Source organism: Drosophila rhopaloa, unplaced genomic scaffold, assembly GCF_018152115.1.
Source record: "Drosophila rhopaloa isolate 14029-0021.01 unplaced genomic scaffold, ASM1815211v1 contig_166, whole genome shotgun sequence".
NCBI lineage: Eukaryota > Metazoa > Arthropoda > Insecta > Diptera > Drosophilidae > Drosophila > Drosophila rhopaloa.
In genome coordinates, this window is record NW_025335046.1 from 527,075 (window position 1) to 599,163 (window position 72,089).

At 38.6% G+C, this 72,089-nt stretch overlaps 2 protein-coding genes and 1 pseudogene across 3 annotated transcripts in view; 2 read left to right on the forward strand and 1 right to left on the reverse strand.

The window, feature by feature from the left end:
* Positions 1 to 5,325: 5,325 nt before the first annotated feature.
* Positions 5,326 to 9,400, reverse strand: LOC123037480 (annotated as a pseudogene).
* Positions 9,401 to 14,197: 4,797 nt separating this feature from the next.
* On the forward strand, positions 14,198 to 43,261 carry LOC108043207 (programmed cell death protein 6). Of its 2 annotated transcripts, none has more exons than XM_044458384.1 (3): positions 14,198 to 14,333; positions 14,384 to 14,759; positions 43,099 to 43,261. In XM_044458384.1, exons 1-3 carry the CDS (start codon positions 14,275 to 14,277, stop codon positions 43,198 to 43,200), a joined length of 537 nt encoding a protein of 178 aa, XP_044314319.1. In that variant the 5' UTR covers positions 14,198 to 14,274; the 3' UTR covers positions 43,201 to 43,261. The 2 variants fall into 2 exon arrangements, with proteins under 2 accessions (XP_044314319.1, XP_044314320.1); XM_044458385.1 differs by lacking the exon at positions 43,099 to 43,261 and adding an exon at positions 39,701 to 40,038.
* Positions 43,262 to 67,420: 24,159 nt separating this feature from the next.
* The window catches only part of LOC123037481 (uncharacterized PE-PGRS family protein PE_PGRS24-like), a 17,184-nt gene continuing 12,515 nt past the window's right edge, over positions 67,421 to 72,089 (forward strand). Inside the window, exon 1 of the mRNA XM_044458380.1 lies at positions 67,421 to 67,557. Coding sequence (XP_044314315.1) covers positions 67,421 to 67,557 — 137 coding nt within the window. The remainder of the gene's footprint in view (positions 67,558 to 72,089) is intronic.

The window sequence follows — 72,089 nt, forward strand, 5'->3', positions numbered from 1 at the left end:
ATTCTAGACAACGAACCACCACCCAGCGTATACGTGGCATATTGTGGGTTCACCCTACAAAATGTCATTACTCCAAGAGGTTTGTCGTCGTAGATCTTCGCCTTATAAATCCATGTTGACATGGAGATATATTTGATTTACAAAGATGTTGCAAGTGGGGTGCAATAACGTTTTCGAAAAGCTTTGGGATGGCGGATAATTTGGTCTTAACATTATTAAACCATTTTGACAACTCCTTATTAAACCATGGAGGTTTATTTGAAATTGACGGATAGTATAACGGAACACACAGATAAAATAAGGAGTTCAATGCATTATTAATTATATTAACGACCTTAGCCATGTTTTTGCATGAATAGAATTCCGACAAGTTATAACCGGATATAAAAGTATTTAAACGCTGAAAGTTTGCCTTTCGTTTTACAGAGTAAGTAAGCCGTCAATAAAGTCATGCTGCGCTAAAGGAAGTAAAATATTAGAGTTTTTTGTCTGGGGACCATGTCGCACTAGGTATATTAAAATCACCTAATACTACTACTGATCTCGATCTGTCAGTTTTTTGGAAATGGACTGGATAACGGAAAGGTGATTTGCGTAAATTGGGAACTCAGATGATGGTGGGATATATGAAAGGGTAATATATACAAAACTACCGGGAAACGATAATTTTATACCTAGGAGTTCGATGTCATTAAATTCTTCGAAAGTTAGTAATTCAGACGAAGGGTTGAGTTGACAGCAATCAAGACCACCTCCCCGTCTCGACTGACGATCAAGCCTGTAAATCGTGTACTTACCCAGGAATATTTCAGAGCTAAGAATATCCGGCTTTAACCAGGTTTCTGTTCATACAATAATATTATATGGGAAGAAAAAACTATCCGAGTACAATTTAGTCAGCTTACTAAGTAAGCCTCTGATAGGAAAGATGAAAGGATGAGGCTAGTTCTTTGGGGCAGAACAGAATGTGGAGGGCGCTGGGGATGGTTGTTTTATGGTATTTTCCATTTCCCCTGAACTATTCTTTTTATACCCTTGCAGAGGGTATTATAATTTCAGTCAAAACTTTGCAACGCAGTGAAGGAGACATTTCCGACCCTATAAAATATATATATTCTTGATCGGCATCACCAGGAGAGTCGATCTAGCCATGTTCGTCCGTCTGTCCGTTTCTACGCAAACTAGTCCCCCAGTTTTAAAGCTATCTGCTTAAAACTTTCACAAAAGTTGTCTTTCTTTTGCAGGTAGTATATACGAGTAGTACATATGTTCCATAGTATCGACGTTTACTCTGCAAAAAATCAATACTATCGATGGTACCACCATCGATGTTTTTGCAACTCTATGCCGTCTTCCCACAGAGATCCATCCACCATCCGTTGAACGGAAGGTCCATAAGGTTTTGCCATTCCGAAAATGTGGAGTTAGTTCCCCATCCAATTTTGACCGACTTTTTTATGCGATAGTTAGGCGATGTTTTTTTGGTGCAGCTCTGAGTTCTTCTTCTTGACAGTGGAAATTTAACAATCACTACGAAAATTTAAAAAAATAATGGCATGTAACTTTTGAATAGGGAAGGCGCCAATCCAAAAAATGCTGTTTATACTTGTAATAATTAATTAATTACTGCTCCATCCGTGTGGCAGCAGTAAGAGGTGCTCCACTCTTTCCTAGGCGCATACCGTACTCACAACATGGAGCAGAATACCTTGGAGAACGAGAGTATGTCCCCAGACTTATATTTCTGGTTTACAATTTCTAATAAAATATATTTATTCCAGGTATTCTTTTGAAGGTCTTAGATGTGGACCCCAATGACATGGAAGCCTCTACATCGAAAGACAACGCTTAGGCAGCTCTGCGGACCCCGCAAAGCGCGAAAAGGTGGACCAGAAGGCCGAGCTTGTGGATATAACGCTGGAGAAAGGCTGGAGGAGCAGCGAGCGCATTGAATTAATCTCGGCTGTCTGACATCCTTAACATTAAAAATAAAATAAAATATGAAATTATAATAAAACAAAAACAAACATTTATATGTAATGAAGTTTATTTGTTACCATTTAGACAATATTGGGCAAAAGCGGTTCATATTTTTGCTGCAGGCTGTCAAAAATCTGTAGACATATTCGATTTGGTTGTTCGCGTAGATCACTTGCGGCCTGCTACCAATTTTTATTTATAACGCTGTTGTGCTCATTGTAAATATTGTGCTAAATGCAACGGGCTAAAATGATGAGCCACAGCTGTTCAGATCAGCTGTTATCGGATGGTGGATGTGGTCTGTGGGAATCGGAGTTACACATTTGTTAAAAATCCCAACCGTTTCAGACGGATGGACTCTTCAGCCTAGTATCCAGATCGACAAACGATTACGCTAGCGTGAAAACTTTAATATTTCCAGTGTGACCAAAATTTTGAGAGTTCATCAGATTTAAGCGTGCCACGGTCTTACTGTCAATCAGCTGGGTTTGTTGACAAGCAGTTAAAGTTCAAACATCGTATTTGCGGGAAAGAGCCTTTAAAAGATATTATCAAATACCTTGGCAAGACAAGTCTGCCGGTGTACAAAGGAATTAAAAAACAATACAATTTAAATTTAACAGTTGTTTTTTTTAATTTTCTGATAATTATTTGCTAATTTAAAGTTCATAGCTGCACTTTTATTGTGTTTTTTCGTACATTCTGGCCCTAAAAAACATTTTGCTCTGACAAGAGGCACCCAAGATAGTATTAATGTTATTTTGTCCTCACATGTAAGCACCTGCAATCGACTTTTGTGAGTTTTTTGAGTTTTTCCCTCCATTTCTTATAATGTTCAGTGAGAAGCGCACGCCAAAAGATTAAATTTTTTAATCTTTTCGCTAGGGTTCATTCAAAGTTCATTTCCGCAGGCTGACAACGCTATGGAATTTTCTGGTATTTTTTTCGTCGATCTGTGGACCGACGTGAAAAAAAGGCCCGACGAAAAGTGAACGCCAGCTGTTTGCCTCTTGCTCTCTCTCATGACTGGCGTACGGTTTTCGTCGATCTGGATACTAGGCTTTAGGGAAGAGGGCATCATTTAAGGGGCTGCTGAATAACAACATCATACATACATCGATAACAATTATTTATACTGATAACAAATAATGAAATACTGGGCGCTACATTCAAATTTTCATAAAATTGACCTCTACGTTAATTCATTACACGACAGGCATAAATCAGATTAGTCGAAAATTATTTGGGTTCGTTGCAGAGAATTTTGTGGTTTACTTAAATCAAACCATATGTTATCATAGCAGTCTTCTATTACAGAGCATAGAAAAAGCATCATTTTAAAAACTTAATTTTCTAAGCCCAAACTTATGTCAATGCTGAAAGCCATATTCAAGAAATAGATAACTTTTCGCACCAGCCCTTAACAAAGCGATCAAGCAGTGCAGCAAGTCTTCATTGCCTGGTGTGAAGAAAAAGTGGATTATAAGGCAAAGCTAAATTAAGTTTTAGCATAAGCAAGTAGAATTTTTTTCTTTTTTTTCGCGAGGAGTCCCACGGCCCACTTACTCGTCCAACCGACCGAGGGGCGCCGCCGTGATTCCTACGGCACGATTCGCGAGAAGATAGACGCGAGATAAGAAAATATAAGTAAAAGTCCGGGGAAAAAAAGTAATATTAAGATAAATTCTGTGCCAACGAAGTTAGTATTATTCGTTTTAGGAGCGGCAGAGAGTTTTGAGATCACAGGAAAAAGTCTATTATAGTCAGAACATAATAGTCTGAAAGGCTCATGCAAGGCATAGTTAGATCTACAATGATTTAAAATTAGGGGAATATAATTTTTAGTTAATCTATTTGGCACAGAAAAGTTTAGCCGACTTACCAAGTCGGGGGAGTCAATATCACCATGTATAAGGTAATAAATAAAGATAGTACCAAGCATCTTTCTACGGTTGGCTATGGAGGGTGAATTAATAAACAGAAGTCTACTAGAATAAGAAGGTAAGTTAAGATTTGCAAAAAGAAGGAAGTTTTTTTTTACCAATATGTATTCCGTATTGTGGACTCTAAACGGGAGGCCCATACTCCAGAGTTCAATGAGGAATAATGATTTTTTCAAAGAGCTTAGGAATAGCTGACAACTTTAAAAAACCTCTATAGTTACTGGCCTCTAACTTGTGTGAACAGCGCCTAATTAAGTATGTATTCATCCGCCCTAGAAAAGTCTTGATAAGTCCCTTCTGGTAGTGTTACCAGACTCTGTAATTATAATTAGTCGAATTAGAGTCGTATTCCAGAGCAGAACGTGTACAATTTCCAATGTAATAATAAATTCAATCTAATAGCCCGGTGGTGCTCATCAAGAAGCCGAATGGTAGCGATCGAATGTGCGTCGATTACCGCCGCCTGAATAAGCTGATCAAGAAGGAGAATTTCCCAGTGCCGACCATCGAAGAGCGTCTGCAGGAGGTGAAAAGATTTAGGTACTTCTCATCCCTGGATCTCAACAGTGGATACTATCAGATAGAGATAGCACCAGAGAGCCGAAAATTTACAGCATTCATCACCACAGATGGATTATACGAGTTCAAGCGACTTCCGTTCGAATTGAAGAACCTACCTGCGGTTTTCAATCGACTCATGGAAGAGCTACAGAAGAGGATGCAGAAAGGCGATATGATACACTACATGGACGACATCCTTATTCCCAGCAAAACATTTGATGAGATGTTCGTGAAGCTTGTGAGGATCCTGAAAGTTTTAAAGGAGTGCGGACTAACGTTAAACCTGGAAAAATTACCGATGTGAAAAAGTATTTGGGTCTCACTGGTTATATCCGGAAAATTTGTTGCTGGATATGCTATAATTTCAGGGCCATTGAGTCTATTTCGCAAGGATATGCCGTTTACTTGGAAAACGTCACAAAAAGAAGCCTTCGACGAGTTGAAGAAATGCCTAATCTCAAATCCAGTTGTCATTAGTTATCGCCTAGACGCAGAGCATGAACTGCATACGGATGTCAGTACCGTTGGTTTAGTCGGAGTATTACAACAAAGTGAGGAGGATCAGCTGAAACCAATCGCTTATTATAGCCGAGCTACTTCCAAACCGGAGAAGAACTATCACAGCTACAAACTTGAGGCTTTAGCCGTCGCTCATTGGAGCGATTCAAATATTACATTTATGGCAAGAAGATAAAGGCTATCACCGACAGTAGGTTAGGTTAGGACGGCTGTTAGACTATAGCCTGGCACACTTAGACCTCTGTGGGTCCATTTTGATAGCGTATGATCTCTATATTTTTGGGTCCCCTATCCGTTAAGAGTCAGCCTGTAGGTTGGTCGATCAGCAAGTCCCCCATCCGGAGGATTTAATAAAAGAGCTTAGACTCTTCAGGTTAATCTGAGATATTTCGGTCAGGTCATTTATGAAAGGATATCCTAAGTGTTTCAGTCTAAGCCTGCATAGGGCTGGGCATGAACAGAGTAGGTGTTCCACCGTTTCCTCTTCTTCCTCATCCCTGCAGCTTCTGCAAAAATCATTTTTTGGGGCTTTTAGCCTGCCGGCGTGTGCGCCAACGAGCCAGTGGCCTGTGAGTACTCGAATTAGCATGCCGCTCTCAGTGCGGCTGAAATTGAGTAGTTCTGATGTTTTCTTATTGTTTATTGCAGGCCATGTCTGGTGAGAGATTCGGCATTGCGGTGTGTTTTGCCAATGAGTGTTGGCTAATTTGCTGAAATGGTTTTTAATAATTAGCTTGCAAGTAGCCATAGGCATGCCAACATTCTCCTTTCCTGGAAGGAGAGGTATGGTGGTGCCTTGCCTGGCTAGCTCGTCTGCTATACAGTTGCCTACGATATACCGGTGACCCGGCTGACAGTAAACTGACTAGCCATCTCGTGGAGAGATTTGCGACAGTCTGCTAATGTTCGGGAGTTTGTATTCGTCGAGTAGATTGATTTAATAGCCGCTTGGTTATCACTATATATGTTTATGTGTCTGTTCTGGGTGTTTAAGTCCCTTAAACAGACGAGTGCTTCCATTATAGCATACACTTCCGCTTGGAAGACACTGCAGTGGTCGGGAAGTCTGAATGACTGCCTGATCTCTAATTGCTCGGAGTATATGCCTCCACCTACGTGTCCGTCTAGTTTGGAGCCTTCTGTATATAAACAGATTGCGTCTATTGAGCCCGGTCGGCCCCGATCTCATACTTCCCTGCCTGGGATCAGAGCTTCGAAGGGCGTGTGACTGTATTCACGGGTTTTACATAGATCCGTTTTTGGCGGGATCAATTTGTCATGCTGAAGAATCTTAGCGTGACCATACAGTTGGGCTTTCCATTGCCCCGTATCCCTTAGTCGAATGGCTGCCGATTTCGCCCTTTCCATGCCTGCTAAGTCCAGGCTCTGGAGGTTCAAGATTGCATTTGGGGTAGTTCGAAGGGTTCCACTAATACACAAAGTTAAGATACATTGTTTGTGTAAAGCGGTCCACCACAGAGCCACTCCATATAGTATGATTGGCTTGACTACCGCTGTGTATATCCAATTGACGATTTTAGGGGACATACCCCATCTTAGCCCGATTGCTTTTTTACAAGAGTAAAGTGCAATGGTCGCTTTCTTGGTTCTCTCTTGGTTGTTTAAGCCCCATTTAAGACGCTTATTTAATACTAACCCCAAGTATCTTGCGTGCTCCCTAAAAGAGAGATTACAGTTGTTTAAAGTGGGTGGGTTAAGTTTTGGGATTTTGTATCTATTTGTAAAAAGGACTAGTTCCGTTTTTGAGGGATTTACCCCAAGTCCGTTCTTTGTAGTCCATTCCGATAGTGTTTTTAGTTTTGCGGTCATAAGATCGCATAACGTTTGTGGATACTTACCATTAAAGATGATAGCGACATCGTCTGCGTATGCCACTATTTTACAGCCTCCTCCTTCAAGAATCCGCAGTAGTTTATTTACCGCGATATTCCATAAGAGGGGTGATAATACACCTCCTTGCGGAGTGCCTCTGTTCACTAATCTAGTCTGGGTCGAGGTCCCTAATGTGGCCGTGACCAGTCTGCTTATCAGCAATTTGTGGATCAGCCCCACCAGCGGTGGCTCAACCCCTAGTTCAGTGAGGGATTCTGTTATTGCCATGGGAAGCACGTTGTTGAAAGCTCCTTCTATGTCAAGGAAGGCGATCAAGGTGTATTCTTGTATACTGAGTGATTTCTCGATGTTGCTTACTACCAAGTGTAGCGCCGATTCGGTCGACTTACCTTTGGTGTATGCGTGTTGCGCCTCTGATATCTGCGTCGGGTCAATGATGTCTCTAATGTGTAGACCTATCAGTCTTTCTAGGATTTTTAGCAGGAATGATGTCAGACTTATCGGTCTGAAATCCTTCGCTGCAGTATGGGTGGCCTTCCCTGCCTTAGGGATGAAAACGACTTTCGCAAGAATGGTCTGGAAGATTTTTCTCAGCCAGTTTATAGCTAGCTCTCCTGCTTGCTGAATATGTGCCGGTGTTATATTGTCCGGTCCCGGCGATTTGTATGGCTTAAAACTATGAATGGACCAGTTTATATTACGGTCTGATAGTAGGAGATTTAAGTTTATTCCTTCTCCAGTGTGTCTTCCTGGGGGATGTCCTGTTTGCAGGCTCCCTGGGAAGTGAGCGTCTAGGAGTAGGTTTAGGGATTCTCCACTAGAGTCCGACCATGATCCGTCAGCCTTTTGGAGATAGCCCAAGGAAACGGTTGTCTTAGAAAGTATTTTTCTGAGCCTTGCGGCATCAGTTGTCTTTTCAATATCCGAGCAGAAGTTCTGCCACGCAGTTCTCTTCTCTTTTCTGATGGCCTTTTTGTATGTGGCTAGTTCCTTTTTGTAGCTTTGCCAGTTTATGTCCTCATTTGTAGCTTTCGCTGTGTTGAACAGGTTTCTCGATTTGGCTTTGAGGATTGATAATTGCTGGGTCCACCAAGGAGGTTTTTTCTTTCCTCTTGGTTTCCCTAACGGGCATGAAGCTGTGAATGCCGCGTTGCATGCTTCTGTGAATTTGTATACTATATTATCTAGCTCCTGAGTGCAAAGAGTGCTTTCTGGTGGCTCCCTGGGGAGGAAGCTCGATAGAATTTCTTTGTATTTATTCCAGTTTGCCCGCCTGGGGTTGGCAAAGCTGACCGGCGCAGGTGACACTAGGGACAAAGTTGTCTCTATAAACCTGTGATCTGAAAATGAGTGCTCGTCGGAGACAGCCCAGTTTGTGACTGTGCTTATGAGTGAATCTGATGCCAGGGTTAGATCTATGATCGTTTGGCACGTTTTTGTTATAAAAGTAGGGGTATTGCCCCTGTTACAAAGAAATAAGTTCGAATTTAGAATGAAATCAAATAAAGACTCACCTCTGTCGTTGTTGATAGGGCAGCCCCACTGAGTATGGTGGGCATTTGCAACGCATCCCATCATGAACTAAGACCACGTCGGCTTCGCCTTTGGCCAGGCGAAGCAAAAGAGCAGCGGACGCTGTTTTACTGTGATGTAGGTTGATCTGCAGGAGTCTTAGCAACATCTCCAGCTGCAACCTCCACCACAGTAACGTCGGCCTCCGAATCGCTCAGGTCCACTTCATCGATTGCCGGTCCCAGCGCTCGCATCTCTCTGCTCAGCGACGAGTCGGTTGAGTAGCCGTCCTCCGGCAGACCAGGGGCCTCCACTTCCTCCGCAAGCACCTGCTCAGCTGGGTTGCCGACAGGACTTCCCGAGGAATTAGAATCCCCTTTGTAAATCTTTATATGTATGGCACTGAAACCATAGTTGAGCGTTCCCCGAGCAGCCTCTATGGGAGCGACCGACTCCTTATTCAGCTTGGTTCACGTCACCTGCGTGCTCCTCCACCTTAACGACTTTCCAGTCTTTTGTGGGGAGATGTGGGTTGCATTCTTGCAACATATAAAGGATGTCCTCCGGTGATACGATTGCTGCTGGGAGCCAAATTCTGGCTCCATACGCAGGCAAATAAGAGACAGCTTGGACTCAACCGCCTTTCATTTATTTCTGGGGATCCTGTTCTCCGGATTTCCCCTGTCTATAAGTCCAAGTAGGACCCGATCTTTGGTAATCTCGGCAAAGGAGACCGGCGGCTGGATCTTCGATCTCTTCGCCGACGGACCGGGCAGCTCTATGGAACGTTGCCTCTTCGCCTGAGCACCTTCTTGCTGGGGCTTCTCTTGCCCATAGTTAGGAAACACCGTCCTTGCCCACTCTACCTTCTTTTGCCATTCGGGCGAAGGCGTGGCGACATTGCTTCTGGCATGCGATCGCAGGGTTTGGGCGGCAGTCCGTCTCTCTGCGTATGTGAACTTCTTTACACCAGCGGGTGACCCGATCGACTTTGCTGCGCCTACCGCTGGTTTTGGCGCAGATGCGCACATAGCGACATCCCTAGTTTGGGATGGGGCCTTTTCTGAGCCCTACTGGTGCTTGCAGTGGAACCATCGTTTATCTTTGCAGCGCCGGGTTTTTGTAGAGTTCCCGTGTCCGTTTTCTTATTTGTATTTTTATTTATTGTTTCCATAATTGGTCCCACGAGCTGCGGAGAAGGGGAAAGGTCCGCCCGGGCAGAGATCCGCGGTACCCGGGTAAGGCGGTAGATAGAACAGGGGATCGCCATCTCCCTGAGCCCACCTTTTGAGACTGAGCTAGTTGTTGATCTGGGCCCCCAGCCAGGCTGACTCTTGGCACGGTCCGAATTACACCGTAGTCCGGCCCGGAGTGAGATGTTGTTTGGGAGAGGAAGTGGGTGGGTGGTGTGTGGGGGATATTGGGTTTGTGTAAAGCAACTGTTTAGATGCGGCTGAACAAATCGCATCGTCGGTACTGCCTCGTTGCAAGATACCCGCTGGTTGTCCGGGACTGCTTATTTGCTGGGGTTTCCGTCCACGATTCCGTGTTTGACTTCCACCGCCAGCTTATTCGCAGTTGGCCTCGAGTGAGGTCGTCCGCTATCCGCAACCTGCGACCCGCTCGGTCGCCCCAGATAGGCGGCTTCGGAACCATCTCACAAGTTCCTCAGACCGAGTCACCGACAGTAATGCCCTTAAGAAGTCGATGGAGAAGAGAGAACTGATAAACCGGATCGCAAGATGATGGTTGCGTGTTCAGGAATTCGACATAGACATCGTTCATCGAGCAGGAACACATATGAACCACGTAGACGCACTCAGTCGAGCTCCATTCGAAGATGCTCGAGAGATGGTACTGCATGCCTGAAGATAGCAAAGACAATAATTGACGAAGAGGATTGGCTATTTTTTGGGCTGTGCGTTTTATAAAACACCAGGTGGACGTCAGGAAGGTCAATACCACTATCATGAAATCAAGCCGATCCCATTTTCCACGATATGGACCACCTGGGACCATTTCCAAAGAGTTCCAAGAGAAACGAGCATTTTCTCGTGATAGTGGACGCATTCACCAAATTCGTACGAGCGGTGAAAAGTACAGCAACCAAAAATGTCCTGGATGTCCTGCAAGATGAAACCAGCTACCCTGGAATGCCAGATCGCATTGTCACCAATCGTGGAACAGCTTTTATATCCAAAGACTTTGAGAAGTACTGCAAATCGAACAATGTAAAACATATCTTAAATGCTGTAAGCACACCCAGAGCCAATGGTCACGCAGAGCAAGTTACAATTTCCAATGTAATAATATATTCAACCTAATAATCCCAAATAAACCTATACCACTCGTAAAGCTACCCTTCTCACTTGTTACCTGTTTTGAAAAGAGGAATAACAAAAGATTCCTTCTAAATATTTGGGAATTGGGAAGATTCTAGCGATAAGGTAAACAACTTGTGAAAAGGTTTGCACAGGGCCTTAGCGCAATACCTAAGCACGCACCCAGGAATACCATCGGGCCCTGGCGAATAAACAGGCTTAATACGATGAAGATCCAAAAGAAGAGAACTTTCTGTTAAAGTGGGTCAGAATATTAGATATGATGTAGGAATAAAACTGTGATGAATAATCTAAAGTAGAGTATGTCGTTTGAAAAAATTGGGCAAATAAATCGGCTATTGCCTGATGATTTAAGAATTAGATTGTGATGAATAATCTAAAGTAGAGTATGACGTTTGAAAAAATTGGGCAAATAAATCGGCTATTGCCTGATCTGCTAGCGTAAAAACTTTAATCTTTCCAGTGTGACCAAAATTTCGAGAGTTCATCAGAATAAAGCGTGCTACGGTCGTACTGTCAATCAGCTTGGTTTTTTGAGAAGCAGTTAAAATTCAAATATCGTATTTGGGGGAAAGAGCCTTTAAAAGATATTATCAACTGCCTTGACAAATCAAGACTGCCGCTGTACAAAGACATGAAAAAACAATACAATTTAAATTTAACAGTTTTTTTTTAATTTTCTGATAGCTATTTCCTAATTTAAGGTTCATAGCTGTACTTCTATTGTTGTTTTTTCGTACATTTTTGACCTAAGAAACATTTTGCTCTCACAAGAGACACCCCAGATGTTATTTTGACCTTACATGAAAACTCCTGCAATCGACTTTTGCGGGTTTTTTGATTTTTTTCCCTCCTGAATTTTTTAATCTTTTTGCTAGGGTTCACCCAAAATTCATTTCCGCAGTCTGGCAACGCTATGCAATTTTCTGGTATTTATTTCGTCGATCTGAAGACCGAGGTGAAAAAAACGTTGACGAGAAGTGAACGCCAGCTGTTTGCCTCTCGCTCTCTCTCATGACTGGCGGTCAGTTTTCGTCGATCTGAGTACTAGGCTTATTATTTTTCATTTTATAATAATTAGTATATCGAATTTTTAGGCTAAAATCACGTTTGAAGCCTAGTATCCAGATCGACAAACGATTACGCTAGCGTAAAAACTTTAATCTTTCCAGTGTGACCAAAAGTTTGAGAGTTCATCAGATTTAAGCGTGCTACGGTCGTACTGTCAATCAGCTGGGCTTGTTGACAAGCAGTTAAAATTCAAATTTGCGGGAAAGAGCCTTTAAAAGATATTATCAAATACCTTGGCAAGACAAGTCTGCCGCTGTACAAAGAAATTAAAAAACAATACAATTTAAATTTAACAGTTGTTTTTTTTAATTTACTGATAATTATTTGCTAATTTAAAGTTCATAGCTGCACTTTTTTGGTGTTTTTTCGTACATTCTGGACCTAAAAAACATTTTGCTCTGACAAGAGGCACCCCAGATAGTATTAATGTTATTTTGTCCTCACATGTAAACACCTGCAATCGACTTTTGTGAGTTTTTTGAGTTTTTCCCTCCATTTCTTATAATGTTCAGTGAGAAGCGCACGCCAAAAGATAAAATTTTTTAATCTTTTCGCTAGGGTTCACCCAAAGTTTATTTCCGCAGTCTGGCAACGCTATGGAATTTTCTGGTATTTTTTTCGTCGATCAGGAGACCGACGTGAAAAAAAGGCCCGACGAAAAGTGAACGTCAGCTGTTTGCCTCTCGCTCTCTCTCATGACTGGCGTACGGTTCTCGTCGATCTGGATACTAGGCTTGACTTCAAAGTGTTACCAAAAATCGAAAAATCGCAACGTGTGAAAAAATTCATGAAAATAGGCCTTTTTTTGGACGAATTAACCATACCCTTAAGTGTACCAACTTTTTGCTAAACCAAGGTGATTTATTGGAAATTGACGGATATTACCACGGAACACAGATATTAAAAACTGAGTGTATTGCAGTGTAAAAAACATTAACTGCATCGGACATATTATTGCATAAGTAAAGATCAGACCAATTAAAGCCAGATAAAAATTATTAAGCCTCAGAAAGTCTGCCTTGCGAAAACAATGTATTAGTTTGGTTGATTTTTCAGATTTTTCTTTTATAACTCTACCCGTGTCAGTTCGATTGAAGGATAAAATCATGCTGTAGTAAGAGATTCGATCCATCCTCAGTGGACCAAGTAACTCCAGGTATATTAAAATCACATAGAGCTTATTTGCAAAAGACTTAATAACGGAAAGGTGATTTAAATAATCAGGAAGTTCAGGAACGGTGGAATATATGAGCAAGTTATGTATATAGAGTTACCAGGAAGCGATAACTTTTCACAAATAAATTCAATGGTATTGAATTCCGCAAAAAATAACTCCTCTGACGGGAAGTTTGAATCAACTCCAATTATTGTGTACTTACCTGGAAAAACTTCGGAGCTAAAGATCTTCGGCCTAAACAGGTTTCTAAAAACACAATAATATGAGATGCAAAGAAAAGGCTATCAGAATACAATTTAGTGAGTTTACTACCCAAGCCTCTTGCATTCTGATAGGAAAGTAGGAGGTTAGAAGTTAGTTTTTTGAATTTGGTACACTGGTTTGGCCTTTATTGAATTAAAATGGTCTCACCTAGAATTAACATTTGTTAGATAAGTCTTGATTCAAGGATTTATTGGCGTTAGCATAGATTTAGGATCTTTACTGATCCTGAGTGATTTTTCAAGTGACACCTCATGGAGAAGTATTTTAACTGTTCAATCGAACATACAATCGACTCCCGTGGTGAATATTTGCAGCTGCAACTTTTATTGGTAAAGTCTGTTGCGAGACATCTAGTTATCTGGAGGGAAATCAGATTAGGTATCAAAAATGGCTCTTAGAAGAGCTTTGGGAGAGATACAAGTAGAACCGCAGTCATCTCTTTGATTCCAGACTAGTAATAAGATTTTTTTTTAGTTTTATCCACAATTTTAAGGCATTAAATAAATTAAAAGAAGGTAAAAGATATTTGGATGAGTAATTTTCAATTTGGTTATGCTAGTGACCATTGGATGTGCAAGGTATGTCCAGCTCATCTGCTAAACAGTTGCTACAATACGGTGGAAAACACGGCAATGATCAACTCTAAAACTGGTTCAAATGTAAGACATGTAAATTAAGGATAATCCAACATATCAATGGTTAATTGTTCTCTGTGGGATACGTGTTCTAGGAAATTTGAAAATTGGCATTGTGTACGTCAAGGATTTAAACCTAGCTGTTTGAAATAGCCCAGATAGAGGGTGGACTAACTATTCATGTTCAGTACAACGACAACTTCTGACTTATTACACTGATAAATAATGGATGTACCTCTGTGGAAATGGGATATATCAATAAAATTATTAGAACAGCAAATTATTGTTTGTGGAAATAAGGTATAACTATTGTCACAATTGAATTTTAATCGATTTTAATCGAAAAGGGTTTTATGAGTCTAATTTTGTGAGTCACACGTTGCATTCTTTAAACGTATTACCACAAGTTGCCAACGATGACATATAACCATGACGGAATGCCAGACCAACAATTTCTTTGGGATGTGTTTCAAAGGCAAGGCCTTATTTAAAATTTGGACAAGGAATAATTGAAGATAATTTCAGAGTCGATAAAGACAGGAGTGGTCATATCTCTGCTGATGAGCTACAAGTGGCCCTTTCAAATGGTACATGGTCTGCGTTTAATCCCGAAACTATCCGTTTAATGATTGGAATGTTTGATCGAGATAATAGAGGGACCGTATCTTTTCAAGACTTTGGAGCATTGTGGAAATATGTGACGGATTGGCAAAATTGTTTTCGATCATTCGATCGTGACAATTCAGGGAACATAGACAAAGCTGAACTGAAAACAGCACTGACATCATTTGGTTATCGTTTATCCGACCACCTAATTGAAGTACTGCTTAGAAAATTTGATCGCTTTGGACGTGGGACAATTCTTTTTGATGATTTTATTCAATGTTGTATTGTCCTTTATGTAAGTATAAAAATTAACATATACCATACTCTTCAGAATATTTATGGGGTAGCACAGAAATGAAAAGTATAAGCCAATTTTCAATGTCATTATTTTCTAGATCGTTCACCATTTATTGGGTCAAATTTTTGATTTGTCTGTTATTTTTGTTTTGGTACTCTTTGGCAAATTAGTATTTATTATTATGCAAAGTTTTGAAAAACGACAATACCTACTGAAGTAAATTTTATATCTTCTGTTGTATCGATCCCATTGACTTTATTTCTTTTGCCCTTTCTCTGTAAACATACTTTATAAAAATTCAAAATTGCCTAATTTATTTAATTTTCGAACTTTAAAACCAAGCTAGGAGTTAAAAGAAATGTTTAAAAATTGTCCATATTATGAATTATTATTTTGTATTGCTAATATATGCGATAGTTATTACCTACAATAGTATTTTATAAGTTTTTGGAGGCTCTGCAATTTCAGTTAAAAGTTTGCAACTAATTGAAGGCCCTATAAAGTAAACAATCACTCAAATATGTCTGCGTTAAAATGTTTCGGCCATTTATTAATGTATTTAATTAAACAATGGTTATTTTTTATTTTAAATTTAAAACTTAACACTACGAAATACTGTATGCCAAAAAGTCTGCGTAGAGCTGTTTAAAGCTAAGTGGAATGTGCGATTACCGTCAGGACTTCTGCAGATTTTTTAAGCTGTAGGTATTGCGCAGTTCAGAAGAATTTCAATAGGAAAAAAAAAGTGAGGAGCGAAAAATTATTATTTTTGGACGGAAAATCATATAGGAATTTTGTGCTCTTGTTGGTAGAGCCTGAGCTGGTAGAGCATGATTTTAGTTTAACAAAAATCTGACGGCTTTTAAATGCAAATTAAATTTTTATTTTTAAAATTTTCAAATAATACTAGTTTCGACGATAGACACAATATATCACAATTGAGTTTTTATTTCATAAACAAGAGAGAACGCTATAGTCGGGTGCCCCGACTATCAGATACCCGTTACTCAGGTAAAGGGAGTGCGAGGGAGATGGAGATAGAAACTTTGATCACGCATAACTTTTTAACGAATGGTCCGATTTGAAAAATTTCTTCTACATTTCGATAGGTATTGATAAACACAATAAAACTGCATTTTTACTTTTCCGAAATATTTAAATTTTTATATAGTTTCCGAGATCTCAGCGTTCATACGGACAGACAGACGGACAGACAGACGGACAGACGGACATGGCTAGATCGACTCGGCTAGTGATCCTGAACAAGAATATATATACTTTATAGGGTCGGAAACGCTTCCTTCTACCTGTTACATACTTTTGCACGAATACAATATACCCTTTTACTCTACGAGTAACGGGTATAAAAAACAAGAAAGGGAGAAACTTCGGCTTGCCGATTTCTATACCTAGATTACTAAAAACAATGAAGCTATGTATATACATTTGTCGATTTTGGGCTGCATTTTGCCATCGTTTCGATTGCAGCTATATGATATTCTTGTCCGATTTTATCTCAAAGGAATATTTTGATGAAAAAAAAATCTTTTTTTTTTTTTAATTTTTTTGATTTTTCTATGGGACCTATATGATATAGATGTCTGATTTTAATTTAATAAAAACCGTAATTCCATAGTATTTAAATATTACCAAATCCCAAGGAACAACAAAAAAAATTCAAAGCAAGGAAGGAAAAACATTGGCAAGCCGAAGTTTATAACCCTTGCAGTTATTACAAAACGACTACATTTCGATTTATATGCCTATATTACTAAAAACAATGAAGCTATGTCTATTTTGCGCTGCATTTTGCCATCGTTTCTATTGCAGCTATATCATATTCTTGTCCGATTTTATCTAAAAGGAATATTTTGATAAATAGAAACACAGCAAAAATCTATTTATTTTTATTTTTTGATTTTCCTATGGGACCTATATGATATACACTACTGGCCAAAATAATAAGTACACCCGTGTACGGTTTCTTTAACTTCTCGCAAGACTGCTTTAATGATCATAAAGAAAAACTTAAATTTACTTATAGCTTTTTGATATATATTAGATTATAAAAATAGTTAACATAGGCATTTTTCAATTCATTTATAAAGTTTGTGGTTAATTATATCTAAAAAACATAAAAAGGGTTGGTCAAAATAATAAGTACACCAATTCTACAAACTCAAAAACTCAAAACTTAACAACAATTTTTCAACATTTCCTTGATTTCCTTAATCTATAGCTAGTATCCAGTATAGCCACCCTTATTTTGTACAACTTTGGCGATTCGTTTTGGCATACTAGCAATAAGCTTGCGACAAGTATCCACTGGAATGTCATACCAGGTTTTTGGACAAATGTCCACAATTCTTCGGCATTTCGAAAAGTATTTGTGCCGATACGACGTTTTAAGTGTTCCCCTAGGTTCTCAATCGGATTTTAGTCCGAGACTGGCTTGGCCAACTCATAAGATTTACTTGTTTTCGGTAAACCAAGCCTTGACCAGCTTTGAGGTGTGTTTTTGGTCGTTGTCTTGTTGAAAGACCCATCTCAAAGGCATTTTTTTCGGAATATGGTAGTATAACGTCAGCGAGTATACTTTTATACCCAAATCGAGTCATAATATCAGATATGCGATGTATCGGACCAACGCCATGCCAAGAAAATCAGCCCCAAACCATTATGCATCCGCCTCCGTGCTTAACGGTCTTCTTTGTGTACCGGGGACGAATTCTTTACTTTTTGGGCGTCGTACATAACGTCTAGGGTCGTTACCAAAAAGGTTTATTTTTGATTCGTCGCTCCATAACACATTGTTCCATTTTTTAAAACCTTTTGGTCCAGACCATGCCAAATGATTTTGTGCAAACTGGCGCCTCATCTGTAAATTTTTTTTCCGAAGTAAAGGAACTTTGGACTTGGAAAACATAAAGGGATCCTTTTTTGCCAGACTGACGATGCGGGTGTCCGTCGTTTGGGAAGATTTCTTCTTTCTTCCTCGTTTTTCGGTAGGATCTTTCAATTTTAAGGCATTCTAAACAAAACACACCGAGCGTCCAAGGCTTGTCGCAATTTCTCGTAGACTTTTTCCTTCTCGTTGAAGATTCAAGGCAATCTTCTTTTCTTCCAGGGTACAATGCTTTTTTCGGCCCATCTAAAAAATTTTTGTAACCTGAATATACTTAAAATGCAAGAAATCATTAAAAATCAACATACCGTAGTCAAATTTTAAACTTAATCCTTTCAAATTTGTGAATAATGGAAGTGTACTTATTATTTTGACCAGACCGAAAACGACCATCCAGAACAAATTTAGGCTTAGCACTGGATAAATGGGGTTCCCAATTTTCATTTTTGATTTAAATGTTTTACAACAATATAACCTTTCAAAATATAATCAACTAGCAGCCCTGCATTCGATAGCTTTCGAGCTATGTCCCAAGAAATGATACCTATACCTATGTACTTATTATTTTGGCCAGTAGTGTAGATGTCTGATTTTAATTTAATTAAAACCGCAATTCCATAATATTTAAATATTACCAAATCCCAAAGAACAAGTTAAAAAATTAAAAACAAGGAAGGAAGAAAACATTGGCAAGCCGAAGTTTATAACCCTTGCAGTTATTACAAAACGACTACATTTCGATTTATATGCCTATATTACTAAAAACAATGAAGTTATGTCTATTTTGCGATGCATTTTGCCATCGTGTCTGTGGCAGCTATATGATATTGTTGTCCGATTTTAATTTAATTAAAATAATATTTCCATAATATTTGAATTATTTTACCAAATCCCAAAGAACAAAAAAAAATTAAAAACAACAATGTTATAATTTTTGTCACTTTTTTCCGATTGTTCCTAAGGGAGTTATATGATATATATACTACCTGCAATAGAAAGACAACTTTTGGGAAAGCTTCAAGCAGATAGCTTTAAAACTGAGGGACTAGTTTGCGTAGAAACGGACGGACGGACGGACGGACGGACGGACGGACGGACGGATGCTGATCAGGAATATATATATTTTAAAGGGTCGGAAATGTCTCCTTCACTATGTTGCAAAATTTTGACTGAATACTACTCTCTGCAAGGGTATAAAAGTGTTTTAGTAAAACATAAATATAATATTTATATGGTCTTTATCATCTTTGATAACAACATAATAGGGATATGACACTTTATTCGTTGACAGTTTCAGGAGCTCACAAAGAGATTTCTATATATGAAGATAGATTTTTTTGGTAAAATTACCACTGTCAGACTTCAAGCGTTAATTAAACTCTCTAGTTAAAATAGGTTTTTACCGCTGATTTAAATCTTTAAAGCTTTCAATGTTTACCTTTAAATGCTTTTAACTTGTTTTATTCATTATTTAATGTAGTCGCTTTATATTTAATTTTGTACGTAATAACATACATTTTTTTTTCTTTGCAAAAAAATTTGAGAAAAACATTCGAGCCCATTGTCAGATTTTTCTGCCGGGTGTCGTCTGCGGAGGCGCCGTCGACCCAGTGATGTTGCAAGATGTCTTGCCAGACAGTTTGCATGGTTTCCCGGTATCGACTTGAGGATTTACAAATTGTCTCCGTTACCGTCGGTTTTTTAAATAATGGTGCCACTTCACCACCAGCATTCTCCTGCGAGGATGTAATGCACGTTTGCATCTTTTTTAATGATGAATCACAGGCCGTGCCCCAGCAAGTGATTCCCCAGTTTAAACATTCGAACACGAAAATGTTTTCTAATTATACGTTACATTTTATTTTTTAAAAGTTCCCCAAAACTGATAGTAGCTTGATGTTTTGGGCTAATTTTTCCACATTTTGAATGTGCGGATTTCAATTGTACATATTTCTATTGTAGTATATAAGCTACAAAAAAATTTCGGAATTTGGTTTTGCGGTCGAGTGACAAAGTCAAAAAATATTAATTAACTCGGTGAAAAATCTGACATTTTTTAAAAATTTGTATTGGCGATACGGATAGTCTCAGCTCAACTTTGTTTTTTGCATGTGATTGGGCAACAATTAAACAATATGTGTGATTTTTTTCTTCCAAAAATATTAAAAATTGGCTGAGATACAGGCAATCTCCGGCGGCGCCTCGAAGAAAAGATGTTTTGCGGTGTACACAATAACCGGTCACAGAATCATCCGAAATGAGAAAATCCAATTGCATTAGTTAAAGAACAAGATTCCTCAGGTAACGTTGTCGAGTTTTTATTTTTTGTATTTTTTTTTCGATGTTTTAAGGCACTTGAAAGTCAAAAACACCGATTTTCGCCTAAAACGTCGAGATATTTGTTGCTCTAAAAATAATAAATTATAAAAAAAAAAACCCGACAGCGTTTCCTGAGGAATTTAGTTGAGAACAACTATGCAAAATTTCAAAACGATCCGTCCGATAGATTTTGCAGGATCGTGTACACCGACTTTGAAAAGGGTAACTTTTCAGGAGAGCGTTTTAAAGTTTTGGACACCCATACATAACGAGCTAACTTACCTACGTTCAACTGCCCATAAGTTTGGAAGCTTTACTCGGATCGATCTAAAACTTTAACACAATATTCTCAAGATGTTGTGCATTCAGAAAAAAACAAATGAAATACCCCCCTTAAGTTAAACAACTTTACCCTTCGCTTAAATCTAATAGAAATTTTCTTGGAATAAACGTCGGATGAGAGACCAGGTGAGCTGTCGTGGATACCAACGGTAATTCTTGAAATATGACATGGCTATTTGTTGCGGTGATTTTCGCTCCTATGATCCTATAGAGTTATATTGCATCATTCGTAGCGACCGGCAGCATTTGATTTGTAGAAAATGGTCATGAAGATATAGTCAGTACATCTAGTGGCGAAGCATATTGATGGACTGGCGACTGGATGGTAACTGGCGACGAAAAATGGATATCATACGACAATGTCAAGCGAAAACGGTCGTGGTTGAAGGCCGGTGAACAGTGGCCAAGCCGAGATTGACGGCCAGGAAAGTTTTGCTCTGTGTTTGGTGGGAAGGGAATCATACTATTTGAGCTGCTTCCATATGGCCAGACGCTTAATTCTACCATCTACTGCGAACAACTGGACCGCTTGAAGCTGGCGATCGACCAGAACTGGCCAAACAGGTGTAGTATTTCACCAGGACAACGCCAGACCACACACTTCTTTGATGACTGGTCAGAAGCTACGGGAGCTCGAATGGGAGATTTTATTTTTATCCACCATATAGTCCGGACATAGCGCCAAGTGACTACCACCTATTCCTGTCCATGGCGAATGCCCTTACTGGTGTAAAGTTGGGCTCAAAAGAGGGTTGTGGCTGTCAGAGTTTTTCGCAAATAAGGAGGGAAGTTTCCAAGAGGGGGTATTATGAAGTTGCCGTCTAAATGGGAACACATTATCGAACAAAACTGCGTATATTTTAGCTCAATCACTGTATCAATTTTTATAAAGCATTGAATAAAGAGCAAAAAAGCGGAAGGGAGATATTTCCCAATCCAAGATCCGTATATCGTATGATATAGTCCTAAATCGTAGTGTATTATTTTGGTCCATTTCGTTACTACTATTATCTTTAGATTGTGGCGTTTGCGGGCCGAATATTTTGAAAATAATGATAGTGGGGCGCTTGTATATTGCAAAGGCTGTTTGGATATCAGCTAGTCAAACACGGTTGTCTTCACCAGGATTAGCCTTGATGATTCGTCCCGCTGGCCAACTCATAAATCATTATCTTCCTTTGGAACCAGTAATGCTTCCCTCGCGTTTGGTGCTGCGTTTTTCCACTTATGTCGAGTGTGAAGCTCCATTGATTATTCAGCTGCAAGATTTGCTTGTTGCTTGAACACTACTTCCGAAGCTTAAACTTAGATGGTAGAAATATTTTGTTTAATTCTTGACAACGTTGAATTACTTTCGGTATGCTGTGTGCTACAGTAAGGCAGTCGTCCGCATATAAATAATGTTGTAGAACTAATGAAAGGACTGTTCTTATTCACTGTTAAATGATCCAGGCAGTTAGTGGCTAGGAATAATGCAGATTATGTACCATACAACATCCGAAGGACTCTTTCCATCAATTGATTGTACTGATCTTCTGGGAACTCTTTTTCACTGCCCGCTGTTAATACGTGTTTGTGAGTACTGAACCGAAATAAAATTGGCATTAGTTCTCTCTGTACCGGGTGCAGTATATCATTTGATGACTGTTGCTTGTTGTTTGAGGGAAGCGTAAATATCCCCAATCCTGGATGAAATCCGTCTTTCCAATGCGAAAAACATTTTGTTGCAATATCCAGTGACTCCCCCAGGGCTGAAGACTGTTTAGAAAATTAAAACTTTACTATAAATATACTACTTATATAAAATATTTTTTATTTTTAAAAAGTTGGGAAAAACTAAAAAGATGGCACTGGCAGTGAACAAGAGTGGTTTTGAATTCAATCAAAAACAAGAGAGAACGCTATAGTCGGGTGCCCCGACTATCAGATACCCGTTACTCAGGTAAAGGGAGTGCGAGGGAGATGGAGATAGAAACTTTGATCACGCATAACTTTTTAACGAATGGTCCGATTTGAAAAATTTCTTCTACATTTCGATAGGTATTGATAAACACAATAAAACTGCATTTTTACTTTTCCGAAATATTTAAATTTTTATATAGTTTCCGAGATCTCAGCGTTCATACGGACAGACAGACGGACAGACAGACGGACAGACGGACATGGCTAGATCGACTCGGCTAGTGATCCTGAACAAGAATATATATACTTTATAGGGTCGGAAACGCTTCCTTCTACCTGTTACATACTTTTGCACGAATACAATATACCCTTTTACTCTACGAGTAACGGGTATAAAAAACAAGAAAGGGAGAAACTTCGGCTTGCCGATTTCTATACCTAGATTACTAAAAACAATGAAGCTATGTATATACATTTGTCGATTTTGGGCTGCATTTTGCCATCGTTTCGATTGCAGCTATATGATATTCTTGTCCGATTTTATCTCAAAGGAATATTTTGATGAATAGACCCACAGCAAAAATTTTTTTTTTTTTTTTTTTTAATTTTTTTGATTTTTCTATGGGACCTATATGATATAGATGTCTGATTTTAATTTAATAAAAACCGTAATTCCATAGTATTTAAATATTACCAAATCCCAAGGAACAACAAAAAAAATTCAAAGCAAGGAAGGAAAAACATTGGCAAGCCGAAGTTTATAACCCTTGCAGTTATTACAAAACGACTACATTTCGATTTATATGCCTATATTACTAAAAACAATGAAGCTATGTCTATTTTGCGCTGCATTTTGCCATCGTTTCTATTGCAGCTATATCATATTCTTGTCCGATTTTATCTAAAAGGAATATTTTGATAAATAGAAACACAGCAAAAATCTATTTATTTTTATTTTTTGATTTTCCTATGGGACCTATATGATATAGATGTCTGATTTTAATTTAATTAAAACCGCAATTCCATAATATTTAAATATTACCAAATCCCAAAGAACAAGTTAAAAAATTAAAAACAAGGAAGGAAGAAAACATTGGCAAGCCGAAGTTTATAACCCTTGCAGTTATTACAAAACGACTACATTTCGATTTATATGCCTATATTACTAAAAACAATGAAGTTATGTCTATTTTGCGATGCATTTTGCCATCGTGCCTGTGGCAGCTATATGATATTGTTGTCCGATTTTAATTTAATTAAAATAATATTTCCATAATATTTGAATTATTTTACCAAATCCCAAAGAACAAAAAAAATTAAAAACAACAATGTTATAATTTTTGTCACTTTTTTCCGATTGTTCCTAAGGGAGTTATATGATATATATACTACCTGCAATAGAAAGACAACTTTTGGGAAAGCTTCAAGCAGATAGCTTTAAAACTGAGGGACTAGTTTGCGTAGAAACGGACGGTCGGACGGACGGATGCTGATCAGGAATATATATACTTTAAAGGGTCGGAAATGTCTCCTTCACTATGTTGCAAAATTTTGACTGAAGTTATAATACTCTCTGCAAGGGTATAAAAGTGTTTTAGTAAAACATAAATATAATATTTATATGGTCTTTATCATCTTTGATAACAACATAATAGGGATATGACACTTTATTCGTTGACAGTTTCAGGAGCTCACAAAGAGATTTCTATATATGAAGATAGATTTTTTTGGTAAAATTACCACTGTCAGACTTCAAGCGTTAATTAAACTCTATAGTTAAAATAGGTTTTTACCGCTGATTTAAATCTTTAAAGCTTTCAATGTTTACCTTTAAATGCTTTTAACTTGTTTTATTCATTATTTAATGTAGTCGCTTTATATTTAATTTTGTACGTAATAACATACATTTCTTTTTTCTTTGCAAAAAAATTTGAGAAAAACATTCGAGCCCATTGTCAGATTTTTCTGCCGGGTGTCGTCTGCGGAGGCGCCGTCGACCCAGTGATGTTGCAAGATGTCTTGCCAGACAGTTTGCATGGTTTCCCGGTATCGACTTGAGGATTTACAAATTGTCTCCGTTACCGTCGGTTTTCCAAATAATGGTGCCACTTCACCACCAGCATTCTCCTGCGAGGATGTAATGCACGTTTGCATCTTTTTTAATGATGAATCACAGGCCGTGCCCCAGCAAGTGATTCCCCAGTTTAAACATTCGAACACGAAAATGTTTTCTAATTATACGTTACATTTTATTTTTTAAAAGTTCCCCAAAACTGATAGTAGCTTGATGTTTTGGGCTAATTTTTCCACATTTTGAATGTGCGGATTTCAATTGTACATATTTCTATTGTAGTATATAAGCTACAAAAAAATTTCGGAATTTGGTTTTGCGGTCGAGTGACAAAGTCAAAAAATATTAATTAACTCGGTGAAAAATCTGACATTTTTTAAAAATTTGTATTGGCGATACGGATAGTCTCAGCTCAACTTTGTTTTTTGCATGTGATTGGGCAACAATTAAACAATATGTGTGATTTTTTTCTTCCAAAAATATTAAAAATTGGCTGAGATACAGGCAATCTCCGGCGGCGCCTCGAAGAAAAGATGTTTTGCGGTGTACACGATAACCGGTCACAGAATCATCCGAAATGAAAAAATCCAATTGCATTAGTTAAAGAACAAGATTCCTAAGGTAACGCTGTCGAGTTTTTATTTTTTGTATTTTTTTTTTCGATTTTTTAAGGCACTTGAAAGTCAAAAACACCGATTTTCGCCTAAAACGTCGAGATATTTGTTGCTCTAAAAATAATAAATTATAAAAAAAAAAAACCCGACAGCGTTTCCTGAGGAATTTAGTTGAGAACAACTATGCAAAATTTCAAAACGATCCGTCCGATAGATTTTGCAGGATCGTGTACACCGACTTTGAAAAGGGTAACTTTTCAGGAGAGCGTTTTAAAGTTTTGGACACCCATACATAACGAGCTAACTTACCTACGTTCAACTGCCCATAAGTTCGGAAGCTTTACTCGGATCGATCTAAAACTTTAACACAATATTCTCAAGATGTTGTGCATTCAGAAAAAAACAAATAATGCAAAAAAAACAAATTAAATACCCCCCTTAAGTTAAACAACTTTACCCTTCGCTTAAATCTAATAGAAATTTTCTTGGAATAAACGTCGGATGAGAGACCAGGTGAGCTGTCGTGGATACCAACGGTAATTCTTGAAATATGACATGGCTATTTGTTGCGGTGATTTTCGCTCCTATGATCCTATAGAGTTATATTGCATCATTCGTAGCGACCGGCAGCATTTGATTTGTAGAAAATGGTCATGAAGATATAGTCAGTACATCTAGTGGCGAAGCATATTGATGGACTGGCGACTGGATGGTAACTGGCGACGAAAACAGTGGCCAAGCCGAGATTGACGGCCAGGAAAGTTTTGCTCTGTGTTTGGTGGGAAGGGAATCATACTATTTGAGCTGCTTCCATATGGCCAGACGCTTAATTCTACCATCTACTGCGAACAACTGGACCGCTTGAAGCTGGCGATCGACCAGAACTGGCCAAACAGGTGTAGTATTTCACCAGGACAACGCCAGACCACACACTTCTTTGATGACTGGTCAGAAGCTACGGGAGCTCGAATGGGAGATTTTATTTTTATCCACCATATAGTCCGGACATAGCGCCAAGTGACTACCACCTATTCCTGTCCATGGCGAATGCCCTTACTGGTGTAAAGTTGGGCTCAAAAGAGGGTTGTGGCTGTCAGAGTTTTTCGCAAATAAGGAGGGAAGTTTCCAAGAGGGGGTATTATGAAGTTGCCGTCTAAATGGGAACACATTATCGAACAAAACTGCGTATATTTTAGCTCAATCACTGTATCAATTTTTATAAAGCATTGAATAAAGAGCAAAAAAGCGGAAGGGAGATATTTCCCAATCCAAGATCCGTATATCGTATGATATAGTCCTAAATCGTAGTGTATTATTTTGGTCCATTTCGTTACTACTATTATCTTTAGATTGTGGCGTTTGCGGGCCGAATATTTTGAAAATAATGATAGTGGGGCGCTTGTATATTGCAAAGGCTGTTTGGATATCAGCTAGTCAAACACGGTTGTCTTCACCAGGATTAGCCTTGATGATTCGTCCCGCTGGCCAACTCATAAATCATTATCTTCCTTTGGAACCAGTAATGCTTCCCTCGCGTTTGGTGCTGCGTTTTTCCACTTATGTCGAGTGTGAAGCTCCATTGATTATTCAGCTGCAAGATTTGCTTGTTGCTTGAACACTACTTCCGAAGCTTAAACTTAGATGGTAGAAATATTTTGTTTAATTCTTGACAACGTTGAATTACTTCCGGTATGCTGTGTGCTACAGTAAGGCAGTCGTCCGCATATAAATAATGTTGTAGAACTAATGAAAGGACTGTTCTTATTCACTGTTAAATGATCCAGGCAGTTAGTGGCTAGGAATAATGCAGAATGTGTACCATACAACATCCGAAGGACTCTTTCCATCAATTGATTGTACTGATCTTCTGGGAACTCTTTTTCACTGCCCGCTGTTAATACGTGTTTGTGAGTACTGAACCGAAATAAAATTGGCATTAGTTCTCTCTGTACCGGGATGCAGTATATCATTTGATGACTGTTGCTTGTTGTTTGAGGGAAGCGTAAATATCCCCAATCCTGGATGAAATCCGTCTTTCCAATGCGAAAAACATTTTGTTGCCATATCCAGTGACTCCCCCAGGGCTGAAGACTGTTTAGAAAATGAAAACTTTACTATAAATATACTACTTATATAAAATATTTTTTATTTTTAAAAAGTTGGGAAAAACTAAAAAGATGGCACTGGCAGTGAACAAGAGTGGTTTTGAATTCAATCAAAAACAAGAGAGAACGCTATAGTCGGGTGCCCCGACTATCAGATACCCGTTACTCAGGTAAAGGGAGTGCGAGGGAGATGTAGATAGATACTTTGATCACGCATAACTTTTTAACGAATGGTCCGATTTGAAAAATTTCTTCTACATTTCGATAGGTATTGATAAACACAATAAAACTGAATTTTTACTTTTCCGAAATATTTAAATTTTTAAAATCGTATATAAGCGATTGTGGGCGTTAAAGGGGGCGTGGCACCTTTTTGAAACAAACTTGCGCTGCGTAGGAACTCATAAAATCTACATGCAAAATGTCAATCTTCTAGCTTTTATAGTTTCCGAGATCTCAGCGTTCATACGGACAGACAGACAGACAGACAGGCGGACAGACGGACAGACGGACATGGCTATATCGACTCGGCTTGTGACCCTGATCAAGAATATATATACTTTATAGGGTCGGAAACGCTTCCTTCTAGCTGTTACATACTTTTGCACGAATACAATATACCCTTTTACTCTACGAGTAACGGGTATAATTAGTTGAGACACATTCTAGATATTTAATCTTCGGCGAATATATTATTCTTTGACTTTAAAATTACAAATAAACAGTTGAACAAATCATATACATATTAAACAAAATAAACGAAAATAAATAGCGCTTGTCAGCTGAGTGCAGCACAAGAACACTGTCTTCCCGAACCAATCCCTTTGCTTGGTCAACCTTTTATTGATTAGCCCTGTAAATTAGAAGCATTTAATAAGTTTAAACCAGCATTTCAAAAGTTTACTCACATTTTTGCTTTTTCTTTTCTAAAGTGGTAAGAAATATGATATTGCGCGCTTCTTTCAATGTTTGAATGCTTCTATTAATTTCTGAATAAATACATATTTTTCATTAACAATTTGATCATGATATAAGTTTTGTTCTATATAAACTTCCGAAATTTTTTACTTTATATCCTAACAGAGGTGGTATTAGCTATGCTAGTTTTCACATATTTTTCCAGGGCAGCTTATGGTAGTAACACGCTTATAAAATAACACATTGTAATTATTTGTTGTATGTGGGATATAATATTGAATTATTTTTCATACAAAGAAATAATTAAATAAGTGTTGCTTAAATGCATTATTACATTGTCATTTGATTTTGTGTAGATATTCGATTTGGAGAGCCTTCTTCATATACATACATATATTCGTGACAAGCATCATCAGAAGAATTGATAGAGCCATAACCGCCCGTTTTTACGGATAATAGTATCTCACTTTTAAAGCTATCTGGTTAGAAATTTTTCAAAAGTCTTCATTCTATTGCAGGTCGGAGCGAGCCGGTTTGGACGACTCATAAAGCTCCCATAGGAACAATCGAAATATAAATAAAAACAAATATATTGTATATTTACATATAAAATTACATTCTTGATATAGGTTCAAGGATCAATCACAATTTATAAAAAAATCGACTTAATTTAATTGTTTTAAACTTATAAGAATAAAAATCGATAATTAATTTTTAAAACTATACATTTTTAATATTTGTAGAGCTTTAGCAGTGCGACAGAAGAACAACTATAAAACGGGTTTTTTGGAATATTCCTTTTTTTTTTATTGCACATTGTTTTTGTAAAATGGAACATAGAGAAATAAGCAAAAGTTTCGTTTCACCGAAATATCAGCTTTTGATTTTGTTTCGCGAAAAGTGCAAAAATAATTTGTAATTTTGTGAAAAGGGAGTTTAATTAAGTTCGTTTTTGTAGTTAAGGTTATCCGGGTCTTGAAGCACGAAAAAAAGCATATTTTCGTGAATTTTTTTAAAAGATCTTACGACTATTTCACAAATTTTATTTATTGTACATTTATGTTTAAGGTTTGACCAACATACTGTAAAAATTTGAACCAAAAATTTTAAAAATTGAGCCTTTAAGGCAGGCTTGAACTTGACCACATAAAAAATTGTGTCCTTGCGGTAGGCAAAATATCTTATCAGTTTTTATCTGAAATCAAAAAACCAAAGTTGTTCTGATAGTGTATGTGTGTGGCTTGTCCTCTACGAGCCATTTTTTTTTAAATTAAAAATTGAATTTTTTGTACCGCTTTTCATAAAAATGTAATTTTTTACGTAAATTTTGGTCATATTTTGGCTTATAAAATGAGTTGTAATTGAAAATAAAAAAACCCTCCGTTAAGGACAAGAAAAACATGACTAAAAGAAGTGTGCAAAAGCAGAAGTCGATCGGTGCAATAGTTTTTGAGAAGACGTGACTACCGACTTCAAAAAAGTGGTTTTGAGAAAAACGCGTTTAAAGTGCCGCATCTGCTCGACGCCAGAGCCCGAATTGCCTGTTGTGACTCATTCGACGCGCTGGGCTTTAAATTTCTCCCATTCCTAGTTTTGCTTCGATCGACTTGAAATTTTCGGACAACATTCCTGACACTTTTTACTATTATATAAAAATGTTTGAAAAAAATGAATTTTTTGAAGTGTCAAGACCCGTATAACCATTTAAAACGACAATACACTTTTACTTCGCAAAAAATTTCATTTTAGTGGGTAGAGGACCTCACTGCTCCAAGCGAGAAAGGGAAGAGATCATTCGGCTTAGAAAGGAGGGCAAAACATATAAAGAAATTCAAAGCCTTTTGACATGTTCTGCCAAGATGGTTTCTAATGCCATTTGAACCGAAGCCCGAAAAACGAGGTAGGATTCGCAAAACCACAATTTTAGAGAACCGACGCATAGTACGCTTAAGCAAAGCTTATCCTTTTGCATCCTCTAAAGCGGCGACTTCTTGAGAAAAATTTTAATGCGCGAAGTCCACGTAAGGCGCCATTACTTGGTAAAAGCACTAAGCATACTATTTATAGACTGGCCATTTCATACAACGAAAATGGACACAACAATTTCTTAGCGATAGGCCCCAGGGCTCTTAGCAGCAGGCCCCGGACGCTTCGTGTGCGTTCGGGCTTTTTGCGCTCTCATTATACCCTTGCAGAGGGTATTATAATTTTGGTCAGAAGTTTGTAACGCAGTGAAGGAGACGTTTCCGACCCCATAAAGTATATATATTCTTGATCAGGATCAATAGGGAAGTCGATATAGCCATGTCCGTCTGTCCGTCTGTTTCAATACCGTTTGCGAGCTCAGTTTAAAAGCTAGCGATCTGAAACTTTCACACTCGTCCTAAAACATGTGTACGCAGATCAAGTTTGAAAATCGCCCCGATCGGACGTCTATATCCTATGGCTCCCATAGGAACAATCGGATATATCTTGCACGAATTGATGATATTTCGCGCAGTGTAAAAGCTATTGACATGAATCTTTCCAAATCGTATTTTTTTATGCATACCTTGATCAGGGTAAAAGCGCGTGGCGATCGGACGTCTATATCCTATAGCTCCCATAGGAACAATAGGGTAAAATCGGTCCAAATTTTATGTTTTTCAGAATATTTCGCGCTGTGTAAAAGCTATTGTTATAAATTTTTTCAAATCGTATTTTTTTATGCATTCCTTCATCAAGGTAAAAGCGCGTGCTGATCGGACGTCTATATCCTATAGCTCCCATAGGAACAATCGGATATACCTTTCAAGAATGGAAGATATTTCGCGCAGTGTAAAAGCTATTAACATAAATCTTTCCAAATCTTATTTTTTTATGCATACCTTGATCAGGGTAAAAGCGCTTGGCGATCGGACGTCTATATCCTATAGCTCCCATAGGAACAATACGGTGAAATCTGTTAAAATTTAATGATTTTTAGAATATTTCGCACAGTATATAAGCAATTGACATGAATCTTTCCAAATCGTATTTTTTATGCATACCTTGATTAGGGTAAAAGCACGTGACGATCGGACGTCTATATCCTACAGCTCCCATAGGAACAACAGGGTGAAATCGGTCCAAATTTGTTGGTTTTCTGAATTTTTCGCGTAGTGTGTAAGCTACTGACATACATTTTTCCAAGTCTTATTTATTTACGCATATCTTGATTAGGGTAAAAGCGCTTGCCGATCGGACGTCTATTTCTTATAGCTTCCGTAGGAAAAATAGTTAAAGGCTGCGAAAGTATTCCTTTTTTTCCATTTTTATATGACATTTTCTGCAGTATAAAAGCAATTGACATCAAACGACGCAAATCTAGTTTATTTATGTATACCTTATTCCTTTCGCTACTTTTTCAGTTTTAGCAATTTCGTCAAAGTCTGCAAGGGTATTAAAACTTCGGCTTGCCGAAGTTAGCTTCCGTCCTCGTTTTTATTCTCATTTTGATACTCGCGTACATAACTACATAAGGTAGTCTCGTCGGCTGTTTAAACGTTCGACGAAAGAAAGAAAGGTTGTCTACGGGCGACCTATGTGCAACATGACCCTTTGACATATAAAAGTTTTATTTTAAGATTAGAATATATATTGTAGAATTAAGAATCTTAACAAAAACGACGCCTAATTTCAAATTCAAAACTATTACATATTAAATTATGAAAAAAAATTAAACGTCTTTTTAGAAAAAAAAACCCTGAACCATTGAAGGGTTAATCTACACATTCTATTGTCGCTCTGCTTGCACTTACTAAACAGTGCCCATTTCACTCGCACTCATTGTTCTCATACCGGGGTGCATGTGAACGTTTATTTGCAGCAAGAATATTTTTTCTTTAGCTACTTTTCATAATGTGTACCATAACAATATGGGCGTATTTACAATTGGGTTAATGATAAAAAAATTAGAATTTTTTGCATATATGTATGTATTCCAGTTAACATAAATAAATCTACTGAGATAGGGCATATCGCAGTCGGAGTCACTTAAAACAATCATTGTGCGGTGAATTCATATTACTCCTGTTTGGCTAGCACTTATTGGAATTCCCATATAGGGAAATATTGTTTCAATAAATTAAATCTCGAAATTGAATGTGTCATCCCAGCCCAGTATTATGATATTGAGCAAGTTAATGTTTTCTATAACCAGGCAGATTAAAGAGCACACCTAACCTTTGTGGGGTACCGTTGAAATCAGCAGGCGCTGGGTCAGCGACAGCAATTGTACCGTTTAACTTGAGCGTTGAGAAAAAGCACACTTATCTGGTATCCGAGCAATCGATTCTCTCAGGTTTTACCAGCATCAGCCACGATCTGCGAAGATAAACAACCGATGTCTTGAGCCCAAGTCAACATCGCACTTAAATATCTGTCCAAAGTGATAGAAATATTAGTACGGATAAGAACTAACAAGTACGTATTCACAGCGCACATTGAGAAAATGTACCGTCAAGTTTGAATAAACCTAGAAGACCAGTTCCATCAATTGTATTGTTGGAGAAAAAGACCTTCGGAGGACATCCATTAAATCTAATGCGAATGGTACATCTGCACCATTCGTATCCAAATAGCATACCGGGAGCAATTTCACTTCTTCAAATATTAAAAAAATATTGCTACCATCTGGGCTTAGACTTCGGAAGTAATGTTTAAAAAAAAAAGCAAATTTTACAAGGAAGTGCTGAAAATGTCACTGTCAGAGACGTTAAATTAACAAAGCCTTTGAGAACTTTAGATCGTATTATTGAGATATCAGTTTTGTTGTTTTGTTTTGTTTTTAATAGTTATTATTAGGTTTTAATTACAAATCCTTGAAGAAAAACGAAGTGCACCCGATCTAGAAGCTGCAATATCTATTGCACCGTAGAATAACAGTGGACAAGCCAAATGAACGTAATGGTCCAGTGTAATGCACTAATTGCCAGAAGTATGGTCTACAAGGAGCTGAAGAGTCGCATGCGACAAGCGACAGCATTGCGGAACTAATGACATTCATAAAAACGACTATGCAAACACTTGTTCAAAAGAAGAACATGGTGATACAATTGCTCTAAATAATCGATGCATAATCTACAAATATCAATTAACACAATTCCCTAACGAAACTCTTATGGACGTAATGCTGCTGGTAGAAACGCATTTAATAAACAAATACAACCTTTAAATAAGAGGTTATATATTGAAAAGCCCGCGGCGGAAGCGAAGTCTTAATCAGAGAACGCATCAAACACCACCTTCAGGAGACTACAATGCCAAACACAAGCATTGAGGATTACGTCTTGTGACTTCCAAAGGAAGTAGAATGCAATTATAAATTTAAGAAACAAATTGGACTATATTTCCTCTGAAAGACCCACAAATTGGCCAGCAGACCCCCGAAAGCTCCCAGAACTTACAATAAACAAATCTCGAAATCTATGAAATGCCAAAGCAATTTCTGACCTATTTTTAGACCACTCGCCTGTGCTAATAACACTTCTTGAAGTACTTCTTACAGCAGCCAAAATCTCCACACCACAAGGGAAGGAGGTACAAGCAAACAAATACTACAAATCCAATCAGCAAATCGAACAGCTAGTGTGGGAAAGGAGGCTTATGCTTGGCAGACCAGTGATCTGTCGACCTGGCTCTCCAGCAGCAGGCAGAAAATGCACAGCTATGGTTCAGAGTTAAGTTAATATTATTAGATTTAATACATTTATTGTTGGTCTCGTAAGGAGAAGATTAAACAAAAACGAGGACGGAAGCTAACTTCGGCAAGCCGAAGTTTTAATACCCTTGCAGACTTTGCCGAATTTGCTAAAATTGAAAAAGTAGAGAAAAGAATAAGTTATACATAAATAAATTAGATTTGCGTAGTTTATAAAAATAGAAAAAACGGGATATTTTCGCAGCCTTTAATAATTTTTTCTACGGAAGCTATTAGATATAGACGTCCGATTGGCAGGCGAACTTCGCCTGATCAAGGTATGCGTAAATAAATAAGACTTTGAAAAATGTATGTCAATAGCTTCTACACTGCCCGAAATATTCTGAAAAACATCAAATTTGGACCGATTTCACACTATTGTTCCTATGGGAGCTATAGGATATAGAAGACCGATCGGCACGTGCTTTTACCTTGATCAAGGAATGCATTAAAAAATACGATTTGAAAAAATTTATGTCAATAGCTTATACACTGCGTGAAATATTCTGAAAAACATCAAATTTGGACCAATTTAACCCTATTGTTCCTATGGGAGCTATAGGATATAGACGTCCGATCGGCACCCGCTTTTACCCTGATCAAGGTATGCATAAAAAAATACGATTTGAAAAATGTCATGTCAATAGCCTTATCCAGTGCGAAATATCCTTAAAATCATAACATTTTAACCGATTTCACCCTATTGTTCCTATGTGAGCTATAGGATATAGACGTCCGATCGGCACCCGCTTTTACCTTGATCAAGGAATGCATATAATAAAAGCAATATTACAAAAAAAATAAGTTTTTAAAGACTGGGCATTATCTGTTAGTAGAGTTTTGTGCGTCAGGTATTTGATCGGTTTTTGCAATCAATACATTTTTGTGGTATTGTGCACTTGTGTGCTGTGTTTGTTTCTATGACCGAATTTAAAGCAGTTGTTGCATCTTAACGGTAGTGGTATATATTTTCTTACAGTGGTTCTTCGAAAGCAAAGTTTAATGTAATCTAAAAGGTCGAGCAGCTAAAACGTAATTATTACAAGATCGGTTTTCTTAAAAGAGTAAATTTTTTTTGTAAAATTTGCTTACATCGCAGACTTACTGATAACCTAATTTTTCTTCTCTTTCACTGGTGTCTTTAGAATATATAAAATCTTAAAATTTAAGAATATTGTGAAGACTGCGAAAGCTTTTAATCGAAGTAATATATTGGCGTCTTAGTTTGGTTTTTGTTTTGATTATAAATGTTTTAAAGTTTGTTACGGTCGTTAACCTCAACGCCACAGGTTAAGTCGACTTGTTTTTTGATTAGGAATGGATAAATGTCTAGATCCTAATGTGGGAGTAAAACTTCCTAGTAGAGGCCAAACCAGTGTACCAATTTCTATTTCAAACGAAGACGAAAGCTAACTTCGGCAAGCCGAAGTTTTAATACCCTTGCAGACTTTGCCGAAATTGCTAAAACTGAAAAAGTAGCGAAAGGAATAAGCTATACATAAATAAACTAGATTTGCATCGTTTGATGTCAAATGCTTTTATACGGCATAAATGTGATATAAAAATAGAAAACAAGAGAGAACGCTATAGTCGAGTGCCTCGACTATTAGATACCCGTTACTCCGTTTCCTTTAATAGAAATCCTTATCGAGAATTAACGTTAACTCTGTTGAGCACCTTGGAGAGCTGTTCCAAAATCATCCGGTAGATGGCGCCATGAAAGGCGAAATGTAGGCGATAACCAGGCTTAAGCGTTTAATGGGTTTTTGGGCGTTAGAGTGGGCGTGGCAAACTTTTATTAGGACAATCGATAGGTATTGACGAAACAAATACATATCAATTAAAATTTTCATAATAGCATCAAAACTGTGGCCACAGCTTGTGGCTTGTGGGCGTCAGAGGGGGCGTGGCACCATTTTGAAACAAACTTGCGCTGCGTAGGAACTCCTAAAATCTACATGCAAAATTCCAATCTTCTAGCTTTTATAGTTTCCGAGATCTCAGCGTTCATACGGACGGACAGACAGACGGACAGACGGACATGGCTAGATCGACTCGGCTAGTGATCCTGAACAAGAATATATATACTTTATAGGGTCGGAAACGCTTCCTTCTACCTGTTACATACTTTTGCACGAATACAATATACCCTTTTACTCTACGAGTAACGGGTATAAAAAGGGATACTTTCGCAGCCTTTAACAATTTTTCCTACGGAAGCTATACGATATAGACGTCCGATCAGCAAGCGCTTTTACCCTAATCAAGATATGCGTAAATAAATAAAACTTGGAAAAATTTATGTCAGTAGCTTACACACTGTGCGAAAAATTCTGAAAATCATCAAATTTGGACCGATTTCACCCCATTGTTCCTATGGGAGCTATAGGATATAGAGGCCCGATCGTCACGCGTTTTTACCCTAATCAAGGTATGCATAAAAAAATACGATTTGAGAAGATGCAAACGGTATTGACACAGACGGACAGACGGACGGACGGACAGACGGACATGGCTATATCGAATCCTCTATTGATTCTGATCAAGAATATATATACTTTATGGGGTCGGAAACGTCTCCTTCTGACCAAAATTATACTACCCTCTGCAAGGGTATAAAGACTAACTTCTTCTAGGTGATTTTAATATACCTGGAGTTACCTGGTCCACTGAGGATGGATCGAATGTCTTACTTTCTATAGCACAACATGATTTTATTGACGGCCTGCTTGACATATCCTTATCTCAAGTAAACCATGTTCGAAATTCACTCTTCACAGTCGCCTTCTTGATTTGGGTTTTGTATCAAATCCTGAAGGTGTGCTTCTGTCCACAGTAGCACCACTCACGCAACCTAAAGTTCCATCCAATCGAACTTTCAATTGACACGGGTAGAGTTATAGAAGAAAAATCAGAAAAATCATCCAAACGAATACATTGTTTTCGCAAGGCAGACTATCTGAGGCTAAATCATTTTATTTCTGGCTTTAATTGGTTTGATCTTTACTTATGCAATAATATGTCCGATCCAGTTAATGTTTTTTACACTGCAATAAACTCATTTTTTAATTCCTGTGTTCCGTAGTACTATCCGTCAATTGCCAATAAATCACCTTGGTTAAGCACAGAGTTGACACACTTAAGAAATGTAAATTTTATTTCTGGATTTAATTGGTCTGATCTTTACTTATGCAATAATATGTCCGTTGCAGTTAATGTTTTTTACACTGGAATGAACTCATTTTTTACTTCCCTGTGTTCCGTTGTACTATCCGTCAATTTCCAATAAATCACCTTGGTTTATCAAAGAGTTTACACACTTAAGAAATGTTTTGGACTTTACATTTCCTTTTTGGAAATATAAAAATATTGGTTCTCAATCTGTTTTTACTAGATATTTAACTGCTCGGTTAAGATTTACCGTGCTTAATGCTCAGTGTTATAATAGTTACTTAAACCGTTGTAAGGTCTCTCAGGACCCGGAACAGTTTTATAATTTTGTTAACACCAAGCGTAAATCTAAATCTTTTCCTTCCTCGCTGTCGTTCGAAAACATGACGGCAACCACAGATCAGGCAATAGCCGTTTTATTTGCACAATTTTTTTAACAACATACTTTACTTTAGATTATTCATCACAGCCTTATTCTTAAACCATATCCAAGTCAAACCTCATATTCTGTCCCACTTTAACAGAAAGGGGTCTTCTTTTGGATCTTCTTCATATTAAGCCTGTTTATTCGCCAGGGCCCGATGGTTTTTCTGGGTGCGTGCTTAGGTATTGCGCTAGGGCCCTGTGAAAACCTATTCACGAGTTTTTTACCCAATTCCCAAATATTTGGAAGGAATAATTTGTTATTCCTCTTTTCAAAAAAGGTAACAAGTTAGAAGCCAGTAGCTATTAGAGCTTTTTGAAAAAATCATTACTCCTCATTGGCAGCACCTTTGTAGACCAATAATTTCTCCGTGTCAACACGAATTTATTAAACATTGATCCACAATCACTAACCTTCTGGAGCTTACTACATTTGTCATAAAGGGCTTCAATAGTAGTTTTCAAGCCGGCGTCATTTCCATTGACTTTAGTAAATCATTTGACTCAGTAAATCATTTACTTCTTGTCCAAAACCTTGACCTGTTAGGTTTTCCAGTTGATCTGCTTAAATGGATTTCAAGTTATCTAAATGGCAGGTCACAAAGGGTCCTTTTTAAGAATTCAATTTTTGAAATTCTCCGTGTTACCTCCGGTGTCCCACAAGGGACCCATCTGGGTCCGCTACTTTTTACATTATTTATTAACGATCTTCCCTCAATTATAGGTCATTTTCGCGTACGCGTGTACGCAGATAATGTTAAGTTACGCCTGCAGTATAAGGACATTCATTTCCTGCCATTTAAACTTACAATCCGATCTAGATAACTTTCAAAACTGTTGCCGAGATAATTTACTAAATTTAAACGGTTCAAAGTGCAAGCTGATGACTTTTTATCGGGTCAATCCGATATACGCGCCTTACACGTTAATTGCCAGTTCTTTGGATAGAATAACTCTTGTAAACGATCTTTTGGACTCGAAACTAAAATTTTCGAATCACATTTTGTTCATGGTTAATAAAGCCAAAGGAGTCCTTGGATTTATTAAAAGTTGATCAAAAGAATTCGATGATCCTTATTTAACTAAATTTTTATATATTTCGTCCGTCCGCCTAAACTGGGATGCAAATCTTAACTTACCTTCTTATTCTAGTAGACTTCTGTTGATTAATTTACCATCCTAGCCAACCGTAGAACGATGCTTGGTACTACTACTACTTGCTAAGTCGGCTAAACTTTTCTGTGCCAAGTAGATTAACTAGAAATTATATTCCCCTAATTTTAAATCATTGTAGATCTTCTAACTATGCCTTGCAGACTTTTCCTGTAATCTCAAATCTTGGCTCTCTGCCGCTCCTAAAACGAGTAATACTAATACTAATACTAATACTAATACTAATACTAAGTCCACCAAATCTTGACAAATCTTGAGGGGAATCTGGCCCCGTGGCTCCTGCACAAATTGCCAAAGCTGCACCTTAGAAGTTGGGGACTTCTTTGATACGTAGCGCCTAATGTCACCCAGATGTTTTTAATGGGATTTAAATCCGGAGACTGTGCTGGCCATGGCATTACATCAACTTTTTAATTACTAAACCACTCCTTGGCCAACTTGCTGGTATGTTTAGGATCATTTTTATGCCGAAATGTCCAACTTAATGGCATCTATTCCACAGCTTACGACAGTTTTTGGTATTTGTACATAAGCATGTCGGTGTCACTTAAAGCACCGACTGCTCTTAAGTGGTTAAGAAAACTTCAAACCAAATCAGCTTTGGTTGTTGTTCTGCAAGCGGATGGTGCCTGCATACCCTACCAATTAAGAGCAGTCTGTGTTTAAAGTGACACCGACTGCGATATGCCCTGTTCCTATATCACTAGATTGATTTCTATTGGAATACTTACATATATGCAAAACATTTTACTGCTGGCACTGATTTGAAATATATTATAACAAATAATATTATATATTTATCATTAACCCAATAGTGAATACGCCCATATTGTTAGGGTACACATTATGAAAAGTAGCAAAAGACAAAATATTCTTGCTGCATCGAATTTAAATAAACGCACACATGCACCCCTGTATGAGAATGCATGAACACGCATACATATAAGGACCAATTGAAGAGCAGGCGCAACCTTCTTCAAAATGCGCCTCTCTGCGACTGAACGACCGAACTCGTGCAATGAGTCTGCTAATAGCCCTGCGACCTGTCGCTAAGAAATTTGTGTGTCCATTTGCGTTGTATGAAATGAATAGTCTATATGTTGTATGGTTATTGTATGTATTGGGCCAGCAAAGCGCCTTAAAGTAAAGTTGCACTACGATACCTAACCACAGGTTCGGTTTTTCTATTAGTCGCATTCTAGTTTTAGTCAAATGTTTGTGACGCAGTAGAGAGGCATTTAAATAAAACTTTTTCAAATGTCTTTTTTTATTGCAGGTTGTAAATAAGTCGGAACGGGAAGAATAAGTCGACCATATCACGTAGCTTCTAAAAATAAGTGAAACAAATTCATAATTTCGTTGTTTTTAACATGGAGGAAGGAGTCCATTATCATATATTTACCATAAGAAAGATAACAAAATGTTGAGAAAATTCGATATATCTTTATTGTTTTTAACACATACACACAAACTCTCTTTCATATTGAAATATTTTTTTTAACTGCATTCCTTATTTCAAAATTAACATCCCCGTATAAAAATATTACTTTTCTACTAACTGTGTTTTAAGTTGACCCTATTCGCCGCCCAATAAATCAAAGTTAGAAAATGTTATGCCACCCTAAATGTATTTGACGAAAACTATATGTATAACGGGCTTATTGACTTTAAAGTCAAATACCTGCTCTATTATACATTTTTATTTTGAATTTATTGACAAAATTGGCTCTCAGCGGGTTTCTTATAATGCCCATTTTAATTAGGATGCCTCAAAAAACGGAAGTTTCCATTCTGAATGAGATTCACCAAAAAAAATCAATATTCATTTTAGAAATCTCTTTTCACCAAGTTTATACTTAACTCTAATTTAATTTGTTATTAAAATGGTATTCGTCTTTACCTATTAAAAAAGAAATAAGTTTTCCGTTGAAGAACGAAACATTGGTCTCAAACTGCTGGTTGAAAGCACGTAAAATTGCACAAGCCGTTTTGAAATGGCACTCATTACTTAAAGGTTCATAACAAACTACTTTTTCGGGTCTAAAAAGTCCAGACTTGATCGGCCGAGCAAGTTAGAAAACACCCAGAAAACAAATTTTGAATAGTTCAGAAAATTTCTAAAAAAACACTTTTAAAACCATTTTGGAAAAACATACAGGGTGAGCCATATATTATGGGCCGATCTAAACATTGAATAACTTAAAAGAAAAACAAAACGAACAAACTAACATTCTCGCTGTTTGTCAGTAGATGGCTCTAGCAGTAAGAGTTGGTCGATTTTGACATATCAAAAACGTCACGAACCAAGCTTAGACATTTACTGTTTTGACGTTTCCAAAAAATGTCTGATCAAGCTAATCGGTCGATATTTGAGAATAATATTCAATGTCGGCCCACAAATGATGGCGCACCCTGTAGTTGTAAAGCTATCTGGATTGAATTTTCCAAAAAGTTTTCTTTCTATTGCAGGACCAAGTTATTAGTATGAGACGAGCCGAATCCGACTATTTTATATAGATGCTATAGAACTTTATTGTATTTTAATACATACAATTATACTCCGAGATATAAGTTATTGCTAAATTATTACTGTTTTGGTCTAGTCGCGGAAAATTGTGGAAACGTTTACACTACAGCCACATCTTCAAACCGTTGGTAGGCTCTGTGGTATTTTTCTGAATGCCCAACATTTGAAGAATATTGCGTTAAAATTTAAGATTGATCCGAGTAAAACTTCCGAGGTTATGGGCAGTTGAACTTAGGTGAGTTAGCTCGTTTTATATGCGATTTTTGGGTGTCCAAAACTTTAAAACGCTCTCCTGAAAAGTTGCCATTTCAAAGTCGGTAAGCACGATCCTACAAAATCTACTGGACGAATCGTTTTGAAATTTTTCACACAATTTCTGTTTCTAAGTCCTTCTGTATCTAAGTGTTACCAAAAATCCCAAAAAATGAATAAAAAAAAAACTCAACGTAGTTACTTTTAGAAACATCTTGACTAATAATCAATATTTTTTTTGTTTTTTCTGATGATCCACTAACGAGTTATGCTGTTCACCGCAAACCCTTTTTTGCTGCGAACGGCTTATTTTATATTTTTTTCGATGAAAATTTTGTGAAAATATAGTTTAAATGTTGTACTTTAATATGCTTATAAAATAATTGATCTGACATTAACCGTATCGTTTGAAAAAATTCATGAAAAGAGGCCCTTTTTTGGCCGAATTAGCCATACCCCCCCGCCTTGTAGTGTGCTTAAAATCTGAGAAGAAATTTAAAAAAAACCTAGACATCGTTACCTGGGGAAATTGGTCCTTTAAATAATGCAATTTGTAAAATATCTACGTTGGGGTTAGGAGTAATTGATGCTAATGAAGCGAAGTTGTATTTAATAGTACCGATATGACAAATGCACTGTATATAATGTTTTTATAACATGTGTAGGCCTGTGCAAGAAGTCATCAAAGATGAAATCTTCGTTTCAAAACATATTAAAAGGCTTTAAAAAATTGTTTTATATAAATTGTTATTTCCAAAAAACCGTATATTCGAAAAGAACTTAAAAATGTCATTTATCTAGTTAAAAAATTTTCCTTGTAGTGTTATTGAATTTTCCTCAAATTGATTGCTTTTGCTGACTACAATAATTTTTAAAAAAATTTAAAAAGTTATGGCATAAAAATGCCAATGTTTAAAAATGTATTTTTATTGTGACGATTCCATCATTACATTACAACTTCATCCGAGCATGCATATACTAACTTAATAAGGAAAAACATTAGTAAAGCTTCATTTAAAGCTACTATCAATGTTAATATCGAGGGCAACATCGGTAATGATGAATTGTTTAACTTATTACTTACTTGTATTTTATGTGATTCAATCTTTATAATGGATTGTTAAAAGGTTATTTTAATAAAACGCACAAATAATGTATATCCAAGAAAAAATAAAGACTTATTGAGCTGATGCCTTTCGGGTTCGTCGGTGCCTTAGGGCTGCAGGTTCGTGTGAAAGAATTTTCAGTTTACATTGCTTATTCTTGCATTAAAATTTACACAGTTCGTTTTATAAACGGTCTGAAAAGGTTACTGCTCCAAAAACACTGTTGAAATAGTGTTTTTTTATACCTGTGATATTCTCTGTTTATTAAGAACCCTTCACAAGATAACATTCTCAAGAAGGACCCTTGCGATATGAAGGTGATGTCCAGGACCCAGCTTAGATTTTTACACATAGAAATTCAAAAAAAAAACAAATATATTATGATCAATAGGAACATTTCGAAGATTTAAAACGCAAATTAACAATATTAAATTAATATAATTAAGATACGGTAGTGGGTTTGAATAAAGATAGGCAACGCTGATATTTCAAACTGTCGGGTATATTTTTGTCGTGTGGTTTTTAAAAAGAAATAAAACGCATATAATATATTGTTTTGTCCAAGAATTTAGTCTTATTAATTCGGGAATTTCAAATTTTTACAAACAAATTTTGTTCCGCGATGAAGCTAACTTTTGGTTGACCGGGTACTTAAAAAAAACGAAATTTAACTCCTATTAAAAAAGAAAAATGAATTACCGAACTTAACAAATAATAGTGTCCAAAAAATTGTATTTTGAAATGTTAACACATATTGTTTTAAATATTATTTTTTAATTTCTTTTGCAGACTTTAACAACAGCATTCCGGCAGCACGACACTGATATGGATGGGATTATAACCATACATTATGAACAATTCTTAAGCATGGTTTTTGCGTTAAAAATATAGCTTAAGCAATCAAAGTCAAATTTAATAATACAAAATAAAAATATTCTGTTCAACAAGTCAATTTTGTACTGCTGGTGTTTTATTTGGGGATACAAAAGGTAATCCTGTTCACAAGACTGCGAAACCCTTTAATAGAAGTAATACATTGGCTTGTGAGTTTGGTTTTTATTTTGATTAGAATTGTTTTAAAGTTTGTTACGGTCGTTAGCCTCAACGCACCAGGTTAAGTGGTTTTTTTTTATTAGTGTTGGCATATCCAAAACGTCACGAACCAAGCTTAGACATATGGTAAACAAACTGCTGCGACACATGAGTGATTTTGTTTTCGCATTATATACTTCTGGTTAAGTAAAAATGTCTAGTTTTGTGCCAAACAATCGTCATTTGAGGGAAACGTCATTGAGGAAAAACGGCAGCTCAAGGGCATCGAGAGCTGCAAAGAGTGTACGGAAATGCTGCTCTGACCGAAACAACATACCGTGATTGGTTTTGTCGCTTCAAAGTCGGTGATTTTGACGACCGTCCTCGTGAAGGAAGGCCCAAAACCTTCGAAGACGCTAAATTGGAGGCCTTGCTCGAAGAGGATTCGTGCCAAACTCAAGAAGAGCTTGAGTGGTTCCACTAACATTTAAATGCTGAGCCCAGTGTCGATACGACTCTCCTGGGCTTTCGGCAACATTCACTCTCACTGCCTCAACCAAATCAGCTGAGCGTCTTGAACGTTCATGAACTGCATGTGGACGGTCTGCCACAGTACCAAATTCAGCAAAATTTGTATAAATTTTACTTATGCAATAATATGTCCGATGCAGTTAATGTTTTTTATACTGCAATAAACTCATTTTTTAATTCCTGTGTTCCGTGGTACTATCCGTCAACTTCCAATAAATCACCTTGGTTTAGCAAAGAGTTGACACACTTAAGAAATGTAAAGTCCAGACTTTTTAGGAAATATAAAAATACCGGTTCTCAATCTGTTTTTACTAGATATCTAAGTGCTCGGTCAAGATTTACCGTGCTTAATGCTCAGTGTTATAATAGTTACTTAAACCGTTGTAAGGTCCAGTTCTCTCAGGACCCGAAACAGTTTTATAATTTTGTTAACACCAAGCGTAAATCTAATGCTTTTCCTTCCTCGCTGTCGTTCGAAAACATGACGGGAACCACAGATCAGGCAAAAGCCGATGTATTTGCCCAATTTTTTCAAACGACTTACTCTACTTTAGATTATTCATCTCAGCCTTATTCTTACACCATGCCCAAGTCAAACCTCATATTCTGTCCCACTTTAACAGAAAGCTCTCTTCTTTTGGATCTTCTTCGTATTAAGCCTGTTTATTCGCCAGGGCCCGATGGTATTCCTGGGTGCGTGCTTAGGTATTGCGCTAAGGCCCTGTGCAAACCTCTTCACAAGTTGTTTACCTTATCTCTAGAAACGTCCCAATTCCCAAATATTTGGAAGGAATCATTTGTTATTCCTCTTTTCAAAAAAGGTAACAAGTTAGAAGCCAGTAACTACAGAGGTATTTCTAAGTTGTCAGCTATTCCTAAGCTTTTTGAAAAAATTATTACTCCTCATTTGCAGGACTTTTGCAGATCAATTATTTCTCCGTGTCAACACGGATTTATTAAACGTAGATCCACAATTACAAACCTTCTAGAGCTCACTACATTTGTGATAAAAGGCTTCAATAGTAATTTTCAAACAGATGTCATTTACACTGACTTTAGTAAAGCATTTGACTCTGTAAATCACTTACTTCTTATTCATAAACTTGACCTTTTAGGTTTTCCAGTTGATCTGCTTAAATGGATTTCAAGTTATCTAAATGGCAGGTCACAAAGGGTCCTTTTTAAAAATTCAATTTCTGAAATTCTCCGTGTTACCTCCGGTGTCCCACAAGGGAGCCATCTGGGTCCGTTACTTTTTACTTTATTTATTAACGATCTTCCCTCAATTATAAGTCATTCTCGCGTACTTATGTACGCAGATGATGTTAAGTTGTGCCTGCAGTATAAGGACATTTCCTGCCATTTAGACTTGCAATCCGATCTAGATAATTTTCAAAACTGGTGCCGAGATAATTTACTAAATTTGAACGGCTCCAAGTGCAAGCTGATGACTTTTTATCGGGCCAATCCGATATACGCGACTTACACGTTAAGTGGCAGCTCTTTGGATAGAATAACTCTTGTAAACGATCTTGGCGTTCTCTTGGACCCTAAACTAAAATTTTCTAATCACATTTCGTCCATGGTTAATAAAGCCAGAGGAGTGCTTGGATTTATTAAAAGGTGGTCAAACGAATTCGATGATCCTTATTTGACTAAAACTTTATTTATTTCGCTAGTCCGTCCGATTCTGGAGTATGGGTCTCCCGTCTGGAGTCCACAATACGGAATACATATTGGTCGTATTGAATCTGTACAAAAAAACTTCCTTCTTTTTGCTTTACGGCGCCTAAACTGAGATGCAAATCTTATCTTACCTTCTTATTCTAGTAGACTTCTTTTGATTAATTTACCATCCCTAGCCAACCGTAGAACGATGCTTGGTACTATCTTTATTTATAACCTTATACATGGTGATATTGACTGCCCCGACTTGTTAAGTCGGCTAAACTTTTCTGTGCCAAGTAGATTAACTAGAAATTATATTCCCCTAATTTTAAATCATTGTAGATCTAACTATGCCTTGCATGAGCCTTTCAGAGTATTATGTTCTGACTATAATAGACTTTTTCCTGTAATATCAAATCTTGACTCTCTGCCGCTCCTAAAACGATTAATACTTGCTTCATTGGCACAAGATTGATCTAACTATTACTTTTTTTCCCCGGACCTTTACCTTTATTTTCCTATCTCGCGTCTATCCTATCGCGAATCGTGCCGTACGATACACGGCTGCGCCCCTCGGTCGGTTGGGCGGGTAAGTGGGCCGTGGGACTCCGCGCGGAAAAAAAAAAAAAAAAAAAAAGTGGCCATAGACGATAAATAGTGTCTTTTTTTGGAGCGTTTTGGCGAGGATATTTTCTACGTGGATAGAGATAACACAATTGACTTGTTATTTTCAATATACATCTGCACTATTTCAGCGCGATGTTTCGGCGTGTAGCGAACTATGGTTAAAATTTTACTGTTTTGACGTTTCCAAAAAATGTCTGATCAAACTAATCGGTCGATATTTGAGAAAAATATTCAATGTTTAAGTCGGCCCACAAATAATGGCGCACCCTGTAGTTGTAAAGCTATCTGGATTAAATTTTCCAAAAAGTTTTCTTTCTATTGCAGGACCAAGTTATTAGTATGAATCGAGCCGAATCCGACTATTTTATATACATAGATGCTATATAAACAAACAAAAACAGAGAAAACTTTTTTGTATTTTAATAAATAAAATTATACTCCGAGATATAAGTGGTAATTGTTACTGTTTTGGTCTAGTCGCGGAAAATTATGGAAACGTTTACACTACAGCCACATCTTCAAACCGTTGGTAGGCTCTGTGGTATTTTTCTGAATGCCCAACATTTGAAGAATATTGCGTTAAAATTTAAGATTGATCCGAGTAAAACTTCCGAGGTTATGGGCAGTTGAACTTAGGTGAGTTAGCTCGTTTTATAGGCGATTTTTGGGTGTCCAAAACTTTAAAACGCTCTCCTGAAAAGTTGCCATTTCAAAGTCGGTAAGCACGATCCTACAAAATCTACTGGACGAATCGTTTTGAAATTTTTCACACAATTTCTATACCTAAGTCCGCAGGTAATGACGTTGAGTTTTTTTTTTCCTTATTATTTTTAATTTTATAATAATTAATGTATCGAATTTTTACTTCAAAGTGTTCCCAAACATCCCAAAAAATGAATAAAAGAAAAAAAACTAAACGTAGTTACCTTTAGAAACATCTTAACTAATAATCAATATTTTTTTTTGTTTTTTCTGATGATCCACTAATGGCTGCGAACGGCTCATTTTTATTTTTTTTCGATGAAAATTTTGTGAAAACATAGTTTAAATGTTTTACTTGGAGGTCTTGCTTATAAAATAATTGTTCTGACATTAACCGTAGCATGTGAAAAAATTCATGAAAAGAGGCCCTTTTTTGGCCGAATTAACCATACCCCAACCTTGTAGTGTGCTTAAAATCGGAGAAGAAATTTTAAAAAAACCTAGACATAGTTACCTGTGAAAATTTGTCCTTTGTCCTAAAACAACTACGTTGGGGTTAAGAGTAATTGATGCTAATGAAGCGAAGTTGTATTTAATAGTACCGATATGTCAGATGCACTGTATACAATGTTTTTATAAAATGTGTAGGTCGGTGAAAGAAGTCATCAAAGATGAAAGAACAGAACAGAATTTTCTGTTTACATAGCTTATTGTACCCTTGCAGAGGGTATTATAATTTTGGTCAGAAGTTTGTAACGCAGTGAAGGAGACGTTTCTATAAAGTATATATATTCTTGATCAGGATCAATAGGGGAGTCGATATAGCCATGTCCGTCTGTCCGTCTGTCCGTCCGTCCGTCTGTCCGTCTGTTTCAATACAGTTTGCGAGCTCAGTTTAAAAGGTAGCAATCTGAAGCGTTCACAGTCGTTCTAAAACAAGTGTACGCAGATCAAGTTTGAAAACCGCCCCGATCGGATGTCTATATCCTATAGCTCCCATAGGAACAATCGGGTATAACTAGCAAGAATGGAAGATATTTCGCGCAGTGTAAAAGCTATTGACATAAATCTTTCCAAATGTAATTTTTTTATGCGTGCCTTGATCAGGGTTAGAGCGCGTGATGATCGGACGTCTATATCCTATAGCTCCCATAGGAACAAAAGGGTAAAATCGGTTAAAATTTAATGATTTTTAGGATATTTCGCACAGTATACAAGCTATTGACATGAATCTTTCCAAATTGTATTTTTTTATGCATACCTTGATCAGGGTAAAAGCGCGGGACGATCGGACGTCTATATCCTATAGCTCCCATAGGAACAAAAGGGTAAAATCGGTTAAAATTTAATGATTTTTAGGATATTTCGCGTAGTATACAAGCTATTGACATGAATCTTTCCAAATCGTATTTTTTTATGCACACATTGATCAAGGTTAAAGCGCGTGCCGATCGGACGTCTATATCATATAGCTCCCATAGGAACAATAGGGTGAAATCGGTCCAAATTTGACGATTATCAGAATATTTCGTGCAGTGTGTAAGCTACTAACATACATTTTTCCAATTCTTATTTATTTACGCATATCTTGATTAGGGTAAAAGCGCTTGCCGCTCGGAAGTCTATATCTTAAAGGAGATAGGAAAAATTGTTAAAGGCTGCGAAAGTATCCCTTTTTATACCCGTTACTCGTAGAGTAAAAGGGTATATTGTATTCGTGCAAAAGTATGTAACAGGTAGAAGGAAGCATTTCCGACCCTATAAAGTATATATATTCTTGTTCAGGATCACTAGCCGAATCGATCTAGCTATGTCCGTCTGTCCGTCTGTCTGTCCGTCTGTCTGTCCTTCTGTCTGTCTGTCAGATCTCGGAAACTATAAAAGCTAGAAGATTGGCATTTTACATGTAGATTTTAGGAGTTTCCTACGCAGCGCAAGTTTGTTTCAAAATGGTGCCACGCCCCCTCTGACGCCCACAAGCCACAAGCTGTGGCCACAGTTTTGATGCTATAATGAAAATTTAGCTAACTTCGGCAAGCCGAAGTGTTAATACCCTTGCAGACTTTGCCCAATATTGCTTAAAGTGAAAAAGTAGCGAAAGGAATAAGGTATACATAAGTAAACTAGATTTGCATCGTTTCAAGTCAATTGCTTTTATAATGAAAAAATGTCATATACAAATAGAAAACAAGAGAGAACGCTATAGTCGAGTGCCTCGACTATTAGATACCCGTTACGCAGCTAAACAACTTTAGATTTTGCATTAACATAATGTTTATTAGAGTGACCACAGGAAAAAAGGACAAAAAGTTCAAATTATCAATTTGAATTCGGCGATCTCTTAGAGCTGGCAGCTTTACAGCACGAGCATCAGCACCAGCGCTGCTTTAGCGCAGGCAGCTTTTGTCCCGCACCATTGTCCTGCAATGCACTGACCTCCAATTTGGCTAACTTGATTAGATTTTCATAGTTCTTGGGATATAGTTCGGTATTGACAAATGAAAACCATCGCAATTTCCTTTAATAGAAATCCTAATCGAGAATTAACGTTGACTCTGTTGAGCACCTTGACCAGCTGTTCCAAAGTCATCCGTTAGATGGCGCTATTGTACTGCGCCATCTACACAAATGCATTGGTACCACGGGCCGTGAAAGGCGGAAATGTAGGCGCTAGCCAGGCTTAAGCGTTTGATGAGTTTTTGGGCGTTAGAGTGGGCGTGGCAAACTTTTATTAGGCCAATCGATAGGTATTGACGAAACAAATACATATCAATTAAAATTTTCATAATAGCATCAAAACTGTGGCCACTGCTTGTGGTTTGTGGGCGTCAGAGGGGGCGTGGCACCATTTTGAAACAAATTTGCGCTGCGTAGGAACTCCTAAAATCTACATGCAAAATGCCAATCTTCTAGCTTTTATAGTTTCCGAGATCTCAGCGTTCATACGGACAGACAGACAGACGGACAGACAGACGGACAGACGGACATGGCTAGATCGACTCGGCTAGTGATCCTGAACAAGAATATATATAATTTATAGGGTCGGAAACGCTTCCTTCTACCTGTTACATACTTTTGCACGAATACAATATACCCTTTTACTCTACGAGTAACGGGTATAAAAATGCGAAAACAGTGCAAATATAATACAGACAGCACAAAAAAATTATAACAAGAAACAACCAAATGTACGAGAAACATAAACTTTTGAAGCAACCAACAACTATAACAACCAACGACACCTGTGCGATGACCGGCACCGGTACCGCCTGAGCCCAGAGGCCCCGGACAACGAAAATTCAACAAGTGTGGAAGGAATGGCAAATCCTTCTACACCAACGCTGGAAATATATGAGTGCGGAAGGCAATCCGCCTTCTTCACCTTCGTGGGCGGCACCTGCTCCTATTGAGCAAAGGGATGCACAGAGACTAGAAGTGTATCCCAACGATAGATGAAATAGCCTGTGCAGCCAGCACCGGTCCCGTTCGGCGCGCCAATCCGGACCACGGAAAAGTGAACCGACAGCGCTTCCAAGAGCGCCCAACATTACTTTTTATACCCTTGCAGAGGGTATTATAATTTTGGTCAGAAGTTTGTAACGCAGTGAAGGAGACGTTTCTATAAAGTATATATATTCTTGATCAGGATCAATAGGGGAGTCGATATAGCCATGTCCGTCTGTCCGTCTGTCCGTCCGTCCCTCTGTCCGTCTGTTTCAATACAGTTTGCGAGCTCAGTTTAAAAGGTAGCAATCTGAAACGTTCACAGTCGTTCTAAAAGATCAAGTTTGAAAACCGCCCCGATCGGATGTCTATATCCTATAGCTCCCATAGGAACAATCGGATATAACTTGCAAGAATGGAAGATATTTCGCGCAGTGTAAAAGCTATTGACATAAATCTTTCCAAATGTAATTTTTTTATGCGTGCCTTGATCAGGGTTAGAGCGCGTGATGATCGGACGTCTATATCCTATAGCTCCCATAGGAACAAAAGGGTAAAATTGGTTAAAATTTAATGATTTTTAGGATATTTCGCACAGTATACAAGCAATTGACATGAATCTTTCCAAATTGTATTTTTTTATGCATACCTTGATCAGGGTAAAAGCGCGGGACGATCGGACGTCTATATCCTATAGCTCCCATAGGAACAAAAGGGTAAAATCGGTTAAAATTTAATGATTTTTAGGATATTTCGCGTAGTATACAAGCTATTGACATGAATCTTTCCAAATCGTATTTTTTTATGCACACATTGATCAAGGTTAAAGCGCGTGCCGATCGGACGTCTATATCATATAGCTCCCATAGGAACAATAGGGTGAAATCGGTCCAAATTTGACGATTATCAGAATATTTCGTGCATACTACTAACATACATTTTTCCAATTCTTATTTATTTACGCATATCTTGATTAGGGTAAAAGCGCTTGCCGCTCGGAAGTCTATATCTTAAAGGAGATAGGAAAAATTGTTAAAGGCTGCGAAAGTATCCCTTTTTATACCCGTTACTCGTAGAGTAAAAGGGTATATTGTATTCGTGCAAAAGTATGTAACAGGTAGAAGGAAGCGTTTCCGACCCTATAAAGTATATATATTCTTGTTCAGGATCACTAGCCGAATCGATCTAGCTATGTCCGTCTGTCCGTCTGTCTGTCCGTCTGTCTGTCCGTCTGTCTGTCCTTCTGTCTGTCTGTCAGATCTCGGAAACTATAAAAGCTAGAAGATTGGCATTTTACATGTAGATTTTAGGAGTTTCCTACGCAGCGCAAGTTTGTTTCAAAATGGTGCCACGCCCCCTCTGACGCCCACAAGCCACAAGCTGTGGCCACAGTTTTGATGCTATAATGAAAATTTAGCTAACTTCGGCAAGCCGAAGTGTTAATACCCTTGCAGACTTTGCCGAAATTGCTTAAAGTGAAAAAGTAGCGAAAGGAATAAGGTATACATAAGTAAACTAGATTTGCATCGTTTCAAGTCAATTGCTTTTATAATGAAAAAATGTCATATACAAATAGAAAACAAGAGAGAACGCTATAGTCGAGTGCCTCGACTATTAGATACCCGTTACGCAGCTAAACAACTTTAGATTTTGCATTAACATAATGTTTATTAGAGTGACCACAGGAAAAAAGGACAAAAAGTTCAAATTATCAATTTGAATTCGGCGATCTCTTAGAGCTGGCAGCTTTACAGCACGAGCATCAGCACCAGCGCTGCTTTAGCGCAGGCAGCTTTTGTACTGCGCCATCTACACAAATGCATTGGTACCACGGGCCGTGAAAGGCGGAAATGTAGGCGCTAGCCAGGCTTAAGCGTTTGATGAGTTTTTGGGCGTTAGAGTGGGCGTGGCAAACTTTTATTAGGCCAATCGATAGGTATTGACGAAACAAATACATATCAATTAAAATTTTCATAATAGCATCAAAACTGTGGCCACTGCTTGTGGTTTGTGGGCGTCAGAGGGGGCGTGGCACCATTTTGAAACAAACTTGCGCTGCGTAGGAACTCCTAAAATCTACATGCAAAATGCCAATCTTCTAGCTTTTATAGTTTCCGAGATCTCAGCGTTCATACGGACAGACAGACAGACGGACAGACGGACATGGCTAGATCGACTCGGCTAGTGATCCTGAACAAGAATATATATAATTTATAGGGTCGGAAACGCTTCCTTCTACCTGTTACATACTTTTGCACGAATACAATATACCCTTTTACTCTACGAGTAACGGGTATAAAAATGCGAAAACAGTGCAAATATAATACAGACAGCACAAAAAAATTATAACAAGAAACAACCAAATGTACGAGAAACATAAACTTTTGAAGCAACCAACAACTATAACAACCAACGACACCTGTGCGATGACCGGCACCGGTACCGCCTGAGCCCAGAGGCCCCGGACAACGAAAATTCAACAAGTGTGGAAGGAATGGCAAATCCTTCTACACCAACGCTGGAAATATATGAGTGCGGAAGGCAATCCGCCTTCTTCACCTTCGTGGGCGGCACCTGCTCCTATTGAGCAAAGGGATGCACAGAGACTAGAAGTGTATCCCAACGATAGATGAAATAGCCTGTGCAGCCAGCACCGGTCCCGTTCGGCGCGCCAATCCGGACCACGGAAAAGTGAACCGACAGCGCTTCCAAGAGCGCCCAACATTACTTTTTATACCCTTGCAGAGGGTATTATAATTTTGGTCAGAAGTTTGTAACGCAGTGAAGGAGACGTTTCCGACCCTATAAAGTATATATATTCTTGATCAGGATCAATAGGGGAGTCGATATAGCCATGTCCGTCTGTCCGTCCGTCCGTCTGTCCGTCTGTTTCAATACCATTTGCGAGCTCAGTTTAAAAGCTAGCGATCTGAAACTTTCACAGTCGTCCTAAAACAAGTGTACGCAGATCAAGTTTGAAAACCGCCCCGATCGGATGTATATATCCTATAGCTCCCATAGGAACAATCGGATATAACTTGCAAGAATGGAAGATATTTCAGAGTAAAAGCGCGTGACGATCGGACGTCTATATCCTATAGCTCCCATAGGAACAAAAGGGTAAAATCGGTTAAAATTTAATGATTTTTAGGATATTTCGCACAGTATACAAGCTATTGACATGCATCTTTCCAAATCCTATTTTTTTATGCATACATTGATCGAGGTGAAAGCGCGTGCCGATCGGACGTCTATATCCTATAGCTCCCATAGGAACAATAGGGTGAAATCGGTCCAAATTTGATGATTATCAGAATATTTCGCGCAGTGTGTAAGCTACTAACATAAAATTTTCCAATTCTTATTTATTTACGCATATCTTGATTAGGGTAAAAGCGCTTGCCGCTCGGAAGTCTATATCTTAAAGGAGATAGGAAAAATTGTTAAAGGCTGCGAAAGTATCCCTTTTGTATATGACATTTTTGCAGTATAAAAGCAATTGACTTGAAACGATGCAAATCTAGTTTACTTATGTATACCTTATTCCTTTCGCTACTTTTTCACTTTTAGCAATTTCGTCAAAGTCTGCAAGGGTATTAAAACTTAGGCTTGCCGAAGTTAGCTTCCGTCCTCGTTTTATATAAATTTAAGCATCTGCGATGCAAAAGTAATATTAATAATATTGTACAGACCAGGCAGTTTCTAGCTGCGGGTCTTCATTTTTTTTACCTAGGTAGGGATACCTGTAAAATAAATAAATACCTCCATACGAAAAGAAAAACTATAAATGCCTAAATCAAGAAAAATAAGTAAAAAAAAAGAGGAGGACAGAAAAATTTCCTAAATCTCAAGATAAAGGAATTAAATAGGCATCGTTATGATACAAAATCAACCCCAGTACCATGGGAAGAGAACTTAAAAATTAAAGAAGAATTAGAAAACACATGTAGGGAATTACAAGCTTATAAAAATAAGCAGGACATGAAAGAAGCGAGGAAGCCTAAGTGCCCTCCTGATTGTAAAGGTCCTTTCGAAAACCCTAATTGTGAATATACATGTTTAAAAAAAAATGATATACTAATGTAATGTACTGTAAAATTTTATATATATGAAAGTCTCATTTAAAAGCAATTCAATATCCAAAACAGACCTCACAAACGAGACAGAAAAAATACCCAATATGGGATTAGTAGACGTTAAGTCAGTGGATTCCACTGCTAACGTAATAAATAAAATTGAATCACAAAATATTGATTTCAAATTAACGAATATTCTACTATCAATAATTGTTTTCTTTATGAGCGCATATATTTTATATAAGGCCTATATGTTCCACAACAAATGCGTATCAAAGAGAGCCATTAACAGAAGCCAGGCTAATGATCTGGATAAAATCTAATTTAACAAGCGCCAAACAATTATTAATATTAAAATACAAAAAAAAAAAAAATTAAAACAGAAAACTAAATTTTAAACAAAAATTGTATATGTAAGACAATTAAAATACCCGTTTAAAAAAAAAATAAAAAAACAAAAAAAAAGAAAATTATTAAAATGAATACAACAGAGTGCCTTTGAGTTACATTGGCTAACGAGCCAAATTTTGAGAATAGGGTATTAGCCTTAATTAGGAACAGAGCAGAGCCTCTATTAATTGCAGATTTTGAGTACGAATATATGAATAGGTACGATCTTGAATTCTCCCCAATTATTCATTGCAGCAGAACGCAAAAGGCCATAGTACTGTCTACCGTGAGAAACTGTAAAGTATTCTCCGAAATCGACATACACCCAGTCTTAGGACATATTAACGTGCTAAAAATAATGCACAAGTAAAAATAAAAAAAAATGACTAAAAATTTAATATGGAATGGGAGCAGTTAATACTCCATATCCGAGAATTAAAAGAAACATTTGAAAAGTCTTACAAATGTGTAAGCCAAAAAAGGCAAACACAAAAAGAAACAGTAGATAAACATGCAAAAATTCTTGTAGACTCTTACAATCAGGCAAGAACTCTAGTGCATGAAAATAGGGAAATAATTAACAAAACAAACTTATCAAAATTATCCAAAATATTGATAAGGTTGCGGGCAAACCTAATAACTGTCAAGGATAAGTATTATTTAAAAATATATATCCCGACAATTTTGAATACGCCTTTAACATTAGACCAACAAAAAGCCCTAGCAGAAGAAGAAGATTCAGATACAAGCAAATATATCGAAATAAATGAAAAAGATCTACACGATCTCTCCATCCCTGCATTTATTACAGGTTAATCCGATTAATATTCCGATAAATCATACACTTGAAAATAATTCGACAATTTTACCAGCTAGATCTGAAGTCGTCCGAAAATAACTATAAATTCAGCAACCAGGTATATAGTAATATCAAACCAAGAAATCCAAATGGTTTCATTGAAAATTAGAAACAGAAGAAGACGAAAATATAGATTCAGATACAAATATAGTAGAAACAAAAGAAAACATAATGGCAGATCCAGCTGCCCAACGGGCGTATATTAAAGAAATATCAAGTGCCATTCCGGAATTTAACGGACAAAAACTACACTTGCATAGATTTGTAACAGCTTTGAAGCTGGTTGACCTGACAAAGGGAACGTTTGAAGATTTGGCTGTAGAAGTCGTCAAATCAAAAATTGTAGGATCTACACTATATAAGGTTCAAAATAAACTAACGATAAAATCAATAATCCAAAAACTGCAAGACACTATTGTCGGTGAAACATCTGACGTTGTCAAAGCAAAAATGGCTAAAACAAGCCAAAAAGGCAAAACAGCAGAAAAATTTACAAATTACTTTATACATTGACGAAGGACTACCGGCTGAACATGCCAACAAGTTCAGCACAAAGGAAGCTATAACCACAATGATCAAAAATTGTGAGCATGGCCGACTTAAGACTATCCTAGAAGCTGGCAACTTTTCAACAATGAATGAAGCCGTCACGAAGTACATACAGTGTAGTACTGAGATGACAGGCAACGCCAACTCGATCCTATACACACAAAAAGGAAACAACTATCGTGGTAATAACTTCAGAAATAATTATCGGTAGGGTAACAACAGAGGTAATTATCAAAATAATGGATATTACCAAAACAATGGTTATAACCAAAATAACGGTTATAACCGAAACTATAATAACCAGACCAACAATAACTACAGGTCGGTATGGAAACAACCGTGGTGGAAACAATAATGGATATAACTCCAATAACAACGCCAACGGTAATAACAATATCAATACAAACGCAAACAGACAAAATAACAACAACAATGTCCGACAAGTACAAACAACTTCGGAAAACCAATAAAGACCCTTAAGATAAAAAACCCAGTAAAGAATACGGTTCACACTATCAATCTTAACTTCAATCTTTTTATTTCACTTAAAAATGAAAACACAAATTAATTATATACATTACTAGTTGATACAGGTGCAGACATCTCTTTGATCAAAGAATCCTCAGACTCATTTAACAATGTTGACTATAAAAATATTACGCAAATATCAGGCGTTGGTGAAGGAACAACAAATTCAAAAGGTTTAGCAGCAATAGAACTTCTATCAGGCAACTATGCTATACCACATAATTTCCATATAGTAACGTCCAACTTTCCTATTCCATGTGATGGAATTATAGGAATAGATTTTATGAAAAAATACAATTGTCAAATAGATTTAAAACCAGAAAATGATTGGCTTATACTGAGACCAGATAATCTCTATAATCCGATCAATATTCCGATAAATCATACACTTGAAAATAATTCGACAATTTTACCAGCTAGATCTGAAGTCGTCCGAAAAATAACTATAAATTCAGCAACCAGGTATATAGTAATATCAAACCAAGAAATCCAAAATGGAGTATTCATTGAAAATACCATTGCAGATTCTAAAAACACCTTTGTCCGAATTCTAAATACAACAAATAAAACAGCAATTCTTCAATTAAATACACTTAAAAATACAAATAAAGAAGAAATCTTAGAAAAACTTAACAAAAATTTCCCGCCTCAATTTAAAGAAATACTTAAAGAATTATGCACCAAATACACAGATATATTCGGGATAGAAACCGAACCGATATCAACTAATAATTTCTATAAACAAAAAATAAGAATGAAAGATGATGAACCAGTATACATAAAGAATTACAGAATCCCCCACAGCCAAAAAGAAGAAGTAGAAAAACAAGTAGAAAAACTAATTAAAGATAAAATAATAGAACCATCAGTTTCAGAATACAACCGTCCATTTTTAATAGTCCCGAAAAAATCAATACCAAATTGCAATACAAAAAGATGGCGTTTAGTAATTGATTACCGCCAAATTAACAAAAAAATTTTATCAGATAAATTTCCACTACCAAGAATAGACGATATTCTTGACCAATTAGGTAGAGCTAAATACTTTTCATGTCTAGATCTAATGTCAGGATTTCATCAAATAGATGCAATGGCTCCTATCGTTTTACACGATTACCTTATGGTTTAAAAATAGCGCCAAATTCTTTCCAAAGAATGATGACAATTGCATTTTCAGGTATCGAACCTTCTCAGGCATTCTTGTATATGGATGACCTAATTGTCATCGGTTGTTCAGAAAAATACATGATTAAAAATCTTACAAACGTTTTTTATCTATGTAGAAAAAACAACCTTAAACTGCACCCAGAGAAGTGCACATTTTTCAGACACGAAGTGACCTTTCTTGGACACAAGTGTACTGACAGAGATATTTTACCAGATAGTAAAAAATACGAAGTAATAGAAAAATACCCAGTCCCAACGGACGCAGACAGCGCTAGAAGATTCGTTGCATTTTGCAATTACTACAGACGTTTTATTAAAAAATTTTCCGATTACTCACGTCACATAACTAGATTATGTAAAAAGAATGTTAAATTTGAATGGACAGATAAATGTCAAAACGCATTCGAATACCTAAAAACCCAATTGATGAAACCCACATTATTGCAATATCCCGATTTTAATAAAGAATTTTGCATAACAACAGATTCAAGCAAACAAGCATGTGGAGCTGTTCTTGCTCAAGATTACAATAACACTCAGCTACCAGTAGCCTATGCATCAAGATCCTTTACGAAAGGAAGAAAGTAATAAAAATACAACAGAACAATAGTTAGCAGCTATCCACTGGGCAATAAACCATTTTCGACCATATATTTATGGAAAACATTTTACAGTCAAAACAGACCATAGCCCATTAACCTATCTATTTTCAATGACAAATCGAAGTTTGAAATTAACACGAATGAGATTAGACTTGGAAGAATATGATTTTACTGTGGAATATCTTAAGGGAAAAGACAACCATATAGCCGACGCGCTATCAAGAATAACAATAACGGATTTAAAAAATATCCAGACAACTAATAAAATTCATAAAGTCACTACCAGAAATCAAAGTAAACAGAAAAATTCCTGCGCAGGAACAGAAAAAGAAAAAATAGATTTGCCTAGGCATATTCTAAATAAAGCTTCTCAGCCCAACGTATACGAAGTCATTGTTAATGACGAGGTACGAAAAGTAGTGACCTTGCGAATAACTGATTCACTTTGCTTACTAAAGCATGGAAAAAAGGTTATAGCAAGAATTGATGTTAGCGATTTGTACACCAATGAAATTCTCGACTTAGATCAGTTCTTTTAAAGGCTTGAAAAAGAAGCCGGTATACTTGATATCAGCCAACTCAAAGTGGCACCGAGCGAAAAGATCTTTGAAACCATTTCAATGGAATCTTGTAAAATTATGGGCAATAAAAAATTACAATCATTAAGAGTAGCGCTACTCAAGCCGGTGACCCAATTATCAAATAATGATAAAGAGAAAGAGGCATTACTGTTTACATTCCATGACGATCCAATACAAGGAGGTCATACAGGCATAGCTAGAACATTAGCAAAAATAAAAAGGCATTATTATTGGAAAAACATGATCAAAGATATAACAAAATATATAAGAAAATGTCCTAAATGCCAAAAAGCAAAGACAACAAAACATACAAAGACCCCATAACTATCACCGAAACGCCACAAACGGCTTTCGACAGGGTAATTGTGGATACGATCGGTCCACTACCTAAATCTGAACAAGGAAATGAATACATAGTAACGCTAATTTGCGATTTAACTAAGTACCTTGTAGCAATACCAATCCAGAACAAAAGTGCAAAAACAGTAGCAAAAGCTATATTCGAAGATTTTATTCTGAAGTACGGTCCAATGAAGACGTTCATTACGGACATGGGAACAGAATACAAAAATTCGATAATTGAAGATTTATGTAAAAACTTAAATATCAAAAACATAACTTCAACAGCACATCATCACCAGACTGTAGGAACCGTGGAGCGAAGCCACAGAACATTTAATGAGTTCATCCGCTCATACATCTCAGTTGATAAAACAGATTGGGATGTATGGTTGCAATACTTCGTATACTGTTTCAACACAACACCTTCTATGGCACATGACTATTGTCCATACGAGTTAGTTTTTGGTAAAACATCTAATTTAGCCAAACACTTCAATAGTATAGATAATATAAAACCATTATATAACACAGATGATTACGCTAAAGAATCTAAGCTTAGACTAGAACAACCATTTAAGAGAGCTAGATTAATGTTAGAATCTCATAAAAAGAAACAAAAAATTAGATATGACAAAAATACCTTAGATTTGGATTTAAAAATCGGAGACCAAGTTTTACTAAAAAATGAAACAGGGCACAGGCTAGACTATAAATACACTGGACCATATAAGGTAGAAAGTATAGAAGAAAGAGAAAACATAGTAATTTCAAATAACAAAAATAAGAAACAAACAGTTCATAAGGATAGGTTAAAAATTGTTATTTCATAATCACTTTAATTCTCTTATATATATATCACGTATGACCATACACAAAAAGAACCATACGCAATAAGAACCATACACAAAATAAACCATAATTAGATTGAAAAAAAAAATAAAAATAAATAAATTATATATAAATATCACTTTTGATTTAAAACAATACTTGCTGATTGAAAACAATCTTTAATAAATTAAACTACATATAAACAAAAAAAAAAATATTTTCATTTATATTAAATATACACCTAGAAAATAACTCCATATAATTACGTTATTTTTCAAAAGGAGAGAGATGTATTATGTTCACATATCGAATGCACACTGTACTCAGTGTTACGCATCGATTTAAGTACAGACACCCTTTTTGGCATTTTGCATTTGGCCACAATAACAAAACACAAATATATAAATGTAGCAGTTCCCGAGTGCCCTGTTATATGACCGCCCACGAATGCGTGGGAACTGCAGTGTAAGCATATTTGATATGTGCGACCGCTCCGACGGCCAAGTGAACATAGTATCTCTCTCTCTCTCATATATAAAGACAATTATACATAAGCGTCGACCGCCGCTCTGCCGGCGTCTCTGCCGACATAGCCGGCCGATCTTAGCTTTCTGCAAACATGTAACAGAATTAAGAAATCATTATTAATAATAACAAGAAAGGAAAGCTAACTTCGGGCGGAACCGAAGTTGAAATACCCTTGCAGAATATTCTGCAAATTATATTCTCCAAAATTATTCATATGATGCATTCTTAATACTCATAAAAAATCCCAACTTCCTAACTTTACAAACACCAAAGCTATGGCATTTCCGATCAATCAGTTATATGGCGGCTATAGGATATAGTCGTCCGATCCTTATGAAATTTGGTAGGTCGGATTAATTGTCCAAATATATAACCCATAGAAAATCCCAACTTCCTAACTTAACAAACACCAAAGTTATGGCATTTCCGATCAATCAGTTATATAGCAGCTATAGGATATAGTCGGCCGATCCTTATGAAATTTGGTACGTCGGATTGATTGGCCAAATATAATACCCATAGAGAGTCCCAACTTCCTAACTTAACAAACAGCAGAGTTATGGCATTTCCGATCAATCAGTTATATGGCAGCTATAGGATATAGTCGGCCGATCCCGGCCGTTCCGACTTATATACTGCGTGCAAAGGAAAGAAGGGTGTGTGCAAAGTTTCAATTCGATATCTTTAAAACTGAGAGACTAGTTCGCGTAGAAACAGACAGACGGACAGACAGACGGACAGACGGACATGGCTATATCAACTCAGGAGGTGATCCTGATCAAGAATATATATACTTTATAGGGTCGGAGATGTCTCCTTCACTGCGTTGCACACTTTTGACCAAAATTATAATACCCTCTGCAAGGGTATAAAAAGCTTGGGAGCGTACCTCTGAGTCGCTCCCAATTCAACAGAAATTATTTAACAAAGCCTCATAAAGAAAATAGAACACAGTGTCCCCCTTTATCTCGGGTTCGACCATGGCGAGGAGGGGCCCTCCAACAAGAAAGTGCCCAGGCGTAAGTGCCAGCAGGTCAGTGGGGTCTTCGGACATCGGCGCGAGCGGACTCGATTCAGGCATGCTTCGATCCTAGTGTGGACAGCTCTTCGAACGTATATTTTCGCGTCGGCGTAGACTTGTAAAACAGCGTCTTGAAGCTCTTAACACCTGCTTCCCACAAGCCTCCCATGTGGTGTGCTCCCGGAGGAATGAACTGCCAGAGCAGCTGCTGGTGACTATAGGCACCTGTCACAGCTCCTTTGAGAGCTTGGAGAAACTCGCGGGAGAGTAGGACAGCCGCACCCACAAAGGTCTTCCCATTGTCCGACTGCACTTGACGGGGGCATCTTCTTCGGGGACACGAAACGAGCGAAGGCGACGAGAAACTTCTCAGTCGTAAGGTCGGAAGTAGGCTCTAAATGGATGGCCTTAGTGGCGAAGCACACGAACACCAGCACATACCCTTTCGTAATGAGACAGGCTCGTCCCGTGTAGTTTTTGATGTCGAAGGGACCGGTCCACACCGGTATATGTGAAAGGGCGCGAGAAGGACGTTCGTTCTTTGGGTAAGTCTCCCATCAGTTGCGTTTGCAACCTCTTTTTGTGGATGATGCAGACCTTGCATGAATATATGACGGACTTGACCAAATTCCTCACCCTCAGGATCCAGAACTTGGATCGGATCAGACGGATCATCAGCTGATTGCCACCGTGCAGCGTTATGCGATGCGTAAATTGGACGAGGAGTCGAGACAGATGGCAGTCGTATGGAAGGATGACAGGATGCCGTTCATCATACTGGAGAAGTTCGGAGGACGTGACTCGGTCATATGCTCTCATGAGCCCTTGGGAATCAATGAAAGGGTTCAGGTTTTGGACAAGGCTGGATGCTGGCACTGGCCGTTTTTGGCTTAAGCAGCCAATCTCAAGGGCAAAGTGCCTGCGTTGCGTGACGAAAATCAGGAGCCGCTCGGCCGACGCAATTTCAGGAGCTGTCAAGGGATCCTCAAACGGAGACATGAGCTTTCGCGAGCGCTGGATGAACCGATGAGCGTAAGCGAGGACTCGCAACGCCTTGTCGAGTGTGGAAAAACGCTCAAGCATGTCTTCAGGGGGGGCCTTCGCAATATGGATTTTGACTGCTCGCTTCTCGAGTTCAGTCACAGGGGGTTCATAGCCGTGAGTGGGCCACTCGCAGCGAGGCTACTGCAGCCAGGCAGGACCATGCCACCACAGCTGGCTGTCCGCAAGGTCTTGAAGCGCATCTCCCCGGCTAGCGAGATCTGCCGGGTTATGCTCGGAGCGGACGTGTGCCCATTTCTCCACCTCGGTGAGCTGGGTGATCTTGCTCACACGATTTGCAACGAACGTTGTCCAGTGGCACGCTGGCTTATGCAACCAGGCGAGAACAATCGTAGAGTCCGTCCAACAGAGCAAGGCGCACGCCTGCCCGGGCATCTTCGGAAGAACGGCGTTGGCCATTTCGGACAATAACAAGGCACCGTTTTTACTGGGGCCACCCGTGTCTTTGCCGTGAGCAAGTTCACCATTACCTCGGACCCAGCCTTAACTCGGACGTAGATGGCTGCGCCGTTCGCCTTCTGCGAGGCGTCGCAGAACCCATGATGCTCAATTTTGAAATGTGGTCGGAAAGCGACCCATCAGGGAATATGGATATGATCGAGAGCGGAGTAATTTTCCAGGAAGTCAACCCATCTTTGGCAAAAATATCGATGGGGGGCATCGTCCCATCCTAGATTTTGGAGCCAAATGTCCTGCATGAACATCTTTGCCCGGACTATGAAGGGGGCGAGCCAGCCCGCTGGATCAAATAGTTTGGCGATTTGGGATAGGACTTGACGCTTTGTGAACGTTGAGAGTTTTAGCCGTGCTCTCTGCGTCGTGCTCTCTCTGGATGTTGGCCAAAATCGCTTTGCTATTGGATTTTCTAAGAGGGAATCCTGCTGAATCCAGGGCCCCCTAGAGCTCGCGGATAGCCGCTTGCGCTTTGGTTTTGGAGTCTGCCCCCGCGAGTACGTCGTCGACGTACATGTACTGTCGGATAATCCGACTGGCCTACGGATACCTCGACTCTTCGTCGTCGGCGAGCTGTTGCAGGATACGGATCGCTAGGAACGGGGCACAATTGACCCAGAAGGTGACTGTCTTCAACTCGTAGTCGCGGATTTCCCCATCGGAACTAACTAATTAAAGCTTAAACATAAAACCGCTATCCCGCCCGCTTTACTCCGCTGAAGCGAGAGCGGGAGTTCGGCAAAGGCCGACCGTGGAGTTCGGATTAGAAACTTAGGCCCGCGCTTCGGAGCGCGGAAGCTGCAAGAGACTAAGAGCGGGAGCGCAAGAGTGGCGAGAGAGAAAAGCTCGGAACAATGAGCAGCGGCAGTACAGTGGGCCGCTGAGCTAAACATTCCGCCCCGTCTTGCAACATAGTCGTCCTGCTTACGGCTGGTGGTAGGCTCCGGACACGATCCAGCCAAACACGGTGTTCTGGGCCACCGGTAGTCCATCCTGGATTTTGAGGAAGCCCGGCCGCATAATGCTCGGATACATATCCGCGCCCAAGACTATGGAGATCGTCGCGGGGAGGTAGAAGCGCTCGTTAGCAAGCGTAATATCCCGGAAACGGGTCCGCACCGCTTCGCTCAGCTCCCGGATTGTCGAGCGGATGCGCACGTGAGGCTAAGCGGAAACTCGCCGCTAGCGACGCGTCAATGTAGCTTGTAGGCGTACAAGGGTCGATGAGCGCCGCAGTGTTGAAGACTCGAGTCCCACTATCTAACCCCACCGAACAGTCGGAAGGAGGTGCCTCTGCAGACGGAGCGGCGACCGCAGTCTGCGTGGCACCGCGACGAGTAGCGGAAAATTGGCTGAGAAGCGGCTGAAGAGTTCCGTGGAGTTGCAACGGTGCTCCGCGACCGGCGTGCCCCCGGGACTGGCGTGAAGACATCGTAGAGATGCAGGAGCGTGTGGTGATCTTGCCCGCACGTTTTGCAGTGATCACCTCGCCATCACACGCCGTCGGAGTGCTCGTGGGCCAAACAGCGGTGGCAGTACCGGTTGGCAAGGACAGCCCGGAGCCTCTTCTCGGCACTCAGACGGAGGAACCGACGACATTTCCTAAGTGGATGGATCGTGGAAACATCGTGAGTGATCTGATTGCCGGAATAGGACAGATGAAAAATTTGGATCAGTACTGATAAGAACTACGAAACTATGAATTGGAGCTTCGAATCGAAACGATCAATTAGATCACTGGAGAAGAGGGGCGACTGGTTATTGCGGGCAGGCGGACGCTTCCATCGAAAGAAGGACGACCTTCGCTATGGGACGCTTGATGAGTCCCCGCGCAGAGCGGATGTCGACTACACGGACATGGCCTTCGGATCCAGGAAACACCGCGTCAATTCTGCCTAATTGCCACTCATTGGACGGAAGCTTGTCTACCTTGAAAACTCCCATGTCCCCGGCACCGAGATTTTTTGTAGGGGCTCGCCACTTATTCCGCTTATGGAGTTCCTTGAGGTACTCCTCCTTCCATCGCAGACGAAATTACTGAAGAGCCTTCAGGTGTTGCCAGCGGTTTAAATTGGATGTGGTGGTCCTAGATTCTGGAGCCAAATTTCCAGCATGAACTTCTTTGCATGGACAATGAAGGGGCGAGCCAGCCCGCTGGATCAAATAGCTTGTCAAATTGGGATAGGACCTGACGCCTCGTGAACGATGATCTTGAGGCCAATTCGGGCGGAAACGTCGCCGAGAGTTTTAGCCGTGCTCTCTGCGTCGATTTTGAGGAAATCTTCAGGAAGGAGATGGTCACTCTGGATGTTGACGAAAATCGCCTTAGTATTGGATGTACATTTCCCAAGTGGGAATCCTGCCGAACCCAGGTCCCCCTTGAGCTCGCGGGACGTACATGTTCTAACTGCAGCCCGGTCTGGAAGGCGATCGAATGGCAGAGTTTCGTAGACTGAGCGACAACGGTTTGATTAAGATCAGAGGCTTGTGGCTGGATAGTCTTGAATGGGAGTTTGATGAGGTTGAAAAGCCTCTCCCTAATATAGGTTGCTTCGGAACCAAAATCGATCAAAGCTCGGGCCTGGAAATTGCACCCTAGATGGCATATGTGAGTGAGGGCTGTGCCCAGTAGAACGGCTCTTGAGGCGGAAGCGAAGCCCACTTGCACATCAGAATGATCCTCTGATGCGCCCGTGCCCCTTGCAAAAAGGCGCGGGTCGAGACCTGGCTGACGCAGACGGACATGGAGCGGCCGCGAATGGATTACCGCGGTACAGGAGGGTACAGGACGGCTGTAACATGTGAAGCAGCTATGGTCACTAGTGCCATCCTGTTGCAGGTGCCCTCGTGGAAAACAGTTCAGGCAAAGCTGCTTTCCTCTGGCCTCGTATGAATTAAGCCTGCGTTCTGGGGCGCTCGCAGTTGTCGACCTTGGCGGAAATTGTCATGGACTGCTAGGCCTGATGTCGTCAATTGCCTCCGAAGCAGCTGCTGATGACTATAGGCACCCGTCACAGCCTCTTTGAGAGCTTGGAGAATATCTCGGGAGAGTGGGGCAGCCGCACCTATAAAGGTTTTCCCGTTGTCCGACTGATCTTGACGGGGACATACTCTTCGGGACACGAAACCAGTGAAAGCGGCGAGAAACTTCTCAGTCGTATGGTCGGACGTAGGATGTAGATGGATGACCTTAGTGGCGAAGCACACGAACAGCAACACATACCCCTTAGTAATGAGACAGGCTCGTCCCGTGTAGTTTTTGATTTCGAAGGGACCGGCATAGTCCACACCAGTATATGTGAAAGCGATCTGGACGAACCTTCTTTGGGTAAGTCTCCCATGAGTTGCATTTCCAACTTCTTTTTGTGGATGACGCATACCTTGCACGAATATATGACGGACTTGACCAAATTCCTCACCCTGGGGATCCAGAACTTGGAACCGATCAGACGGATCATCAGCTGATTGCCACCGTGCAGCGTTAGGCGATGCGTAAATTGGACGAGGAGTCGAGACAGATGACAGGATGCCTTTCGTCATATTGGTTAAGTTCGGAGGCCGTGACCCGACGGCATGCTCTCATGAGCCCTTGGGGATCAAGGAACGGGTTCACGTTTTGATCAATGCTGGATCCTGGCTCTGGCCGTTTTTGCGTGACGGAAATCAGGAGACCGACGCAATTTCAGGAGCTGTCAAAAGATCCTCAAACGGAGACATGAACTTTTGCGAGCGCTGGATGAAGCGTTGAGCGTAAGCGAGGACTCGCACCGCCTTGTCGAGTGTGGAAAAACGCTCAGGAATGTCTTCAGGGGAAGCCTTCGCACGGCCTTTGACTGCTCGCTTCCCGAGTTCAGTCTCAGGGGAGTGATAGCCTTGAATGAGCCACTCGACAGGACCATGCCACCACAGCTGGCTGTCCGCGAGGTCTTGAAGCGCTACCCCCGGCTAGTGAGATCTGCCGGGTTATGCTCGGAGCGGACATGTGCCCATTTCTCCACCTCGGTAAACTCGGTGTTCTTGGTCACCCGATTTGCCACGTACGTTGTCCATTGAGACCGAGAACAATCGTAGGGCCAGTCCAACAGTGCAGGGCGGACGCAGGCCCGGGCATCTTCGGAAGAATGGCGTTGGCCATCTCGGACAATAACAAGGCTCCGCACAACTTGAGCCGCGGGAGCGACACCGTTTTTACTGGGGCCACCCACGTCTTTGCCGTCAGCAAGTTCACCACTACTGCGGACCCAGCCTCAACTCGGACGTAAATGGCGGCGCCGCTCGCCTTTTGCAAAGCGTCGCAGAACCCATGATACTCGCTTTTTAAATGAGGTCGGAAAGCGACCCATCGGGGAATGCGGAATCGAGAGCGGAGTAATTTTCCAGGAAGACAAAAATCTCGAGGGAGGGCATCGTCCCAACCTAGATTCTTGAGCCACATGTCCTGCATACTATCTTTGCCCGGACAATGAAGGGGGCAAGTTGCCCGCTGGATCAAATAGTTTGGCCATTTGGTATAGGACCTGATGCCTCGTGAACGACGATCTCGAGGTCAATTCGTAATGAAGAAAAACTCATCAGACGTCGCCTTCCACCGCACGCCGAGAGTTTTAGCCGTGCTCTCTGCGTCGATTTCAAGGAATTCCGCGCGAAGGAGATGGTTACTCAGGATGTTGGCCAAAATCGCCTTACTATTGGATGTCCATTTCCTAAGTGGGAAACCTACCGAAGCCAGGGCCCCCTTGAGCTCGCGGATAGCCACCTGCGCCTCGGTTTTGGATTCAGCCCACTCGAGTACGTCGTCGACGTACATGTACTGTTGGATAATCCGACTTGCCTGCGGATACCTCGACTCTTCGTCGTCGGCGAGCTGTTGCAGGACACGGATCGCTAGGAACGGGACACAATTTACTCCGAAGGTGACAGTCTTCAACTCGTAGTCGCGGATTTCCCCACCGCTATCCCGCCCGCTTTACCCCGCTGCAGCGTAGGTAGGATTGCTGTAGTATGCTCACATATCGGGTACACACTGTACCACTTATATCACTGCAACATTGTGGCATTTGTTTATGTCTTAATATTCCCAGCACTTCAAGTGCGGAGTAATTCGACACACACAACAATGTTATGAGCATCCTAAATGCTGAGCCGGCATGTCTGCATGCGCGGCCGATCATTCGGTTATCATGTGAGCATAACACCCTCTCCCTCATGCGCGGCTGCTAATTGCGCCGCTTATATACACTTATGCATAAGCATTGACCGCTGCTCTGCAGTGGCACATATACATTAATATAGATATTTAGATACATAAGCCAACTTATTCTTAAGTCAAGCGGCAACATTCACCAAATGCACATTTATTAGTGCCTATTATAACCTTATTAAATTCATTAAAATAATTATTAAATATAGAATCGATTGAACTTATTACATGGCGACCGTGACTGTGAATAGTGCTATCTTCGGATTGAAAACAAAAGTGCAAATCAATAAAAAAAAATATCATAAAGTGATGTGAATGTTTTTTTAAATATATAAAAGCTGTAAATTAAGGAAAATTTGTTTTAAAATTATCAGCCTGTGCGATGACCAGCACCGGCGCCGCCTGAGTCCAAAAGGCCCGGACAACAACAAAAAAAAAAATACAAAAATAAAAATCATCAGCCTGTGGGATGACCAGCACCGGCGCCGCCTGAATCAAAAAGGCCAAAAAAAAAAAAACCAGCAGCAGAACCAGAAAAGTGTGGAAGGAATGGCAAATCCTTCTACGCCAACGCAGGAAATAAAGTGTGGTAGGCAAACTGCCGACTACACCAACGCAGGAGGCATATAGTTAGATCGCGACTTGGCCCATTATACGCGACACCGTCAGTTGACTTTCTCGAGGGTGTCGATTTTGGTAAAAAGGCGTTCTTAGCCAATTTTAATTGCCGGTTTCGATCGAGTCGTTGTTGCAAGTCTAATTGCTAGTTAGGTCCCGCAAAGATTAAGTTCCAATTATGAAATCTCATTTAAATCGTTTCAAAGACGACTACTTGATCCGAGCTTTTATTATAATGTCTTTCTTTCTTATCTTTATTCTTAGGCTAAGCTTATACATGTAGGTTACAATTAAGGGTATACAAATAGTTATACTTGGATATGTGACTCACCCACGACAAGTTTCTGCAATCTTAATTGTAGAAATTTATAACTCTTATAAACTTATTTCAATTTTGGAATGTGTATTTTCTTTTGACTTGGTCTTTGTATATTTTTGCGTTTGCGACTTCATTTGATATTAGGTAGTTTCCATCTTGATGATAGTTTTGAACTAGCTTATACTTAGGATTTGATTTACCAAATTTATAATTTTTAACATAATCATTTTCAAAATTTTCCCATTAATATTATTATTTTTTAAATTTAAGAGTTCCTTATTATGTTTGATTTTTTTCGCGATGTTTTGTTGTTGTTCTGCACTTAGGATGTTGTTTAGGAAATCGATTGGTTTCATCTTTGTAATAGAGTGAATAGTATTATTATAGCATACCATTGCTTTAAATACTTTGTTTTGAATCGTATCATTGTTTTTCTCGTCTGCATTAAAAAGTCGGATGTGCTCATTTAATGTCAAGTGTAGTCTCTCAACATCTGAGTTCCCTGTTTTTTTATACGGTGTCGTGAAATGTATTTCTATATTATTATCTATAAGAAACTGTTTTATGCAATTTATATTAAATTCATTATCCGTTATAATAAGCTTGGGCTTGCCTAAGCACTGGATTCTCTCTTGTATAGCCTTTAGCAACGAAACCCAAGATCTATCTTTAATATAACAAGCAGTAGCGTATTTTGTGAATTTGTCTATTGTAGTAAGGTACATAATTTTTCGCATGGGGAACCAAATATCTAGATGGATTATCTCGTTGTGTTGCGAAGGGGTATCGGTTATGTTTAGCTTATATTTTAAGGGGTTTCGATCATATTTGGCCAAGTTACAAATTTTACAATTATTAACATATTTCTGAATTTCTTTCTGAAGATTCGGATAGTAATACATTTTTTTTATTTCGGCAAAGATTTCGTTAATACCTCTATGTTTGTTTTTTAAATGTTCTTCATTTATTATTTTTAAAATTTGTTCTTTATCTGTTACATCTTTTAGCAAAATAAACGATCTTATTAGTTTTAAGTTTTCGTTGCATGCGAAGTATTGTCTGTAACATTCCTGGAATTTCACGTACAAATTAAGCTTCGCAATAAATGGCTACTAGGCCTTTATCTGGTAAGACTTCCGGCATTAATTCTAAAATGGTGGTCTTATTTCCTATTGTTTCTATAATGTGTCTTATTTTTCGTTTATACAAGATTTTGGTGGCTCGCGATTCCTTTTGCCATAGTTTTAGTACTATTTGCGACTTAAATATGTTTAACGCGTTATCTGTATTTTTTATATAGCATAAGTTATCGGATTGAGCACTGTGGATGGTTTCACAATTAGTGGATTGATTTGAAAAAAGGTTTATTAGGTCTAACGAAAAGTCGTTGTTTAGTTCGTCAATTGTTTCGACGGTTTGCTTTGTATTGTCGAGTTCGCCTACCAATATATAAGCTTTATTCAGCTGGATTAGATCACTTCTATTGACTTCGGGACAATCTAACAAATTATTATCAGTGCATATCCTACTTAGTCCGTCTGCTATAGCATTTTCTTTTCCTTTAATGAAAGCTATATCGAAATCATATTCATTTAGTTGAATTTTCCATCTCTGTAGCTTTAAATTGGGTTCTTTTAAGTTGTTTAGCCATACTAGTGGGCGGTGGTCGGTTTTTATTAAAAACTTTCTCCCATATAAATAATAATGAAAATGTTTGACGCCCCAGAAAATAGCTAGAAATTCCTTTTCAATCGTGCTATAGTTCAGTTCGTGGGTTTTTAAAGTACGGCTGACATAACATATTACTTTGGTATCCTGCATTAGCACCGCTCCCAAGGCATGGTTGCTACCGTCTGTAATAAGTGTAAACTGTTTTTGAAAGTCAGGGTAGGCTACAATTGGTTCGCTTTTTATTAAGACTTTTAGCTTTTCCAAAGATTCTATAAATTCTAAATCATTTGTATTAATTTTAGAATTTTTTTTCAGGAATTTTATTAAATGTTTTGCAATTTTAGAGTAATCTTTTATGTATCGCCTTAAGTAGCTAGTCATGCCCAGAAAACTTTTTATTTGTTTTTGCGTTGTTGGCAATTTAATCCTATCGATTGCCTCAATTTTTTTTTTGCTGGGTTTCAGACCGTCTGAATTTAGAACGTGCCCTAAAAACTCTATTTCGCATTTGGCAAACACACATTTGTCAATTTGAAGCTTTAAGTTTGCATTCTCCAAGCAATTTAATATTTTGGTAAGGTGCTCAATATGTTCTTCGATTGTTTTCGAAAATATAAGAATATCGTCCATGTATACAATACAAAAATGGTCTATATAGTTTCTGAGTAAGTGGTTCATAAGCTGTTGAAAGGTTGCGGGAGCTTTTCGAAGACCGAATAGCATACGCAAGAATTCGTAGTGCCCGCTAGCAGTGGAAAATGCCGTCTTTTGGATATCGCTCTCGCTCATTTCAATTTGATAGAAACCCTTTGCTTAGTCTAAGGAAGAAAATATTTTACATCCATACAGCTTATGAAATATCTCATCTATATTAGGAATAGGATAGCGATCTTCAATTGTTTGCGAGTTTAATTTTCTGTAGTCGACAACAAGTCGCCATTTCGGTTGATTTGATTTATCCAATTTATTTTGGACAACCTAT

Bases quoted from the DNA above. Each gene is read 5' to 3' on its own strand.
- LOC108043207 (XM_044458384.1), top strand. From the start codon at position 14,275: ATGACATATAACCATGACGGAATGCCAGACCAACAATTTCTTTGGGAT. The intron at 14,334-14,383 runs GCAAGGCCTTAT...AGATAATTTCAG, and splicing joins CTTTGGGATGTGTTTCAAAG to AGTCGATAAAGACAGGAGTG. The intron at 14,760-43,098 runs GTAAGTATAAAA...TTTCTTTTGCAG, and splicing joins AATGTTGTATTGTCCTTTAT to ACTTTAACAACAGCATTCCG.